This window comes from Papio anubis, chromosome 9 (assembly GCF_008728515.1).
Source record: "Papio anubis isolate 15944 chromosome 9, Panubis1.0, whole genome shotgun sequence".
Taxonomy (NCBI): domain Eukaryota; kingdom Metazoa; phylum Chordata; class Mammalia; order Primates; family Cercopithecidae; genus Papio; species Papio anubis.
Window position 1 is genome coordinate 63,461,495 of NC_044984.1, and position 72,089 is coordinate 63,533,583.

The window sequence follows — 72,089 nt, forward strand, 5'->3', positions numbered from 1 at the left end:
TGGCAAAACCGTGTCTCTACTAGAACTACAAAAATTAGCTGGGTGTGGTGCCACATGCCTGTAATCCTAGCCACTCAGGTGTCTGAGGCACAAAAATCAGTTGAACCTGGGAAGTGGAGGTTGCAGTGAGCCGAGATCACGCCACTGCACTCTAGCCTGGGAGACAAAGCAAGACTCTGTCCCCAAAATAAATAAATATGTACATACAGAAATAATCTGGCTGGGCACAGTTGCTCACACCTGTATTCCCAGCACTTTGTGGGGCTGAGGTGGGTGGATCACCTGAGGTCAGGAGTTCAAGACCAGCCTGGCCAACATGGCGAAACCCTGTCTCTACTAAAACTACAAAAATAAACCAGGCGTGGTGGCGTGTGCCCTGTAGTCCCAGCTACTCAGGAGGCTGAGGCAGGAGAATTGCTTGAACCCGGGAGGTGGAGGTTGCAGTGAGTCGAGACTGTGCCATTACACCCCAGCCTGGGCAACAGAGTGAGACTCCATCTCAAAACATAAATAAATAAATAAATAAATAAATAAATAAATAAATAAATAAATAATCTGCTTCCTTGTTTTCCTTCTACATATGAAAAGAATAAATGCTTATTATGAAAAATTTGGAAAATATGGAAAATATAATAAGAAAATGCTACTCATAATCTTATCACCTAGAGATAACCATTGTTAACATTTTAACCTATTTTACCTTCTAAACTACGAAAGTTGGTGCTCAAGAAATGAAAAGCTTTCATGAGTGAAATAGGATTTTTGAATGTAGGAAGGGAATCTTGATGAGCTGGAAGACAGAGGGTGGAGTAAGAAAAGGTGTGTTTGAATATTAATGACAATAAGGAGGGATTGAGAGATAATTTTCCATTTTACCATTTCTTGTTGTAGATAAGATAACATGTCATTAAATTTCTAGATATTTATTCCAGTTGCTAAGTTTCTGATTAACAAACAGCTGAGATCTGACTCAATTAGCAAGAAATGGCTCCATAACTTCAGTTTCTTCCACTCTAGCATTAGTTCTTGAATTTACCACTTCATTTGATCTCAAAGGCAAACAGTGTTGCTAGGACAGGCAGTTGAGTGTTTGGCTATAACCATTGAAATAGAATTCTATTCTCCACCATTCACAAACCCATAATATGCCAACATCCATCATGTTGGCATATTAAAAGAAAAGCTAACGCGCTTACAAGCCTTGTTTACTAAGCACTTGCACATAGGTTGTGTTCCTGACTCCACATTCCATGCTGTTAACCCCTATGCAACGGAGGCTCTCCAAGCTCCCACCCATTCTTTCAACGCAAATCCTGAACAGTGATAGTTTTTTTCTGACAGTTTTTCCATCTCGAGAAATAGTTTTAAGGAACTGTCTCCAATGAGCAATGCATAACATTCATTCCATCATTTATGCCACAAGTATTTATTAAGCACTTACTCTATGCTGAGGAGCTGGAGCACCATAAGAAATGCGACAGAGAGGATGCCTGCACTTAAAGACAACAAATAAATAGGGTAATTTCAGATGACGCATGCTGTAAAAATAATTGGAACAGGGATCGGGCATGGTGACACGAGCCTGTAGTCCCAGCTGAGCTGAAGCGGGAGAACTACTTGAGACCAGGAATTTGAGGCTACAATGAACGATCATTGTACCACTGCACATAAGCCTGAGTGACAGAGTGAGAGCATGTCTTTAAATTTTAATTTTAATTTAAAAAAATGGAACAAGGCAATATGATGAGATAGGATGATATGAAACAGGGTGAGTGACTGAGAACCAGGAGGCTGCTTTATTAACTTATTTTTTACACTTCAATTTACATAAAGTAGACTTATTTTATTTTCAGTCAACAGTGGAGAGGGAGTAATGCCACTTCTGTCCTCTGATGCCAAAATGTAGCCATGCTAGATCTGGAAAGACAAATATCTGTAAGCTGTTAGCATTGTGATGTTTCAATAATTCTTTCTTCATTTTATTTATCTGATTTCCTGATTTTTCTCTAATGAACATGTGTAATTTTATAATTAAAAAAGCAAACCAATATAAAAGTTATTATTTTACAAACTGACTATGCTAGCCAGGTCTGACACTTTTTTTTTTTTTTTTTCCTTTTTTTTGAGACAAAGTCTTGCTCTGTCACCCAGGTTGAAGTACAGTAGCTTAATCTTGGCTCACTGCAGCCTCCGCCTCCTGAGTTCCAGCGATTCTCCTGCCTTGGCCTCCCAGGTAGCTGGGATTACAGGTGCCTGCCACCATGCCTGGTTAATTTTTGTATTTTTGGTAGAGACGGGGTTTCACCATGTTGACCAGGCTGGTCTCGAACTCCTGACCTCAGGTGATCCGCCCATCTCAGCCTCCCAAAGTGCTAGGATTACAGGTGTGAGTCACCGTGCCTGGTCTCAGGCAAAACACTTCTGACACTCTCCCCGTTCCCACATCCTCACCCTCCCAATGAGGAACATACAGTGCCACTGACCATGGCAGCCCACACACTAGACTGAGCAAGTCTCTGAGCTCACATGGTTCCCTCACACCAGAATAAGGGAAAAATCAGAATGCTCTCCGTTCTTTTTAAAAAATATTTTATTTTAGGTTCAGGGATACACGTGAAGGTTTGTTATACAGGTAAATTGCATGTCATGGGAGGCTGCTTTAGACTGGATGCCAGGGAAACCCCTTTGAGGAGCTGTTATTTGAGAGGCAGATGTCAAACATTCAATAATCTGATGGATGCCCCAGTTTGTTCCAATTAACACTCAATCCAAATGTTCCTACTTCATGCAGTTTCATAGCTTTAATTTAATATTTCCAAATATTTGAAATTTTCTCCTTTTGGCAAAGTTTCTTTGTGAACATTTCTATATTAATTTGATGTTTGAAAGGCAGGTTGGTAAGACTTATGTGTATATGAAATAATTATCTATTCCCTCTTTTCTTCTCAAAATGGTTTTATCAGCTGCATCAATAAACTGACTGTATCAGACCATTCTTGCAGTGGCCTTGAAAACATGTTTCTTCCTGGTATATGAGACTTTGGTTTGCATGTGTATGGTTTCCTTGCCTGGTGGGGACAGTAGGCATTCAAAGAAAGGCACATTATTTTCCCTCTTGCCCACCCCAGTGCAGGTGGGAAAGAATCTGTTTCTACCCTACCCTAATCCATCAGGCCACCATACTTCTCTAAGGTGTGCAAGCAGCTGAGGAACCTCAGAGTCCAGAGCCTACAGTGAGAATGCCTGAGAAATTTGCAACTTATAAGTGTGTGTTTCTTTTTTGCTGAGGACAATGGGAAATATGTATATTACAGTCATCCAGGAAGTCTTTTTCAAACCATACCCCTTCCATCATCACTAAATGTGTATCAGGATGGGGAGGGTAATAGGGGGAGAAAAGGTGAACTTCAGGGGTTCCACACTGTCTTACCCTTCTTAATACAATGACTGCATGGAAGTAGTGAGCCAAGTCTGAATGGTAATTTATGAATTGACAGTGATGAATTAATTGTCTTTTATTCAAAAGGTAACTATTGAACTAGAATACTATATTCAGCAGTAGGGACTAGAAAAATAAACAAAATATGATTTCTACCTTCAAGGGGCTCAGAATTTAGTTGGCAGGGGAGATCTGAAAATGGATAAATTCTTAGAAATGAGATAAGGCCTAATATAAAGTGTTAAGTTCCATTCAGTTGAGGACTAAGCTCTGATTTTTTTTATCTTGCCCAAATTCCTACCTGAGGGGTCTAGGGAGTCATGTCCTACAAACCATAAATTCTCATCAGATGGGTTTTATTTGACCCTATATGTCATGACTGACTTTTCAATCTGACTCTGGCATAATGTTACATGACAAGGAAAAAATATTTAACCCCAAAATATATTTCCTTACCATACCTCGAAATTGCCCTGCAAAGTCTCTTGTGGGAAAAATCCACATCTTATTGAGAATTCCTTTTCCCCTTTGTTTTCTTTCCTTTCTTTCCAGATCCAGGAGATAATCAGCTAAGAATCAGATACCCTTTTACATCTGATAAGAAGCATTTTACAGCCTCCTCTCTCAGATAGCAGAAGACTTCAGAAGAAGACTTCTGCTACCTGGGAGATTCCTCTGCACAATACAACTTGGTCTCCACAATCCTTTGTCTTAACCTGAACGCTCCTTTCCATTGATCCCAGGACTTCAGATAAATTCAACCAATTGTCAACCAGAAAATGTTTAAATTTACCTATAGCTGGAAGCCCCCACTTTGAGTTGTCCCACCTTTCTGAACCAAACCAATGTATTTCTCAAGTATATTTGATTGATGTCTCATGCCTCCCTAAAATATATTAAACCAAGCTGTACCCCAGCCACCTTGGGCACATGCTCTCAGGACCTCCTGAGGGCTGTGTCATGGGCCATCATCATTCACATTTGGCTCAGAATAAATTTCTTAAAATATTTTACAGTTTTACTCTTTTTGTTGACAATAATATGGCGCCCAATATGGGGCCTCAGAGAAGACTCAAGACCCCGAAGGAGTTGCACGAAACCAGAGCTAAGGTACCAGCAGGGGCCCATTGAAGCCCCACTAAGTTCGAGCTTGTCCTTCTGTGGAACTGGTAAGTCCTCCGGAGCCCCATACCTCCCTTTGGTTGACCATCCTTGATTTATTCTGAGCTGGTTTTCTCCTAGGAAGTTATTGTTTAAGCATCCTAATTCCAGTTCGGAGATACATTATAAAGGGAATTCTCTCTTGCTTTTTCTCCTAAATTTTACCCTGATTTGGTTTGTCTGTGTGCATTTGCATGAGGAACTGAACTGTTGTTTTCATAGATAAATGAGAGACTGAGTTTTTCAGCTCCGAAGAGAAAGGGCATTTGCTTCCTCCAGCCAAAAGGCACCTGTGGGTGACCAGTGGCCTTGTGGGAGTGTCTGGGGGGTTGACCCTCTGTGATGTGCAGTGGCCCTGTGGGGAAATCCCCAATAAAAATTAATTTTACAAATGGCTCATCCAGGAATCACATATAAGGACTGACTGCCCAGTGTTTTGAGCCCTCTCAGAGGTCATAGATCCCTGGAGCGATAAACCAAGACATGTAAGAGGGTGGAAATGACTCAGTGGTTACACACTGTGGAGTCCTGCCCACAAGCAGCATGCATTGATCCACCACACAAAAACCCTAAGCTACAGCTCAGTCCCTCCTTTTAAGAAAAAAGAAAAAAAAAAAAAAGAGTGGGAAACAAATCTAAGGAGAATGACCCCCTTTCAGACAGTCTGCAGGTTTTATAGCACCTCTACTTGCCAGAGTTTATATAAAATGGAAGTAATATGGTCTTTGTGCATGTTTACATTAAGGAAAAAGAGTCCTAAGGTCAACCTGCAAACTATAAAGTATCTAAGTTCTATTTTCTTTTCTGCCTGCTTTAATCTGCTCTTACTCTTCTACTGAGATAAAAACCACTGTTTGGATCTAACAGTGTTTTCTGTAAGCTGGCAAAAGTTGTATTTATTGCATGGCTAAAGTACTGAAGTAATAGCTATGGAAATTTTGTGTGTGTATATGTGTTTGTATATGTGTGTGTGTATATTTAAAGGCCTTTATAATATACCTCTATAATTTTATGTTCAATTGGCAATTTAATCTGTTTTAATTTCCCTGTACCGCACCAACTTTCTCTTTGTACTTTATGATGTAGATTAGCTATCTGATTTTCACCTGAGCTGTCTTTATTTATTTATCTTTTTCAAGATGGAGTCTTGCTCTGTTGCCCAGGCTGGAGTGCAGTGGCATAATCTCAGCTTACTGCAACCTCCACCTCTAAAGTTGAAGCAATTCTCCTGCCTCAGCCTCCTTAGTAGCTGAGATTACAGGCGTGCACCACCATGCCCAGCTAATTTTTGTATTTTTAGTAGAGACAGGGTTTCACCATGTTGGCCAGTCTGGTCTTGAATTCCTGACCTCCGGTGATCCACCCACCTCAGCCTCCCAAAGTGCTGGGATTACAGGCATGCGCCACTGTGCAGCCTTGAGCTGTCTTTAATATGCAAATGTAAGGCTATTTAGCTGACAACTGTCTGGGTTAAGATAAACATAAAATGGAAAAAAAAGGAGGTCTTTATAAGTCTATACCATGTACTTCTATTGACATGCCTAGTACATCTATATATTTATGTGTGCGTGCACAATATTTTCACTACAAAAAATATATGAAGAGCTCTAATTAATTGGCTTTAAAAAAAGCACTTAGGGCTGGGCACAGCGGCTCACACCTGTAATCCCAGCACTTTGGGAGGCCAAGGTGGGCAGATCACAAAGTCAGGAGTTCGAGACCAGGCTGACCAATATGGTGAAACCCCATCGCTACTAAAAATACAAAAATTAGCCAGGTGTAGTGGTGCATGCCTGTAATCCCAGCTACTCAGGAGGCTGAGGCAGGAGAATTGCTTGAAACACGGAGTCAGAGGTTGCAGTGAGCTGAGATTGCGCCACTGCATTCCAACCTGGGTGACAGAGCGAAACTCTGTCTTAAAAAACAACAACAACAAAGTGCTTAAATCAGATACCAAAAAAAAAAAAAAAAAAAAGGCTAGTAAAATGCTTTTTCAAGTTCACATGGCTTAAGTAAAATCTTTACTAAATTAGCTGGCTTTAAAATTATTGGTCAAATAATATCAGCAATGTCTTTAGAATTATTAGCATTTTGTCTGCATTTATTGATCAAGTAGTTTCATGTTTATTCTTGCAGAATAATATAAGATTTGCTATATGGTTAATAAACTATAAAACCCAGCCCCAGACAGAATGATCTTTGCTTATATATGCTTATGAAATATTGCTGGCTTAAATGAAAACAGCTAAATACTAAGTTTTTGGTATAAATACCCTTAAAACTAACCATAAGTTTTATTACTTAAGTAAATGCCTGAAATTCACAGCTATAAAAATGGTTAATAGAAATATAACTTTAAATATTGGCTATCACAGTTTTTTGTAAATAATCTAGGTAAACTACTACATTAATTGGTAAATGTAATGGAATAAATGCTTGTAAACAAACTCATTATAATTTAGGATCTAAGGTTATTAATTGATATTAAGTATCTGGGAAATTTCCAATTTAAGAATTACAGGAAAGCATTTTTTAAAATATTCTTATTAAAAGTAAAATATCTTTTTCTAATTCAAGGCTTATTTAAGGGTTATGTATAAAACAAGGTAAGGGAATCAGGAAATAAGAGATGTAAAGAAAGTAGGAGATATAAAGAGGCATTTTTTGCAGAAAGAGGTAAAAAAGGAAAGTAATTTTGTATAAGAAAGAATCTTGGCCAGGTGCAGTGGCTCACACCTGTTATCCCAGCACTTTGGGAGGTTGAGGTGGGTGGATCACCTGAGGTTGGGAATTTAAGACCAGCCTGACCAACGTGGAGAAACCCTGTATCCACTAAAACTACAAAAAACTAGCTGGGCATGGTTGCACATGCCTGTAATCCCAGCTACTTGGGAGGCTGAGGCAGGAGAATCGCTTGAACCCGGGAGGTGGAAGTTGTGGTGAACTGAGATCACTCCATTGCACTCTAGGCTGGGCAACAAGAGTGAAACTCCATCTCAAAAAAAAAAAAGAAAGAAAGAATCTTGTGTGGTAATACATTTTTGTCCTAAATTAAAAATGATGGGGTTGTATAAGAAAGAGAGATATTTAAGACAAAACAACTTAAACACATTGTGAATGAACTATATAAGCTGTAATAAGGTTAGTAAGAAGGAATTTTTAAAGAGGTTGTATAATTCGGTTGGCTATGATTAAAAAGAAATTATAATAGGCTTTTTAGAGATGGGTCTTTAATATTAAAAATACACTAACACAAAACTAAAAAAATAAAGCAAGATTTTTATTACAAAATATTTAACCTACTTTTAACGCAAAAATTTGAAATTTGAAATTCTATAATCTGTTTCTTTAACATTCTTCAGATTGACGTCTTTTTTTTTTTTTTTTTCTTTAGACAGAGTCTCACTCTGTTGCCCACGCTGGTGTGCAGTGGTGTGATCTCAGCTCACCGCAACCTCTGCCTCCCAGGTTCAAGCAATTCTCCTGTCTCAGCCTCTCGAGTAGCTGGGATTACAGGAGTGCACCACCATGCCTGGGTAATTTTTTATTTTTAGTAGAGATGGGGTTTCACTATGTTGGCCAGGATGGTCTTGAACTCCTAATCTCAGGTGATCCACCCACCTTGGCCTCCCAAAGTGCTGGCATTGCAGGCATGAGCCACCTCACCCAGCCCAGATTGCTACCTTAAAAGGGCCACCCTTTCTCTTTTGAAAAGGCCTTGAATTATGGCTCTCTCCTTCGCCTTTTGTTGGCTCCTGTAACTTTTACTAAACAACTACAGGGAGAAAAATTGTTTTTGAAAACAGGCAAATAAAGTATCTTTTGAACATGCCTTTTATTCCACATGCCTGTTATATCTCTATGTGTGTCATGTGGAAGTGATATTTCACTTCCAAACAACATGAAAGAGCTCTAATCAGGTAACTTAAAACATGTAAGTACTTGTCCGATTGGTAAAAGCTAGCTCAGATGCCTTTTAATTTACAAAACCTGGTAATCCTTGGGAAAAAATTATTTTGGTAAATTAAATTTCAAAATTCTCCAGTAATTTAAAAATCTTAAAGTCATGTTTAAACCCTCGGGTTCCCCACACACACACACTGGAAATTTGGGTTACCAAAAAGTGAAAATGGTAGAAGCATAAAATATGCTTTTGTTAAAATTTTATAAACACAAGGATGTCAATTCTCAAAAAAATGTAAGTTTCTTGTTGGTTAAGGAACTATTTAAGAGTTGCTTTATTATTTTTTATAGATAAAACTAAATAAATTTTTTTAAAAAAAAAACAAGCCAAGGCAACAAAACTCTGAGCCCTATGGTTACCAAGAAAATAGTCAATATGTAGGAAGAGCAAAACCAAGTAACAATTTAAAACCAAAGGGTGCGATGTAAAGGAATTATTCCATTTTGTAGGTTGGTATCATTCAGCTTCTTTTAAAAATCTTCACTATAGTGGATTGAAACATAACCACTTTAAGGACAAAATTCTTAATTTTAAATGCAGCAGAATTTAAGAGTTTGTTTGGATTAATGCAGGACCCACAGCTCATTACTGAACAGTCACTGAGTGTATGTGATCCAAGTGCACAAGGGGTTATTCCTGAGAAAGTAATCAGCCTAGTAGGTCAGATAATGCCATTATAAGGTCTGTTTGTCCTGAGAAGAGGACTGCCCCACTCTCTGTTCTAACATATGAATTACTCTCATAACTGTCAAACTATAAATGTTATTTACCTCTCCTTGTTTTACCTCCAAGGAAACCAAAATCATGGTATTCTGAAGACCAGAGATATGAATCTCCCTCGTTTGGCATCTCACTGGCCCTGGATCTGTTTCACTGCCAATGCTCTGCTGCCAAAACTATACAAACTGCCTCTCTCTAGGCCCAGGGACTACTGCAGAAGAGCTGGGTTTTGAGGGATAAAATTAGGACTAGATCAAACCCTCCAAATCAAGAAGAGGGTACAAAAGATGCCTAAACAGCTGGTAAAAACAAGTTGAGTTGCCCTTTAAATAATTATGTGTCACTTTTGCATAAACCCAACCACAAACGTTTTCTGCTTAGTAAAAAATTAAAGGAAAATATTGGCTAACAGGATAAAATACCTTGTAACAAAGCCTCCTGGGTTTAATACTCCCAATTATAAGTTGTGAAGATAAATATATCTATACATATATACATAGTTTTCATTATTTTTCAGAAAAATGCTTATATTTTACATAGCTAGTTGCTACAAGTCTGTAACAGAAACCAAGTTTATAGTAGCTCAACACATAAAAGTTAAAAATAAGTCAGTCTTGTAACTTTGCCTTTTGGTTTTATTGTCTGCTTTTTTTACTTAAAATAATAATTTTAAGAAGTAACAAACGCCTCTCCACATCCATTCCTATATGGTCTAGAATAATTAATTGGCTATAAGTCTTTCGATTCTTTTTTTTTTTTTGCGATGGAGTCTCGCTCTGTTGCCCAGGCTGGAGCACAGTGGCACATTCTCGGCTCACTGCAACATCTGCCTCCCAGGTTCAAGCCATCCTCCTGCCTCAGCCCCCTAGTAGCTGGGATTCCTGGCACACGCCACCATGCCTGGCTAATTTTTGTATTTTTAGTAGAGACGGGGTTTCACCACGTTGGCCAGGCTGGTCTCGAACTCCTGACCTCAGGTGATCCGCCCACCTCGGCCTCCCAAAGTGCTGGGATTACAGGCATGAGTCACTGCACGCGGTCAGTCTTTCGACTCTTAAGGCCCTCAACCACAGGGAGTCCTGCCAAGGAAAAAAATGACACTGTAGAATTACGACTTCTCCCCTGATGAAACCTTTTATCTCCCAAATACCAGTATATGGTACAATACAAAAGTGGTGGGAAAAACAGATTTGTCTACTGTTAACAAGTCTATAACAATTTAGACACCAAGGACCAGATGTTTCTTGCACTTAATTTATACCCTCCTCAGGATACTATACCTATGAGATAAATTGGCTGGAAGAGAGATTAAATTTATTAAATTCTAATTTAATGTTGGTCCCATAATTTTTAAATAAGATTTATCGTAGGGTTCAAACAACCCTTAAGGAAGGTAAACACACTGTGAGTCTGATCAAAGAATATGATGATGATTGCAGGGTTTTTTTTTTTCTGGCTGACTGGATTGTTCACTGCCCTCTCATTCTACCTGTAGCCTTGGATGCCCAAATCTTCACTATCTTTATGATATTTGTTACTATATTAACATTAGACATTCCTTGTAAATGTTATGCCAGATACAGCAGAAAGAAAAGGCACAATTAAAGACCCAGAGCATGATAGCTCAGAAAATAGATCTGATCCAGGATTTTTTTTTTTAGACTAAATCTTAGGCCTGACTCCATCTCACCCCTTAAATAAATGGCTATTACATCAGGTAAGACCATGTCCTCCCCCCATTACCCAAATCTCTAGTATTTAAAACTATTACCATCAAATCAGAGGACTCTAGGAACACGCCTTCCTAGCACCATGGGACCCAGACAGATGGCCAAATCAGACAACTCTAGGATTGAGCCTTCCTAGCACCGTGGGACCTGCTGCTGTTTGTTGGTCTGCATATGCATTCGCTGGAATGCTTTTTGGCCAAGAATGGGGACTGAGGACTAAGCTCTGATTTTTTATCTTGCCCAAATTCCTACCTGACTGATCTAAGGAGTCATGTCCTACAAACCATAAATTCTCATCAGGTAAGTTTTATTTGACCCTATATATTGTGACTTACTTTTCAATCTGACTGTGGCATAATATTACGAGACCAAAAAAAAAAAAAATTTAACCCCAAAATATATTTCCTTGCCATACCTCGAAATTGCTCTGCAAAGTCCCTTGTGGGAAAAATCTACCTCCTATTAAGAATCCCCTTTCTCCTTTGTTTTTCTTCCTTTCTTTCCAGATCCAGGAGATAATCAACTAAGAACCAGGCACCTGCCAGGCGCGGTGGCTCACGCCTATAATCCCAGCACTTTGGGAGGCCAAGGCGGGCGGATCACGAGGTCAGAAGATTGAGACCATCCTGGCTAACACGGTGAAACCCCGTCTCTACTAAAAATACAAAAAATTAGCCGGGTGTGGTGGCAGGCGCCTGTAGTCTCAGCTACTGGGGAGGCTGAGGCAGGAGAATGGCGTGAACCTGGGAGGTGGAGCTTGCAGTGAGCCGAGATCGCGCCACTGCGCTCCAACCTGGGTGACAGAGCGAGACTCCGCCTCAAAAAAAAAAAAAAAAAAAAGAACCAGGCACCCTTTTAGGTCTGATAAGAAGCATTTTACAACCTGCTCTGTCTCTCAAGTCTGCTATCTGAGAGATTCCTCTGCACAATAAAACTTGGTCTCCACAGTCTTTTATCTTAACCTGAACATGCTTTCCATTGATTGCAGGACTTCAGATAAACTCAAACAATTGTCAACCAGAAAATGTTTACATTCACCTATAGCCTGAAAGCCCTGCTTTGAGTTGTCCCACTTTTCTGAGCCAAACCAATGTATTTCTTAAATGTATTTGATTGATGTCTCATGTCTCCCTAAAATATATTAAACCAAACTGTACCCCAGCCACCTTGGGCATATGTTCTCAGGACCTCCTGAGGGCTGTGTCAGGGGCCATGTTCACTGACATTTGGCTCAGATTAAATGTCTTTTTTTTTTTTTTTTTTTGAGACAGAGTCTCACTCTGTCACCAGGCTGGAGTGCAGTGGTGCAATCTCGGCTCGCTGCAACCTCTGCCTCCTGGGTTCAAGCGATTCTCCTGCCTCAGCCTCCCAAGTAGCTGGGACTACAGGTGCATGCCACCATGCCCAGCTAATTTTTGTATTTTTAGTAGAAATGGGGTTTCACTATGTTGGCCAGGTTGGTCTTGATTTATTGACCTCATGATCCACCCACCTCCCAAAGTGCTGGGATTACAGGCGTGAGCCACCACACCCAGCTGGAATAAATCTCTTAAAATATTTTACAGAGTTTGACTCTTCTTGTCAACAGAGTATTATGTTTCCTTAAAATGCAGTAAGGCCTAAATGATTATTCAAGGCTATGAGACTATTAAGTTAATGTTGCATTGAAAAGAAATGAACGAATAATGAATGAACAACCTCAGGATTCCTCCACCTATGTTCCTTTTAAAGAGATAGGTATGTATGAGTCAAGGCTCAGCTTACAGGATGTAGAAACTTTATTACTAGACCATGTGAAATGAAGTGGGGAAGTCTGTTAAACAGAAACCATGGCCAGGCGCAGTGACTCACGCCTGTAATCCCAGCACTTCGGGAGGCCGAGGCAGGAGGATCACCTGAAGTTGGGAGTTTTAGACCAGCCTGACCAACATGGAGAAACCCCATCTCTAGTAAAAATACAAAATTAGCCGGGTGTGGTGGCAGACACCTGTAATCCCAGCTACTCAGAAGGCCAAGGCAGGAGAATCACTTGAACCCAGGAGGCGGAGGTTTCGGTGAGCCAAGATTGCACCATTGCTCTCCAACCTGGGCAGCAAGAGCAAAACTCCGTCTCAAAAATAAATAAATAAATAACGGAAACCACCCATGTAGACCCATCTTCTCCACCACAACTGAATTACCATCCTTGCCAAATTTCATTCGTGGCCCTTGACATATGACATATGAACAGACACAAAAGAAACCTCATATAAATTTTATAGGAGGAAAGTTAGATTGTAGATTTTAGCGTTGCTAGAGCCCTTAGAAATCATCCTATTACAGCCCACTTTTTCTACTAATAACACATCTGAAGCCAAGTTTAAGTGACTTGCTCCAGGTCACACAGCTGCTTAGTGGCAGAAGCAGAAAGCTCTCATTCTCCCGATTTATCTAGTGCTATATTGCAGGTGCAAATTTGCTGCAGATGGTTTTGTAGAAAGAAGTAGATATTAAAAAAAAATTCCTCGGCCAGGCACAGTGGCTCATGCCTATAATCCCAGCACTTTGGGAGGCCAAGGTGGACCAATCATGAGGTCAAGAAATCGAGACCATCCTGGCCAACATGGTGAAACCCCGTCTCTACTAAAAATACAAAAATTAGCTGGGCGTGGTGGCGCATGTCTGTAATCCCAGCTACTCGGGAGGCTGAGACAGGAGAATCACTTGAACCAGGGAGTCAGAGGTTGCAGTGAGCCGAGATTGTGCCACTGCACTCCAGCCTGGTGACAGAGCAAGACTACATCTCAAAATAAAAAAAAAAAAAATCCTTCTCAGCTCACCCATATAGTAAGATCTACACAAACTTTGAACAAAAGACTGTTCAAAAGGATAAAAAAGTGACAGGCTAAGAGAGGTGTATTAGGAAGTATTTGGCACAGTGACCTGACCCCCAACACATTGCATGACCCTTGGCTGCAAGGAGCATACCCTCACAGGCTGGGTGATATGGTTCAGCTGTGTCCCCACCCAAATCTCATCTTGAATTATAACCCCCATAATCCCCTCATGCGGAAGGAAGGACCTGGTGGGAGCTGACTGGATCATGGGGACAGTTTTCCCCCATGCTGTTCTCATGATAGTGAGTGAGTTCTCACAAGGTCTGATGGGTTTATGAGTATTTGACGGTTTCTCCTTCACATGCTCGCACTCTCTCCTGCTGCCTTGTGAAGAAGGTGCCTGCTTCCCCTTCTGCCATGACTGCAAGTTTCCTGAGGCCTCCCCAGTCATGTGGAATTGTGAGGCAATTAAACCTTCTTTCTTTATAAATTACCCAGTCTCAAGTAATATCTTTATAGCAGTGTGAAAACAAATGAATACACTGGGTATTTTTCCTCCAGATGGATGTGACGTCTTTGACCATGCCTGGTCTGATACTGAGTCCTTGTTATTGATTGCTTTTTCTATGAGAGAAGTCATAAAGGGTCAAGTTAGAACTTGGTAGATCTCGCTGTAAAAAAAAAAACAAAAAACAAAAAACAGCAAAGCCACCTCCGACTGGGGCAGTCCTCATTTAGGGCCCAAGACATCAACACACTGTGAAAGGAAAATATCTTGGGCCCCCAACATCACTATGGAAAACTCAAACTGGAAGCTGCTTAGGGCAAACCTGCCTCCCATTCTATTCAAAGTCACTCCTCTGCTCACTGAGATAGATGCACATCTGATTTACCCCCCTTTGGAAAGGCGAATCAGAAACTCAAAAGAATGTAACCGCTTGTATATCACCTATCTGTGACCTGGAAGCTCGCTCCCCTGCTTCCAATCGTCCGGCTTTTGCTTCAAATCGTGCTGCCTTTCCAGACCGAACCAATGTGCTTCTTACATATATTGATTGATGTCTCATGTCTCCCTAAAATGTATAAAACCAAGCTGTGCCCCGACCACCTTGGGCACGTGTCATCAGGACCTCCTGAGGCTGTGTCATGGGCTCATTCTCGACCTTGGCAAAATAAACGTTCTAAATTAATTGAGACCTGTCCCAGATTTTCTGGGCTCACACCACACACTCCTGCCCAGACAGCAGGACTGGATTCTAATTCCCCTCCCCTAATTGATATTGGTTCTACAGTCTCTGTGGCCAGGTCTCACTCACCAATGCCAAATTATGCCCACTACATCTTTCATTCCAAATTAAACATAACGTATCAGTTTTACTTCTCCTTCTCCTCGAGGTGACATAATCATAAACTATTCTCTGTGAAATATTCCACAGGCTGATATCTGCTTTCTTTTCCTCATCTCCCAAAAGGAGGTGATCGTAAACACAGCTTCAAGAAATTTCTCATACAGCTGTTTGCATTACAGCACTACTTCTCTAGTTTCAATCCTGAGGATGTTTGCTAGTGTCTATTTATATCTGTGTTACCTAAGAAATAAATTTAAAAACAAATAAACGTTATGTGACGGCAAAGTTCTAGGCATGATATAAATCTCACCAAATGAATCCTGTTCACTAAGACTGTCCCAAAATGGCTCAACCTTGTCCATTCTTTTAATATTATAGAGCCGTCTGGTAACAGCCACTGACTTTAAAGGATTTGTGTTCACTTTTTTCAAGGCCCCTTGCTGAAAACAGTAATAATTGTCTGCATTTTCTCAACAAAGCAGGTCTTTCTAAGGAAATTCTTTTTTAAAATCTAGACAAAGGAAATCCCTTCTGCTTATGAAAAGGATATGTGATTCTGGAAAAGCGCCTGATAGTTCCAGAAAGCATAACTGTAACCGGGCACAGTGGCTCACATCTGTGATCCCAGCACTTTGGGAGGCCAAGGCAGGAAGATTGCTTGAGCTCAGGAGTTCAAGACCAGCCTAGGCAATATAGTGAGACCTTGTCTCTAAAAAAAATAAACAAAAATTAACTGGGCATGATGGTACTCACCTGTAGTCCTAGCTACTAGGGAGGCTGAGGTGGGAGGATTGTTTGATCCCAGGAGGTTGAGGCTGCAGTGAGCTGAGGTCATACCACTGCACTCCAGCCTGGGTGACAGAGCAAGACTCTATCTCAACAACAGCAACGAAAGCATAGCTCTGTCTCTGAAACAACAACAACAAAAAGTCAACCTGTCGCTTGCAATTCAGACTGCCAGGAAACGCTAATAATTCCAGCTGCCCACTGTGCAATGCATCTGTGTCACAGCATGTGACTGCAATGTTGCCTGTGGGGCAGGTTCATAAAGTCGTGGTGAAGACACTCATTCTGGATTCACACTGATCTGGAATCCCAATCCAGGTCCACCAATTATGGTTTCTGTGAGCAAGTTACTTTTTTCCCAAAGACAAAATAAAGATAATTATTTTACTTTCTTCATAGAGTCACAGTTAGAAATAACTGAGATAATTCACATTAAATCTTCAGCCCTGGCCTTGGCAAACAGCAAGTGTTCAACAAATGTCAATTAATAAGTAAATGAGTTGGCCTGGCAGCAGACATGGTGGTAAGGCAGGCTGGTGAGCTACACTTGGAGATGAACGAAAGTAATCCCTGTGCCATAGGAAACCAAGCCGGAATTGCAGGTACATAAAATGGCAGGGCATGCCCCACTTGTCCAGTACATCCAAAAATGTTCCTGGCTAATTTTAAGAGTTACTCAATCAATGACAGACTTTAAGGATAATTGAATGTTCTTTGTTTCTCTTGGCAAAATCACGATTTGCAGAATTCTATTTGGCAAGAGAAACAGTCCAAAGTTATTTTCTTTTTTAAGGAAAATTATTTCAATCACAAGAATTAGATTGCATGGGACAACCTGTGAGGGTCCTTTCAGATCAAAACATTCTGTGTCTCTGACAGCATTGTGCACTGGCGGGGAATACACGGTAGAAGGAACGTGCCTGGGCTATGGGGCTGGACAGACATGAGCCTGGCCTCCTTAGTCAAGTCTATCTGCATGCAGCTTGGTCAAGGTCTATCCTTTCCCTGAGTCTCTTTCTCATCTGCATAAATGGGGAGAGTAATACCTGCCTTAGAGTACTGTTGTGAGAATTAAATGAGAGTATTACATATAAAAGTGCCTGGGATGGTTCTAGGCACATGATAGATAATGAATAAATGGGAATATTTCTACCTTGCCCTCCAAAGTCACTCAGCAGAGTGACCTGAGACTAAGAACCTCCCAGGAGAGCTCTTTACTTAGGGAATTACAGCTGCGGGTGAGGCTTTGCCATTTGAGTGTCCCTATGGGACATATTACTCAAACCGCCTGTTGAGACATTTTTTTTTTTTAAGAGGAAAGGGGATGAAGAGGGTAAGTCAGTGGTGGAAACCTATGGGTTGGAAGGTAGGCACTGGTTAGCTGGCTGCTTTGAGGACATCAGGCTACCCTATATTCCTCCATCCACCTGCCCATTCAATAAATATTTGTTGAACACAAATTCTGTGTTAGCATCAGGCTTGAGGTTAGGGATACAACAGTAAAGAATAAACAGTCCTGCCCTTAAGAGTTCACAGTCCACTGGGAGAGACAGACAAGCACATAAGCAATTGAGATATATAGTCCACTGTGGTCAATGCCAAGTGAGGGGAAGTATAGAGTGCCATGGGCATGATGAGAACAAGACCTGTGCTTTAATTTGCACTGCTTTCAATTTATTCAGTGAGGGGTAGGGAAAAACAGATGTTTAAACTATTTTTTTAAAGACTGATATATTAAACACTGGTACATCCATTACAACACTTAAAAAATAAAACACTACGAGGCTGGACACAGTGGCTCACCACTATAATCTCGAGCACTTTGGGAGGCCGAGTGAGGAGGATCACTTGAGGCCAAGAGTTCAAGACCAGCCTGGGCAACACAAGGAGCCCTTATCTCTACTTACAATTAAAAATTTTAAAATTCAAGTCATAAAAATTAGTGGGGCGTGGTGGTGTGTGCCTGTGTTCCCAGCTACGTGGGAGGCTGAGGTGGGAGGATTACTTTAGCCCAGGAGTTTGAGGTTGCAGTGAGCTATGATGGTGCCACTGTACTCCAGCCTGGATGACAGAATGACACCGTATCTCAAGAAAGAAAGCAAGAAAGGAAGAAAGGAAGAAAGGAAGAAAAAGGGTTATTTGCTTTGGTAGACCTGGGGTGGATTTTCCTCTCCAGTTATGTAAGCAGTTGGGTTTCCAGTGATGTTTTAACGAAGTCATTGGTGGACACACTCTGGGAAGCTCTGGCTATGAGAGCACATAAAGTCCACGCCCTGCTCCGGACACGAGGTTTAAAAATCTTTCCACGGCCTGGTGTGGTGGCTCACACCTGTAATCCCAGCACTTCAGGAGGCCAAGGCGGGCGGATCACGAGGTCAGGAGATCGAGACCATCCTGGCTAACACGGTGAAACCCCATCTCTACTAAAAATACAAAAATTTAGCCGGGCGTGGTGGCGGGCGCCTGTAGTCCCAGCTGCTCGGGAGGCTGAGGCAGGACGAGGCAGGACAATCGCAAGAACCCGGGCGGCGGAGCTTGCAGTGAGCCGAGATCGCACCACTGTACTTCAGCCTGGGCGACAGAGCCAGACTCTGTCTAAAAAAAAAAAAAAAAAAAAAACACCAATCTTTTCACACCACTGGATGGAAATGTGAATGATTGGTGGAAATTACCCAGCCAGCGGTTAGAGGTGGAAAGGGGTGACGGTACTATTTCAGGCACAGTAAGAAGTATCAAAAGTAAGAGAAAAACATGGCATATTTGAGATACTAAATGGCATTTATTTAAATGACATCAATCGCTGGGGCATAGAATTGAAGTGGGAAGTGTCAACATATAAGCCAGAGGGGACAAATACATGAGAAACTCTGTCAGAGAATGTCCCACACTACAGAATACATTTATGGAAAATAATTAGAGCATGCAAAAGTGTGTAGAAACCTGTGGGTAGAAGTGATAAATTAACATAGAATTTAAATGAGTCAGAACTCTCAGTATAATTTTTCCTAACATTCCTCTACAGTGCCCAAAATGCTCCATATTCTTCATTAATCATGTTCATTATTTATGTAACAATGGAGCAAAATTCTCAAACTAAAGAATGATTCAGCCAGGCACGGTGGCTCATGCCTGTAATCCCAGCACTTTGGGAGACTGAGGTGGGCAGATTACTTGAGCCCAGGAGTTCTAGACCAGCCTGGACAACATGGCGAAACCCTGTCTCTACTAAAAATACAAAAATTAGCCAGGACTGGCGGTGCGTGCCTGTAATCCCAGCTACTCAGGAGCCTGACGTGGGAGAATCCTTTGAACCTGGGAGGTGGAGGTTGCAGTGAGAGAGATTGTACCTCTGCATTCCAGCCTGGGCCACAGAGTGAGACTCTGTCTCTGAAAAAAAAAAAAAAAAAAAAAGAATGATTAAGTGCATTTCTCCTTGTGACTCATGAAGAGCAGAGCACTCACCCTCATCACTGAGCAGGGATCCTGTTTTACTGTGATAGCAAAGTGCATGGCAGGAAAATGCATGGCAGCACCGTGCTGTATGGAGTGAGCCTGCATCTAAACAGAAACACTGTGCCAGACTGGCGTGAAGGCCAGTTGATTTTTGTTTCTGGAGTAGGATAGAGTTTGCCCCAGCAAGGGTTTGGAGCCTTCCAGTTGAGACACCGGCCCCACTGCATGCCTGGAAAAGTCGGGAGCAGGAGCTGCAAAGGAGACAGCAGGGACACTAGGAGCAGGTCAGAGGTGGGCTCCCTTCTTGGGGCAGATGATCAAAAGCCAAATGCAGCAAAGAGTTTCAGTCCAGTTTGAGACCTGCCACACCGATCTGAACAGAAACGGACACCTCAAGTGCAGAGCACATAGACATGCATAGGTAGCTGGGCATCTTTTGAAAAATCACCAAGCGGATGATACAGGGAATTTAACTGCCCAAAATGAAGCAAAGGAGACAAGAGCTGGAAATGTCCCTCAGAGAGAAGCAGGCCTCAGGTAGCCCTTGGGGGTGAGAGATGGTAGGGCAAAACCACAAGAATTATTACAAAGACCCAGGAAGAAGGGGACTCGGCAGGGTATGGCCTCCAACAGCAACACAGGGGTGCTGGCCTGGCACCCACTCCCTGGACTCAGCACAGTAGGATGCCATGGGGGCTGTACACAGGGGAGATGGTAAATTGTCCACCAAGCACTTGGCAATACATTTCCTTTCTGAGATACAAACATATTACATTAACTGCTCAGAGATATGCTATTGTCTCAAAGAGAAAAAATGGTTTTTTTCTCACACAGCAAGACTTGACCTGTGTGAGGGCATTAAGACAGCTAAAAAAAAATTGACACAAAACAAAAAGTAGAAGTAGTCCTTGATTTTCCCACGTGCGTTGCACAAACTGCACTTTGACGTATCACAAAGACAACTCAAGCCACCATTTCATAGGCTGCATGTGATTTTCCTTCCCTCAAGTTTCCAGGGGACACTTGGAGCTACCACAAGGTGGCGCTGCCTGCCATCCAACAGTTTATCAATGCCCTTGTTTCTCTACCAATTACTGAAATTATTTACATATTTTATTGCCTTTTTTCCTTATTATCTTATAAAATGAGCAAAAATTGAAAGTTACCATGAAGGAGAGAATCTACTGGCAAGAAGGCTCAAGTATCTAGTCCCTTTTGTTTTTACATTTCCTTTGTAAATTAATAAACTCGTTCTTACTTAACTTTCAATCCCTGTGGAACTTCAATAGTATAAGTCAACATCTCTAACTACAACCAACTGAATAAAATCGCATACCGTCACCTGCAAGGTCAGACCCTGGACCATGGGAGGCCCATCAGGTTATCACTTCGTGAGTCTCTTGGCACATTTTTGGTTTTACCTATTTGCACAACTCTCATTTTTAGTCACTATGCACTTTTCCACTTGAAGTGGAAAATTCCACTTCATTGCAAACTCCAACGACTAGAGGAGCAAGCCAGTAGCCTAAATGAAGAAAGCAAGCCCTGGGCAAGAATACTCAGGAATATAGCAGGGAGTGGTGGGGACTGTGACAAATGGAAAGCACATACCTTGTCTAAAGTGGGCCGACACTCAAGCATAGCCGCTTGTTGCCATATGCAAATAAGGGTTCTTTATTGCCAAATCTCTTTGTAAGGGAAAAAAAGGACTTTTATGTAAAATGTTGTATTTTTGCAATATTAGCACCCCCCTCAAAAAAATACAATGAAGGCCAAATAAAACATATCTGTCAACCACCAGCTGGAGACTTCAGTTGTGTAGTATTTATAGATTAGTACATATATAGCAGGATTTTTTCTTAAAACATTTTAATTAAAATAATACATGAGCATGGATTTTGCAAAACAGCTTACAACAAAACGCAATAATCGTTTGCTCCATTCCCTCCAGGACCCACCCCAAGTGTCCCATCACTACTTCTTGATTCATCAGTTGTAAACATTTGAAACATTATTTAATTACTATCATGATACATGAAGAGTTAACTCATTTAAAGTTCATCATATTTTGTAGTTTCAACCGTAGGTATCTTCAGCTTGAAAGCTGAGTCAGGCTGGGCACAGTGGCTTACGCCTATAATCCCAGCACTTTGGGAGGCCAAGGCAGAAGGATTGCTTGAACCCCAAAGTTCAAGACCAGCCTGGGCAACGCAGTGAGACCTAGTTTCAAATAAAAATTTAAAAAAATTAGCTGGGTGTGATGCCTTGTGTCTGTAGTCCCAGCTACTCCAGAGGCTGAGGCGGGAGGATGGCTTGGGCTTGGGAGATCAAGGCTGCAGTGGGCGGTGGTGATGCCCCTGCAATCCAGCCCGTGTAACATAGCAAGGCCCTGTCTCAAAAAACGAAAACAAAAAAACTGCTGAATCAATCAGAGTTTAGTCCAAATCACAACAGTTATTTGATCAGAGAAAATCTAATTTATATTACCTAATTTATAATTTATATTAGACTCGTTAACTGTATAAAATGTAACTGTGTATAAAATGTTTAACAGAAACGGTAAAAAAAAGACTTTAAAACAGGATTTCTCAACCTTGACACTATTGGTGTCTTGAGCTGAATAATTGTTGTGGGTGCTGTCCTGTGCAATGTAGGATGTTTAGCAGCATCCCTGGCCCCTCACCTCCACTAAATTGTGACAAAAGTCTCTCCAGGCCGGGCGCGGTTGTTCACACCTGTAATCCCAGCTCTTTGGGAGGCCGAGGTGGGTGGATCATCTGAGGTCAGGAGTTCAAGACCAGCATGGTCAACATGATGAAACCCCGTCTCTACTAAAAATATAGCAATTCACTGGGCATGGTGGCGGGCGCCTGTAAACTCAGCTACTTGGGAGGCTGAAGCCTGAGAATCGCTTGAACCTGGGAAGCAGAGACTGTAGTGAGCCTAGATCACATCACCGTACTCCAGCCTGGGCGACAGAGCGAAACTACATCTCAAAAAAAAAAAAAGTCTCTCTGGCTTTTGCCAAACGTCCCCTGGGAAGCAAACTTGCCACTGGTCAGGAATCACTGCCCTAAGGTAGGCATCACAAAAGAAACAAGGGTAGGAAGCAGCTACCACTCCTAGGGCTAGGGGAAGGAAGAAAAGGGACTAAAATTACTAAAACTTAGAAAAGTAGAAGAGGTGACATTTAACCCCTCAGACCCCCTCTGGGGTCTCAGCCTGCTTGGCTGGTGTGGGGGTCTCTCAGGCGGGCACCAGAAAGCTGGTTCTGCAGATGTTGGAAAACCTGGATTCCATGGCTGCCAGAAAAAGGACCTGCAGGTTGCACGCAGAAACAGTTTTGTGGTCTGATGCTCTCTAGAACAGAAGCCTACCGGGAGGAGGAAGTCCCTTCCCTCCTCCAGCCTTGCAGCCTCCCTGGAGTGCCCCCTGGAGGCAGAGCCTAGCAGCGAGCCAGCAGGCTGAGCAGAAACACCGTTTCCAGAGTCCCAGCCTCAGCATCACAAAGCCGAGGTAGAAAGTGGTCTGAAGCCAAAAGACTGGAACTGGCAGAAGTGCCAGGCTCTCTACTAAGGTCTCTCATGTATTACCCCATGTGGTTCTCAAACTCTGACGTGCTTATCAGTCACCGGGAATGTGAGACAAAATTGGAAATGTAAGTAAGAATAATGGAAGGTCATGGCAAGAAGTTTGAACTTCTTCCCATGAGAAGTCATTGAAGGGCTTACGCAGTTAAACTTTATATTTATTTATTTATTTATTATTTTTTTGTTTGTTTGTTTTATTTTGTTTTGAGATGAGTCTTGCTCAGTCGCCCAGGCTGGAGTGCAGTGGCACGATCTCAGCTCACTGCAACCTCTGCCTCCTGGGTTCCAGCAATTCTCCTGCCTCAGCCTCGAAAGTAGCTGGGATTACAGGCGTCTGCCACCATGCCTGGCTAACTTTTTGTATTTTTAGTAGAGATGGGGTTTCACCATGTTGGCCAGGCTGGCTCCTGACCTCAAGTAATCTGCCCGCCCTGGCCTCCCAAAGTGCTGGGATTACAGGTGTAAGCCACTGGGGCCCGCTCATTTTTGTATTTTTAGTAGAGGCGGGGTTTCGTCATGTTGGTCAGGCTGATCTGGAACTCCTGACCTCAGGTGATCTGCCTGCCTTGGCCTCCCAAAGTGATGAAATTATAGGCGTAAACCACCACGTCTTGCCCGCAGTTACACATATTTATAGACAACATATTGGATAATTTTTCCTGATGGCTGGTCTTATCCACTGTAAATTAATTCGTACTGGTTTTGCTCTCAAATCTTATCTCTAATCTTGGGGATATTTCTCTTGAGCCCTCTATGACTCTCATTCCCACAGACTTAGTGGCTCCTTCCACTTGGCTCTTACATCTTGCTATATAGACCTTTTTGTTTTTGTTTCTGTTGTTTAAATGTCTACTTCTCTCACCACACTGTTAATGCCTCAACAGGAATTGTGTTTTATTGATTTTTGTTTGCCCACATTGTAATCTAATAAGTGTTTCTAAAAGCTTAATGGAAGGATGAACGAGCAGGAAGGCAAGAAGAAATAAAAATATAAATGTACTTGGAAACCTACACCTCCTAGTCACAGAATGATTTTTCAGATGATAAGAAAATATTTTTGAAATACAGAATTACCATTTAGCTGCAAGAGTAAGTATGTTTTAAATTGTATATGGGTATCTCTGAATTGGTGAAAAATCTAAACACAAGAGAAGATTTTGTTAAGTGACAAAAATACGAAAATTATAGGATGCTGACAATGTTACACTTAATTTAGCTCCTTGAAAGGTGTGTCTACCCAATTGACATACTCCAGGACTCATACACTAATAATTCTGGGTTGTATATTAAGACTCTTTTGTTAGCTCCCTCAACGCAACCTTCCTTCCCTCCCTTATATCTGACTTTTTTCCCCCTGGAGTCTCTGTCTTGGCTTCCCCAGTCTGGTAGAGGAGTCAATGTCTCCAGCCTTCTACCATCCCTCTCTATTGCTTTCGTTTCTCCCTTACAGTTCAGCAATTTTTTTTTTTTTTTCCTGTAGCAATAGGGTCTTGCCATGTTGCCCAGATTGGTCTTAAACTCTTGGGCTCAAGGAATCCTGCCTCAGTTGCCCAAAATTCTGGGATTACAAACGTGAGCCACCTCACCTGGGCCAGTTCAGCAATTCTTTTGCTGTTGTTGTTGTTGTTTTGGGTTTTTTTGTTTGTTTTGAGATGGAGTTTCTTTCTTGTTGCCCAGGCTAGAGTGCAATGGTGTGACCTCGGCTCACTGCAACCTCTGCTTCCTGGGTTCAAACGATTCTCCTGCCTCAGCCTTCTGAGTAGCTGGGATTACAGGCACCTATCACCACACCTGGCTAATTTTTGTATTTTGGTAGGGACAGGGTTTCACTATGTTGGTCAGGCTGGTCTCAAACTCCTGACCTCAGATGATCCACCCACCTCAGTCTCCCAAAGTGTTGGGATTACAGGCATGAGCCACCACACCCGGCCCAGCTCAGCAATTCTTAACATCCTCCTGGCCTCCCAGTCCCCTGGTTTCCACCAGATTGCCCCAGGCTCTGGCTGGCACTGGAACAATTAAATCCACCACTAGGTTCAGATATTGCCTTGAGAAAAGCACAGCTGTGGTGTCAAGCAGATTGAGTCAAATCTTGTTTCTGCCACTTTCTTAGCTCTATAATCTTGGAAAAGTTATCCAGCTTTGCCCTTTTTCTGTATCCTCTCCTCTAAAGTAGTTAATAATGTCAGCATCGTGAGGTTGCTATGAAAATTAAAATATAAGTTACATGTAAAATACCAAACATAGGCTGGACGCAGTGGCTCATGCCTGTAATCCCAGCACTTTCGGAGGCCGAGGCAGGTGGATCATGAGGTCAGGAGTTTGAGACCAGCCTGGCCAACATGGTGAAATACCGTCTCTACTAAAAATACAAAAATTAGCCAGGAGTGGTGGTGCATGCCTGTAATTCCAGCTACTCGGGAGGCTGAGGCAGGAGAATCGCTTGAACCTGGGAGGCGGAGGTTGCAGTGAGCCAAGATGGCGCCATTGCACTCCAGCCTGGGCAACAAAAGCGAAACTCCGTCTCACAGAAAAAAAATCAAGCATGATGCCTTAGATGGGTTCCTGGATACAGACTCAGAGAGGCAGATGTGCGTGCAGGGACATTTATTAGGGTTTGCCCTCAGAATCAACAGAATGGGGGAATGAAGAAATAAGGAGTGGGCAGAGAGGAAAGTTGAACCGTGATGCAGTCACTCTGATGAGTCAAGAGAACCAATGACCCCACATGGCTTAAATCAATGGACAAGTTACCTTGTAACAGCATTTGGCCCCCTTTGATCATTCCTCCCAGAATGCTTCCTTCAGTTGGTTTCTAGAACTTCACACTCTCTTGGTTTTACTTTTATCTCTCTGGTTCCTCCTTGATCTTTTTGGCTGGTCCCATCTTTTCTTCTCAATCCTAATGTTACAGTGCCCCAGAGCTCAGCCTGGGCTCTTCTCAGTCCCTTGGTTGTCTTGCCTAGCGTTGTAGCTTGAAATATGCCATCTATTTGCCCTACAACTGCCAACCTTATATCTCCAGCCCAGACCTCTGTATATCCAACAGTCTTCTCTTTGATCTACTTGTATGTCTACTAGATAATTCAAACTTTAGTCTGCGCTTCCATCCAACACTAACTCTACCACCAAACCCATTCTACCTACAGTCTTCCCCATCTTAAATGATGGCAGTCCCATCATTTCAGTTGCTTAGGCCCAAAATGTTGTGGTCACCTTTGACTCCCCTCTTCCTGTGGCACGCCACACATAATCCATCAGGAAATACTATTGTATCCACTTTCAGAATATACCCAGAATTGGACCGATTTCATCACTAACCCTCTTGTCACTGTAATTTCTCCCCGGAGTTATTGCTATTGCCTCTTAGCTGATTGTGTCAATCCTCTGCTCAGAATCTCTTAGTGACTGCCTACTTCTCTCAAATAAAGGCCAAAATACTTTCAGTAGCCTACAAGGCCCTCTGTGACCTTGCCCTTGGTTGTCAGAGTGATCTTACCTTTTACTATCTTCTCCTTCACGCACTCCACTCCAGTTCTCTTATTGCTCCTGGAATATGACAAGCATGCCTGTGCCTCGGGGCCTTTGCACAGGCATTCCCGCTATCTGAATGTTCTTCCCCAAATGTCTACGTGGCTCACCCTGTCATGCTTTTTGAGTCTGTTCACATATTATCCTCTTCGTAAAGCCTTCTCTGACAACCCAACTTAAAATTGCCACGCCACACCCCTCCTATCCCCAGCATTTTCAATCCCCCTGCCATGCTTTACCTTGTCCTCACAGTCCTGATCACATTCAAACACTCTAGATATCATAAATTATTTTTTTACTGTACATTGTTTGTGCCCCTTATTTTGTTCACTGAACCCTAGCACCTAAACAAGGTCTAGTACATAGTAGGGTTTAATCAGTAGGACTGAATGAATAAAAACAAATTATATGCCTATACTTAATGATTAAATTTTAATACAATTATTTTTGCAGAGCCCATAATTTTAGTATTTTTATGGCATAATGTAAACCTATGCACTGTGATTAGCTACCGTGCTTTTCATTAATGCATATCACTTCACTGAAAAATCACACAACCCTCTTCTGCAGATTTCAAAGTATCTGTCTTTTCTGAAAATGGTACAAGGGAAACTCCCAAATCTGTACCTAAATATTGCCTGGAGTATAAATCATCATAACCAGCCTCACGTGACTCAAACACTGAAACAATGTGGCTGCTCACAGGGTTGTGGGATCAGGTTACCATGGTAACCTGGACTCTCATCTTCTCTGAGCTTAATTGTTCAATTCTAAAATTGCATGCTCTTGAGGTTCAGCATGCTTCAACTCTGCCAGGCCTCAGCTGGCAGGAAATTAAGTTATGGTATTAGTGTTCATCATAATCATTTGTTAATGATCATTTATATTTAGGAATATGAGAAAATATAGAAAAAGTAGGGTATTTAGGAGGGCTTTTCAATCTACCAAACATGGCTTTAAGTATTGGTGCTGGTTTTGCATATCGTAGGAACACAGTCTTTACATTCCTGGTCCCCAAAATGTGCTTGCCACATACTTTCAGTCATATTTGTGTTCCAGGATGTAAGCTCACTGAACTGGCTTCCTTGGTCCTTTAGAAGACTAACCAAATAGGCTGGGCCCCTATAAACAAATAGGCTCATGCCTGTAATCCCAGCACTTTGGGAGGCTGAGGTGGGCAGATCACTTGAGATCAAAAATTCGAGATCAGCCTGGCCAACATGGTGAAACCCCGTTTCTACTAAGAAAATACAAAAATTAGCCAGGCGTGGTGACACGCACCTGTAGTGCCCACTACTCAGGAGGCTGAAGCAGGAGAATTGCTTGAACCCAGCAGGTGGAGGTTGCAGTGAGCAGAGGTCGCACCACTGCACTCCAGCCTGGGAGACACAGCAAGACTCCATCTCAAAAAAAAAAAAAAAAAGAGAAGACTAACCAAATTAAAAAAACTGTAAGAAAATGTACAATTGATATAGTTTAAGTTGTGGGAAGTGAAAGGCCTGGTTATTAAAAAGAAAGTGAGCCAACAATAAATTCTCTAAATTTTTTTTTACTTGAGAAAAGAAATATAATATTTATTTTAAAAAAAATAAATCTGTAGTAGCTCAATTAATACAAATAAATGGAGACTTTATATAACCCTTTCCATTTCCAGAAACAATACTATAATCTTTATAACTAGGTTAATTTTTTTCACTAATAGAATGCATTATCTCATTTTCTGGTTATATTTCTATACTCAAATCAAGGCTACAAGCTTTACACTTTGTCCTAGCCTTGATCTGAAACCTTAACAGAGCCTGGGGGCCTGGATCAAGTCAGCAACAGTGGGCATTAGACAGGAGGGGTGCAGATTGGAAAACTAGTTGTGAGGTGGAATCCATCTATACCTGAATACAGGGACGTCTTGGTCTTAGTCTGTTCCTACTGCTATCACAAAAAAATTTAGACTGGGTAATTTATAAACAACAAACATTTATTCCTGACAGTTCTGGAGGATGAGAAGTCAAAGATCGAGGCAGTGGCAGATTCAGTGTCTGGTAAGGGCCTGTCTAGCTCTGTCACCAGGCTGGAGTGCAGTGGTACCATCTCGGTACCATCTCAGCTCACTGCAACCTCCTCCTCCCAGGTTCAAGCAATTCTCCTGCCTCAGCCTCCTGAGTAGCTGAGATTACAGGCGTGTACCACCACAACCATCTAATTTTTGTATTTTTAGTAGAGATGGGGTTTTCACCATGTTGGCCAGGCTGGTCTCGAACTCCTCACCTCAAATGATCTACCCACCTCGGCCTCCCAAAGTGCTGGGATTACAGGCATGAGCCACCGTGCCCGGCCAGGCCTGTTCCTTATAGATGGCACTGTCTATGTATCGTCACATGGCAGAAAAGAAGGGCAAAAGAGGACAACAAGCTCCCTCAGGCCTCTTTACAAAGGCAGTAATCCTATTTGCAAGGGCTCCACCCTGATGACATAGTCATCTCCCAAAGGTTCCGCCTCTTAATAGCAACACAGGGGGGATGATTAGGTTGGTGCAAAAGTAATTGCAGTTCTGCCATGACTTTCAATGGCAAAAAACCGTAATTATTTTTGCACTAACCTAATAAATTTCAATGTACACATTTGGAGGAACACAGACATTCAGACCACAACAGAGGGGTAAAGAGAAAAGTTTTTTTGATCTTCAAATTTCCAGCATAAGTGAGTGGGTGGGATAGTGGCTTGGCACCGTCAACCATTGCATTAGGACGTCTATCCTGAGAAGGCTCATGTGAGAAGATGGAGATTCCATCTGTGTCTTGTGACCCAAAAAGGTGGAAAAGGTCAGTAGACAGATATGTGAAGCATTAAAATAAGAGACTTGGACTACAGCTATAGATGTGGGAGTGAACTAAGCCAGGAACAGCAGCCTTTCTGGTTTCAAGGATTGGTGAGAATGAGGACTGGGACTCAGGATAGGCTACTGCATATCCTGCAAAAGATGTACACCAACAGAAAGTATGTGGAGGTTTGAATAGACATGGCTCCTTAGCCCCAAGTTCTCTGGTCTCAACAGTCCACAGGTGTGAGGAATCTGTAGGTCCTGAAAAGGAGAATGGTGGGATTAGTCCACTATCTTTTTTTGTTTATTTGTTTTGTTTTGTTTTGTTTTGTTTTTGAGACAAGGTCTTGCTCTGTTGTCCAGGCTGAAATGCAGGTGCAATCACAGCTCATTGTAGCCTCCCTGGCTCTCCTGAGTAGCCAAGACTACAAGCATGCGCAACCATGCCTGACTATTTTATGTAGAGTCGGGATCTTGCTGTGCTGCCCAGGCTGATCTCAAACTCCTGGCCTCAAGTAATCCTCCTCCCTCAGCCTCCCAAAGTGCTGGGATTACAGGTATGAGCCACTGTGCCCAGCTCAGTCCACTATCTTTTCTTCTGTTTTAGGCGTTGAAGGTGATAAAGAGAGGGGGAACGTTCAAACATACAGCTTGTCTCCATATAAGGAATCCCTTGCCACAATGTAGTAACAGACTTCCAAATTGCATTTCTTGCTACACTATTGGCTTATCTGACCTTTCAGTCTTCCCCCAAGGATTTATCAGGATACAATAGTGTGATCTGAAATGGCCCCTTATCAACCAAGGTAGACCCTAAGATTAGGGGAACAATAGTTACCTGTAGGTTGAGGGATCAGGGCCAGGCTGACATGGCAAATTTCTCAATGCCTACAGCTCCAAGAAAAACCAAACTCTTGTTAAACTCTCTAATAATGGGAGCTATCAGGCCAATTACTAGACCCCTCCTAACTCTGATTTACAATCCAGACCACTGCAACTCTGACGGACAGAGGACTGGCCTTACAGAGATTCTTTCCTGATAAACAACTGCAGCCCTTAAGACAGCTTCAGCCATCTTATAGAGGCTGCACACATCGATATTTGTGTCCTATAGTTGAACTTTTGACAAAAGAGCCAAATTCCATCACACTTTAATGCTAAAATTCCACCCAAAAGTAATACATCATGGGATATATGTTTTATATATATGTTTACCCATTGCTCATGCATTGCTCACAAATACACATAGTTTTTGTCCTGAACCTGTTGGATACATATGACTTTAGGCACTGTAAGGTATAAAACCCAACCTGCCCTTCTCCTCCTCAAAAAGAGAGCTCCTTAGGTCCACACCGGAGACTTTCCCGTCCCAGATTGCAAACTGATATGGCCAATGCAGCTCTCCTTTCTACTACGTAGCCATCTTGGTTGTCTTTTGGGTGACAATAGTAATTGAGACTTTGGGCTTGAATAAAATCTCTGCAGAAAGGTAGATAGAGTGAGAAAAGAAACAGCCGGAGATGGAATCCTGTGGAACCCTAACATCTAGGAGCAGAAAGAGGGACTGCAGAGGGAACTTAGAAAGGTTTACAGAGAAATAGAAAGAAAAATGGGGGTGAGAGGAGGAAGTGGTGTTCCAGAAGTCAAGGGTAAGTGTTTCAAGGAGGCAGAATGTTCAACTGTGTTCAATGCTGCAGAAAGAAATTCAATAGGGAGCAAGAAAATCTGTGAGTTTGGCAACTAGGAGGACACCATGACCTTGGCTAGACCAGTTTTATTCTTTCAAGCCTGAGAGCAATGCTTGACCGAGAAGAGAAGAGGTCGGGATGGGAGCTTGCTTGTGTTGAGTTGGCAAAAGAGGGGGTCACAGGATTCAATAATTATTCTCAGCCCAAAATATATAATTTGTTATATATATAATGTAATATATAATTTATATTAAAACTATTGGTAAGTGTTAAATCACCAAGTAATTTATTGTCTACACAGATGCATGGGGTGAGAAGGGAAAGAGGATACGCTACAATTCTCAGTGCTTGCAGCAGGATAGTGAGTTTATGGGTATGTCCCCCCTTTTCTTCTTCTCTTCTTTCTTATCCCCCTCCTCCTTTTCCAAATATTTAATCATATGCTTTTTTTTTAAAGGAAAGAAAATTAAACATAACTAAAATATATCTTGCAAGGTATTCATTGGCAGTTACCCTATTGAATAAATTCATGAGAGCCCATTGTTTTGGACTAAGTCCCTGCACTAGGGCCCAGCAGACCAGATCAAACCAGAATGAAGTCAGTTGTGCTAAATGCATCATGATCAAACTGAATTTTGAAATGGGCCAGTTTTCAAAAAGAAAAATACAATATAATACAATACAATAAAACAAAACAAAACTGACATTCACAGCAACCAAACAGAAGGGGCCCAGTTTACCAAACGGCATGATAAGAAAGTTCCCTCTGTTTTGACACTATAAGGAAGATAACCTTGAAATGACCAATCTGCTTCTTGTTCTTTGTTTCTGCTTTCTTCAGTTCTTGTCTGCCTAGAAAGCCAATGCCCTCTGCTAAGCTCAGCAGAACACTTACTCTATTTTATACAAGAGATGTTGCCCAATTCTAGAAGAGCAAATATATGCTGACTAGATCTTTAAAGTAATTTTGTCTTTTGACACTTCAAATGAGTAAGGAATGACAATGACAAGAAAGTATTGTTTCCAATTTTATTTCAAACTTTCAGTTAGACATATTCCAATGTAGATGATCTGCATTTGAACATCAGAAGAAAGTATAGGCCGAGTGCAGTGGCTCATGCCTATAATCCCAGCACTTTGGGAGGCCGAGGTGGGAGGATTGCTTGCGGTCAGGAGTTTGAGACCAGCCTGGCCAACACGGTGAAACCCCATCTCTACCAAAAACACAAAAATTAGCCAGGCATTGTGGCACATGTCTGTAATCCCAACTACTTGGGAGGCTGAGGCAGGAGAATCACTTGAACCTGGGAGGCATAGGTTACAGTGAGCTGAGATCGCACCACTGCACTCCAGCCTGGGAGACAGAGCAAGATTCTGTCTCAAAAAAAAAAAAAGAAGAAGAAGAAGGAGGAGGAGGAGGAGGGAGAGGGAGAGGAAGAGGAAGAAGAAAAAGAACAAGAAGAACAAGAAAGAAGAAGAAGAAGAAGAAAGTATAGGACACTGAAATCACCAACATGCAGATTTAAACCAGTGAACTCTTAATCCTAGCTGTATTTTAGACTCCCCTAAAGAGCTTTGGAGAAAATATTGATAACCAGACTAAATATCTGGGGCTGCAGCCCAAGCATGGGTATTTTTAATGTTCCCCAGGAGATTCTATGTGCACTCAGGGTTGAAAATAGCTGGATTAAGCTAGGTGCATAACAGCATTGCGTCTGAATTTCATTCCATTGCATTTTCCTCTCCGCTCCCCTATAGGGGTCAAGGTCCTATGTCCTCTCAAGGTTTGCTGAAAAATCACTGACATGAGGTAGAATTGATTAGTAGGAGAAAAGGCATACAAATTTACTCCATGCATATATAAGGGAGACTTCAGAATGAGGACCCGACCCCCCAGTGAGGTACAGAAGCTAATGTACCATCTTGAGGTTATAGAAAGAATGCAAGCTCAGAGCTTGGCCCAAAACAGGTTATGTTGGTAAATAAGGTTTTAGTGGCAGGATAGGTTATGAGAGGGAGAGGGGAAGAGGCTTGGCTAGCAATGGGGGCCTCCTTATGTAGATGAAACCTCACAGGTAGCAGCCCACAGAGAGAACAGATGATATATGTTTCTTTTCAGACTTTTAAAGGTGTCAGTCTCTCAGTTGATCTCTCCTAGATCTGGAAAAGGCCTAGAAAGGGAAGGCCTGGCTGCATCAATGGAGATTCTCTACAGATATAAATTTTCCACACATGCAAGGCAGTTGGCTGGCCCTATAGCAGCCATTTCAAAATATGTCAAAGGAATGTATTTTGGGGTAAATTTTTTTTATTTCCTTCACTCCCTTGCCAGGCCAGATCAAGCCTCCCCGTCACACTTTCAAAGCATCCTCTACTGTTCCGTCAGTCTCTAATTAATTCTGCATGTATTTGTGTGACTTTTCCATTAATATCTGCCTTCTCAACTGGTCAGATGGCATTATACCTAGCTCTAAGCACAGTGCCTGACACATAGCAGGAGCTCAATAAACATCTGTCAAATAAATAAACTGGTATCAAAATATTTACAGATGAGATGATGGCTATCGAGAGGCTTTTTTCCTCTTCGGATCAACTGAGGCAGGAGAATAGGGTCTGGAGGCAAGGAACATAAGGCCGATTCACGCTGACTTCCTAGAACTAAATCAAATGGAAATGCTTCAGCAATGACAGGAAGGTGAATGACTTTGTACTTCACTTCATCCTCTCCATTTATATAGGCCACACACACCAAGTAACATCTTCTCCATTTACATAGGGCGCATACCGAGTAAATGACTTTGTAACTGGACTTCATCCTCTTCATTTACGTAGGGCATACACCAAGTAACCAATGGGAAACCTCTAGAGGGTATTGAAACCCCGGAAAATTCTGTAACTGAGGCCCTTGAGCCACTTGCTTGGGCCCGCTCCCATCCTGTGGCATGTGCTTTCATTTTCAACAAATCCTTGCTTTTGTTGCTTCATTCTTTCCTTGCTTTATTTGTGTGTTTTGTCCAATTCTTTGTTCAAAACTCCAAGAACCTGGACACTGTCAACCGGTAACACAACCAGTTTTCTGATTCACCAACACCAGCTGGGTATGCCACAATTCAATTCGATTCTGGCACTGGCTCTCTGGAGCTAGCTCAGACTCCACAGGTTTAAGATTTCAGTCCCACAGACTGCACTCACTTCAGAGGCCAGTCACAAGAATGCAGTCTCCAGGTTATCCATACTCCTGTCTGAGTTGGCTACAAAGTTGGGGGTTCCTACAACCCCCTCCTTCAGGTTCCATAATTTGCTAGAATTGTAACCATAAGAGGTCTGTTGCCCGATGTGTACAGCAGGTCAATATGCTGAGACACCAGGTTGCAGCAGAGAAAGTAGTTTAATCATAGTGTAACCAAAACACAAGTTTAGTCGTTCACTGCTTGTGAGGCAGGAGAATAGGGCCTGCAGCTGGGGAACCTAAGGGCTTTATAGAACTAAATCAAATGGAAACACTTCAGCTATGACAAGAAATACCCTCTTCATTTATAGACGGCATACATCAGGTAACCAATGGAAACCTCTAGAGGGTATTTAAGCCCCAGAGAATTCTGTAACTGGGCTCTTGAGCCACCTGCTTAGGCGGCTCCCACCCTGTGGAGTGTGCTTTCATTTTCAATAAATCACTGCTTTTGTTGCTTCGTTCTTTCCTTGCTTTGTTTGTGTGTTTGTTCAATTCTTTATTAAAAACACTCAGAACCTGGACACCCTCCACCAGTAACACTTGCAGAGTCCAATTAATAAGGGCAAGATCTGGTATAAAGTGAGTTTTTATTCCAGAGCTAGCTTAGGGGAAGAAGTACAGGCTTCCTGCTCTAAGCGTTCTGCTTTGCTTTTGGAGGAGAAAGTAGGTGCTTTTAAAGGGGGGTGCTGGGAGTAGTGGCTCACGCTTGTAATCCCAATACTTTGGGAGGCCAAGGCAGACAGATCGCTTGAGCCCAGGAGTTTGAGATCAGCCTGGACAACATGGAAAAACCCCTTCTCTACAAGAAGTTTAAAAATTAGGTGGGCATGATGGCACATGCCTGTAGTCTCAGCTACTCAGGAGGCTGAGGCGGGAGGGTCATTTGAGCCTGGGAAGTTGAGGCTGCAGTGAGCTGTGATTGCACCTGCGCTCCAGGCTGGGTGACAGAATGAGATGTTCTGTCTCAAAGAATAATAATAATAAAATAAAAGGGAACTTGGCATGAATGGCACACAGGAAAGGGAAACGCAGGTTAGGGGGTCCACGTGACCGGCCTCAGTGCTTTATCCATGGGTGCCATTTTGGGAGAACAAGGTTGTATTTTTCGCGTAAATTGATGGTTGTCTCTCAAGGCAATCTCCTGGTGAGAGACAGTTCTGCTCTGCAGCTTCTATGCACACAGTTAGATAAGCTCGCCCTGCAGGGAGTGTCTGGTGAAGGGAAGGTAAAAGGTTATAATTGCATTTCTAAACAGCTAAGTAGGAAGTAGGGAATAGAAGAAAAAGGAGAAAAGAGAAAATAAGAAATAAAAAAGAATAACATTATAAAAACTCATTCTCTTTCTCTTAGAAAGATGAGCGTACTTGGTTAAAATAGGACCTCCAAACAAGAAGACGGGAGGAAACCTTGAGAGCTTGGGACTGTGGCTTTTAAGAGCTTTGAAGTGGGCTGAAGTACACAGATCATCAATTGGTTGAAGAGTGCAGGGCAAAGTCATGGGACAGAAAGATGAAGAAACAGTGTTATGCTGGTTCTGTTGGGGGCAGTCTTCAGACTGGTTGGCATCTGCTGTTTTGCGGGAATCCAGGATCTGAAAAACATCTTAAGCAACTTTTTTTTCTAACTTTTTTTTTTTTTTTTGAGACAAAGTCTCACTCTGTGGCCCAGACTGGAGTGCGATGGTGCGATCTTGGCTCACTGCAACCTCCGCCTCCCAGGTTCGAGTGCCTTAGCCTCCCAAATAGCTGGGATTACAGGTGCCCGTCACCATGCCTGACTAATTTTTGTACCTTTAGTGGAGACTGGGTTTCACCATGTTGGCCAGGCTGGTCTCAAACTCCTGACCTCAGGTGATCCACCCGTCTCAGCCTCCCAAAAGCGTGAGCCACCAGGACAGGCCTTAAGCAGTTCTTAAAGAAAAGCCTTATAATTCTTACGTCAGAGAGCTTAACTACCTTAAACAAAAGGCTTATGATTCTAACATCAGAAATCCTGTCTATACGAACAATGGGGATTCAGTTGGTCAGTAGATACTGCTATGTGGTTTTTGGGGTACCAGGAAATAGATCAAAGTGCAGCCTGATTAATGCCTTATTATAACTGTGCTTCTGTCCAGAATTTTTGTTAACTCATGACTTCAGAATGACGCCAAACTTAAGAAAGCACTCTACTGACTTTCACTTGTTTGTTATAAAGGGTACAACGCAGGAACAGCCAAATGCAAGAGAGGCTAGTGTAAGATACTGGGCGGGTGGGGTATATGAAGCTTCCATGCCCTCTCCCCAGAAGCACTCTCCCTGGAGGCTAGGGGTTATTATGGAGGTTTCATTCCGTGAGCATGATTGATGAAATCATTGGTCATTGGTGATTAACTCAATCTCCAGCCCTTCTCTCTCCAGAGGTTTTTGGGGTGCAGGGTCCTGAAACCACTTAGGAGTCCTCAGCTACCAGTCATCTTGTTAGCATACAAAAACACTAATAACTCCAGAGATTCCATTTTAGAAGTTTCATATATATTATACCTTTCAGGGAACAGTTTTGTCCCATCTTTCCTTCCAAGGCAGGCCAGACTGGCCCGGGAGGAGAAATGGAGCCTTGGGCAGGACTGAGGCTGGAGAAAGCAAGGGCCAATGGGATACACACCCAGGAGAGGGCTCGCTGGGAAGCCAGAAGAGCCTAAAAGCTGCAAATTCTAGAAATAAGAGTGAGAACAATAGGAGTGTGAGGTTTGCAAAGGAAGCAAGTTCAGAGGGAGGTGTGACGAGCTCCCACACACAGGGCTGAGAGCCTTTTACAAATGCCCAAGGCCAAGTTGTGGACAGGGGGATGATAAGGGCAACTGTGCTGTTCAGATAAGTTCCAAAAGGACCCCTCCAACGCTGAGATTCTATGACACTTATTTACATAGTAACAGGTTTAAAAAAAAATAAAAAAGGAAAGACTATGAAAAAGTACAACGTTTCATTTTCATAAATAAAACAACCGTAATCACTGAATTGATGTTATGTTGGAAAGTTCTCTGCTTCAAGAATATGCACAACTAAGGGGAAAGATGGCTTGAGATAAATGATAAATATAATGCCTTATTTAAAGAACATCTTAAGTTTGTAACAGCTTCCAAAAATATAGTATGAAGAAATGTGTGTTATATAATCTTCATTTCTTAAATGACTCAGATACATGATTGATTTAGTATTTAACAGTGGTTCAACATTTCAAAGGTTGATTCTAAACACATTCACGTATTGCTGCAGATATTTTCTATCTAGATTCAAAGACAGAACTCACTGAAGAATGTCAAGGGCACATGAAGAACATCCCACAGCCTGTAAATTAAGGGACAGCTTGACTTTATTTTCATGCAGCCATTTACTTCTTTAAGACATTTGTCTGAGTTGGGTCATTTGGTACAAAACCTTATAAATAATAGAAGAAATTAGCAAAGATATTAGAAATAAAGCTTTTAGAATTGTTTGAAAAGGGACAAAAATATAGAAAGTCATTTTTAAGTAAACAGCTAGAAATAAGAATTCGAGGTAAATTTTTAAAAGGTAATAAACATCATTTTCTGAGACCTTCATTGTGCATAGTATATTTTTAATGTTGTGGAACTGAAGCCAAGATAGAATTTTACAATTTCTAACTGACTCAAGAGAAATTGCTTCCATAAGGAAAGGTTTTCTCATTAGATGTGAATTCTGTTTTGGTTTTTGCAAAAGATTTTGCTTTTGAAAAATCATTTTCGATTTAAAATTAAAGATGTGTATTAACGAAGCCAAACAGAAAAGACAGCAGGAGCAACTCCTTTAATCCTTAGAAACAGAGCAATGCAAAGAGTGGACAGGCAATGTTAAGTTTACAATTCCTTAAAGTACCTTTAGTAGTATTCTTTGCACACAGGAACGCACTCCTCCTAATACGACAGGCTTTCTCTCTCACCAAAATCTTTCATACTGGAGCGAATAACAAAATGGAGTGTGTCCTTCTGCTAGAGTCTCCAGTCTGGTGGGAATGTGGCTGACATTGTTTTCTGCTGGGAATGCAGGATGTCGTTCGACACGCAGTTGCACATCCCATCTCTGGTACTTCTTTCTGAGCCTGTTTCTTTACTGCTGTCCAAGTCTTTCCCAAGATACGAGCCACCATATCCCAGCTTGCTGCCTGCCCTGCCACTTTGCTGCCAGTGTCTCTGCCATGCGACCAAGCTCCCATGTGGCTTCCTGAGCAGCTCCATTAGTATTCTCACCGTGACTGAGCCCACGGTAACGGGCAAAAGACAATCACCAACTGCAAAGCCTGGAATACAGCTGTTCTGCACACATCTCTAGGTAACAGTCATCACAATTCAGTCCCCAAACTGGACATGATGGATAATAAATGAGTAACACAGATGCTGTGTTACTTAGAGGCAGACCTGCAGAAGCAGGACAGAAGTCTCAGGCAAATACACATCAGTAATTATTTATCTGCTACTTGATTGTTCTTTCACAAAGGAAAAGCAGCTCTTCCTTGTGAAAGGAGACACCCAAACTTAGAGCCAGTTTCAGTCTTGGGTGTTCCCCCATTCCCCAATTGGGAAGTTGTAATATCTTCATCTGTACTGAAGACCAGGCTTGCTGGGAGAGTTCAGGGAGCTGCTCGTGGAGCTGAGGCCCGACTTGCTTACACCTTTCTGACTGCCTCTTGATGGGCAAGGTCAAACAGCTTTAAATTCTTCCTCCCTGGTTCCAATAACTGGTAGATTGCCTGGTCCATAAGCCACAGGGCCCTGAACTCCACAGTTCTTTCCTAGCACCAGTTTTCATTACTGGACTTGGTGTCTATAGTATTCATGAGTTAATTCAGCATATATTTAGGGTTCCCATTACGTTCCAGGCACTGAGCAACACAGATACAGTCTCTCCACTCATGGAGGTTACAAGTCAAAATAGAGAAACAGGCAATCCAATAATGATTTTTTTTTTTTTTTTTTTTTTTGAGATGGAGTCTTGTTTTGTCACCCAGGCTAGAGTGCAGTGGGGTGATCTCGGCTTACTACAAGCTCCACCTCCCGGGTTCACACCATTCTCCTGCCTCAGCCTCCTGAGTAGCTGGGATTACAGGTGTCCGCCACCACGCCCAGCTAATTTTTTTGTATTTTTTAGTAGAGACGAGGTTTCACCGTGTTAGCCAGGATGGTCTCGATCTCCTGACCTCGTGATCTGCCCACCTCAGCATCCCAAAGTGCTGGGATTACAGGCATGAGCCACTGCACCCAGCCCCAATAATTATATTAATAAATGAGTGACAAGCCGGGAAAAGTGCTATGAAAAGGAAGCACAGGTTGCTATTGGAATGAATGCCAGGGAGACAGGGTTTCAAGGAAGGCTTTTCCAAGGAAATGACCCTTAGGCACAGAGCTGAAGGATGAGAAGGCATTAACTAGATGAAGGGGAGGCTGGGAAGAAGGTGGCCAAAAGTGTAGCATGAAGAAATCAGAGAAAGCAGAGTAGCTGGCTTGGCCTGGAGACCATGTTTGCGATTTGGGTTCTGTCCTAAGAGTGATGGAAAATCACTGAAGGATTACAAGCAGGGTGACTGCAAAAAAATAGAGTTTTATTTTTATTTTTGAGATAGAGTCTCACTCTGTCGCCAGGTGGGAGTACAGTGGCGTGATCTCAGCTCACTGCAACCTCTGCCTCCTGGTTTCAAGTGATTCTCCTGCCTCGGCCTCCTGAGTAGCTGGGACTACAGGCACACGCTACCACTTCCAGCTAATTTTTGTATTGTTAGTAGAGGCAGGGTTTCACCACGTTGGCCAGAATGGTCTCAATCTCTTGACCTTGTGATCCACCTGCCTTGGCTTCCCAGAGGGCTGGGATTGTAGGCATGAGCCACTGCACCTGCCCATAGATTTGCATTTTTAAAAACCCACAGTGTGGTAGCTCCCGCCTGTAATCCCAACAGTTTGGGAGGCCTAGGCGGGTGGATCACTTAAAATCGGAGTTCAAGACCAGCCTGGCCAACACAGTGAAACCCCCTCTCTACTAAAACTGCAAAAATTAGCCAGGCATGATGGTGTAACCCTGAAATCTCAGCTACTCAGGAGGCTGAGGCAGGAGAATTGCTTGAACCCAGGAGGCAGAGATTGCAGTGAGCCGAGATCACACCACTGCATTCCAACTTGGGCAACAGAGTGAGATCCTGTCTCAAAAAAAAAAAAGGAAAAAGAAAAAGAAAAAAGAAAACCCACAGGATATTGTGGGAATAATATATTGGACAGGTGAAAGAGTAGAAAGTGGCTATTGCCATGATTTGCGTAAGAGCTGATAAAAGCCTGGATGGGGGTGGTGACAAAATACAACACAGTGCTGAATGCTGGGGCTACAGGGCAAAGCAGGATAGACTCAGGCCCTTAACGGAGCTTATGGGAGAGACGTTAAACTAGTATTCACAGCTAGGATGAGTACAACGAGGGGTACACAGCTCTACAAGTGCTCTGAGCAAAAGTTCTAGAATATCCTCCTGGTACTCTATTGCCTGCTGGTCCTGGAGCCTGGCCTTGGAACAGTCCTTCCAAGAGTAAGCCCTTGAATCACAAGTAGTGGCTCACTGATAATCATCTGGATGGTGACTTCTTGACTAGGTTTCTGAGTATCATTCTTCTTGGATTTCACCTCCTTGAAAAAGTGGGGATCTGCTAATGAAACCCTGCCCCGAAGAGTTTAAAAAAACCAATGACTAACAAAAATTCTCACATTTACAGGAAGACAGAATAAAAAAATTTTTTTTTAATTTTTTTAAACCCCACTTACTAAAACACTAAAACTCCCTCAGCTTCTAAGATAACAAAACAGAATAAAATACACTAGAACTGATGTAACTGACTGGAGTTTGCACAGAACAAGCTTGCTGATTTCACAGCCTAGATTTCTAGCAGCTATTTCATACCAACTCCTCCTAAATTTACATATGGGACTCATAAAAAGACATAAAGAGATAGCTGTGCATGCCTGAAGACTTTTCAGACCTCCCTTTCCTTCCACCAATCACTTTCTAATCCTAGAATCCACCCCCTAAACCTTCCCTAATAAAATTACTGCCTTAAAACCAACTTAGGAAAACAAATTTGAGCTAGTCTACTGTCCCCTTTGAAGTTGACTTACCACAAAAAGCTTTTCTTTTCTCAAAAACCTGGCATCAAGTATTGACTTCTAGCACATTGGCCAGCAAGCCCCTTTTGCTTGATAACACTGTAACCACCCAACGGCTTCTTCCCACCTGCTGCACAAATAAAGACCACAGCATTGCAGTAAAGAAAATTTAATTGACTTGAGGTCAGCCATGCTACACTGGAGATGGAGTTATTACTCAAATCAGTCTCATCTCAGGCTCAAAGGTTAGGGATTTTTCAAAGGCAGTTTGGAGGAAGGGGTTGGAGTGGCCATGCAATGGGTGCTTGCTGCTAATTGGTTGGGGAGAAGATGAAATATCGGGGGTCGAAGCTATCTTCTTGAGCTGAGTTGCTTCTGGGTGGGGCCACAGGAGCAGAGTTGGCATGTCAGGTGGAGCCATGGGTGTCAGACATGGAAAGAACCTGAAAAATATCTCAAAGGGCCAATCTTACACACTATAATAGTGATGTTATTTGCAGGAATGACTGGCAATCATTTATGTCTACACCTTAGCTGAATTCAGGCTCCTCTCCTCTTAGCCTGTTGGTGGCTTTTCATTAACTTAACCACATTGATTTTTTTTTTTTTTTCGAGACAGAGTCTCACTCTGTTGCCCAGGCTGGAGTGCAATGGCACAATCTCGGCTCACTGCAACCTCCACCTCGAGGGTTCAAGCAATTCTCCTGTCTCAGCCTCCTGAGTAGCTAGGACTACAGGCGCTTGCCACCACACCTGGCTAATTTTTGTATTTTTAGTAGAGACAGGGCTTCACCATATTGGTCAGGCTGGTCTCTAACTCCTGACCTCAGGTGATCCACCTTCCTCGGCCTCCCAAAGTGCTAGGATTACAGGCCTGAGCCACCACGCCCAGCCAACCACATTGATTGAGTTTTGGGGAAAGACTATTATTAAATAGGCCTGATTATTTAATAATAGGCCTTGATTATTTAATAATAAACTATAGATTATTTAAACTATAACCTAACTCAGTGGTCCCCAGCCTTTTTGGCACCAGGGACTGGTTTTATGGAAGACAATTTTTCCATGGACCAGAGGGTGGAGGGGATAGTTTAGGGATAACTCAAGTGCATTATATTTATTGTGTGCTTTATTTCCTTTATTATTATGTTGTAATACATAATGAAATAGTTATACAATTCGCAGTAATATAGAATCAGTGGGATCCTTAGCTTGTTTTCCTGCAAATAGACGGTCTCATTTGGGGTGATGGGAGACAGTGACAGATCATCAGGCATTAGACTCTCATAAGAAGTGTGCAGCCTAGATCCCTTACGTGCACAATTCACAATGGGGTTCACACTTCTATGAGGATCTAATGCCACTGCTTATCTGACAGGAGGTGGAGCTCAAGCGGTAAGGGAGAGTGGATGTAAATATAAATGAAGTTTCGCTCTCTCACCCATCTCTCACCTCCTGCTGTGCAGCCTGGTTCCTAACAGGTCAGAGACTGGTGTGTGGCCCAGGGGCTGGGGACTCCTGACCTAAATGTCTTCCGAAGTTAGCTCAACCTAAGGTCAGGAATAATTAAGGCAGCTTGAAAGCTAAAGGCAAGGGAAGGGTGGGTTAGATCAGATCTCTTTCACTGTCATAATTTTCTCACTGACACAATTTTACAAAGGTGGTTTCAACACTGAGTTTCTCTCTTTCTTTTTTTTTTGAGACAGAGATTTGCTCTTGTTGCCCAGGCTGGAGTGCAATGGCGTGATCTTGGCCCACTACAACCTTCGCCTCCCGGATTCAAGCAATTCTCCTGCCTCAGCCTCCCAAGTAGCTGAGATTACAGGTACATGCTGCCATGCCCAGCTAATTTTTGGTATTTTTAGTAGAGACGGGGTTTCACCATGTTGGTCAGGCTGGTCTTGAACTCCTGACCTCAGGTGATCCATCTATCTTGGCTTCCCAAAGTGCTGGGATTATAGGCGTGAGCCACCGTACCCTGCAGCACTGAGTATTAAACTAGATGCAGTCTCTGTATGTTGGTTCTCTCCTTTCCAAGCACAGGCCCAGACTGGAATCCACTGAATGCCCAAGCTTGCTGATTAGAAAAACTTCCACTCTCAGCAGGTGCAACCAGGTCAGCCTCCCCAGCACCTGACCCACCCCAGTGCCAAATACTCAACGTCCCAATCCTCTCCTGGTTAGACCCTTACTTAGTCCCATGAGTTTCCAAGATACAAGTGCAACTTCCCTGTAGCTATGATGGAGAGGCACTTTTATTAAAAGTCCTTAGTTTCCAGCACTGAAAACTTCTGAAAAATAGTAGAATTACACATTCTCATCTTAATAGATTATCAGTTTTGCTGAATTATTTTTATCATGGCAAGACTACTATAATAGCTTTGTTAATGTACATAAATTCAGAGAGGAGCTAGTACTTTTAAAAGGCACTTGTACCAAATATTTATTACTATTCTTTTCTGAAATCAGTAACTTTCCAAAAAGAGTGGAACCACTGTGACTTTCATTTTGGGTTTCAGAGTGTGTGAGATGAAAAGGAGATCCTGATAAAAGTCCTGAACTCATGAACATAAACTATAATAAAGAAACAAAAACAGAATTTTAGAATGCGTGGTTAATTATGACTTTTCACATGTAAAATTCTATGTGACAGAGTGCATAATGGAAACAGTTGTGCATGTTTAGTATTGTATTGCTGAATGATAATTTGCATTGATGATGTCCTCACATCAATTCAAGCAAACTTAATAATGAGAAGTTTGAAGAGGAAAATAAGACTCTGGCTCAGTGGAATAATGATTAATTCACAATTGCAATTAACACCTCAGAAGGTCTCAATCGAGAAGCTAGCTGGATGTGCCGCAGTGATATAATCAGACTGCTTACGTCTGGCTTGAACTGAATCAATAATATTGGTGGCAGAGTACAGACTTTATCTCCATTTTTAAAGAAATAGAAGACTTAGGTTTTCTGAACTAAGGTTTACACAATGATCTGTCTTTATAAAAAGAAATTTTTATATAGAAATATATAAGAATATATACTCTTTCAAACACACACACACACATCATCATCATCATCATCATCATCTCTTTTCTGATTTCTTCTGGAAACTGACAAAAGAAACATGAAGATCATAAACTGTAATGTTGACTTCTGGCTCTCCCTCTTATCTTCTGCAGAGCTGAAGAACAATTCACTTAAATAACTTCTACGTCTGAATTAAAATTTGGCTTTTAATTTGTGTTCAAAAGCCAAAAATGTGCAGGTGTTACTAAAACCACTGGTGTGTGACCAAAAGATTTTTCCATATTAAGCACAAACAAAGGACTGTCCTTTGGTTGGTGATTACAACAGCTATTCATAGAGCCTGCCTCTGTAGTTTTGCTCCTGGATATCAATAAGGAGACCAGCTCTCAGTCTGAGTGCCTTTCACACCCTCGGTCACATTGCCTTTCATACATTGGATAAGCATCTGTCCTCAGGACAGACCACAAAGTCTCTATCTGAGTTATTCAGGCATTCATAGCAACCAAATCAGATCACTGCAAGGCAAGGTAATTAATTGCCTAGTAGCTGGCTGCTACAGTGGCAAACTCCACCAAAAGATCAAGTTTTGGTTGATTTGGGTGAATGGCACTGGCAGAAGCCTGCTTGTTCTGGGAGAGGCAGTATGGGATGGTGGAATAGGAGTTACCAAACTGGATTAGAATTTTTACGAAACCGCCTACCAGCTGGATGGCCTAGGACTGTTTCTCAGCCTCTTTGAGCGTGACTTTCCTTATCTGCAAAATGGAGAGACAGTAAAACCTACTTTGTAGATTGTTGCAATGATTTGGGATTATCTATGTAAATGTCCATTACAGAGCCTGGCACACAGAAGGCACTCGAAAAAAGGCAGCTATTTTCTGAAACTCTCTCCTCTTCCAATCGTCTTCTCACTGCTGTCCAATGATACCTTTCTCAAATGCTACTTCTATTTTGTTCTCTTCTATTGGTAGTCCTACCTGTCCTAATACACCTGTCTGGTCCGTTCATCATCATACAAATGATTCTGGCTCCTCCTTGCCTGGGCTTCTTCCCTGGCCTGGAAAGGCCTCTTCTTTTGCCTCCATCCATCCAAATCTGTCCCATGTTTACATGTTTCTTAACTCAGCCCAAGTCCTACTTCCTTCAGGGGAAGCCTTATTAATTGACCTCCCCCTCCATTAGGTAACGGTACCGGGAGTCTACACCTCACAGTTGGTTATACAGAATTTCTTATGTGCTAATATTCTCACCAACAGATGATAAGTTCCCTGGTACAATGGTAGTATCACAAACTATCTGTATCTACCACAGTACTCAGTCTAATGTTGACTGTTTAACAGACACATTGTTGTTTGCAGACTCATTCACACAGCATTATCACCTTCACATTGATTTTACTTGATGAGTAAGTACCTGGAATATCCATGCTTTCACTGAAGTCAGAACACAGCTTTGAATGAAATTACAAGCCAAGTCAATTTTAAAATCTTTAAAATTCAATGTAGAATCACAGAAACACCATTTTTTTATTTTTTGAGACAGGGTCTTGCTCTGTCACCCAGGCAGGAGTGCAGTGGTGTGATCATGACTCATTGCAGCCTCAACCTCCTGGGGTCAAGTGATCCTCCCACCTCAGCCTCCTGAGTAGCTGGGACCACAAAGGTGTACCATCATGCCTGGCTAAGTTTTAAATTTTATATAGTGACAGGATCTCCCTATGTTGCCTAGGCTGGTCTTTAACTTCTGGGTTCAAGCAATTCTTCTGCCTTGGCCTTCCAAAGTGCTGGGATTATAGGCATGAGCCACCACACTGGGCCAGAAACACACCATTTTAAAGCTGTAAGTGTCCTGCAGAGTCATCTAAACCTGATCCACTTTATTTTATCATTGAGAAAACAGAAAATCATGGAGATGAAATGATTTGCGTACCACAGCCAGTTCATGTGAGATCCAAAAGGGAAACTTGGAGCCCAGCACAGTGGCTCATGCCTGTAATGCTGAATATGTGGAGACTGAGGCAAGAGGATTACCGGAGCCCAGTAGCTCAAGGCCAGCCTGGGCAACATAGCAAGATCCCATCTCTTTTAAAAAGTTGTTATTATTATTAAGATATTGTCAGCTTTTCTGAGTGATTTTAAATGTCACAGAAGGGCTATACTTAAATGTTGATGGCTTCACAGGCTAGCATCCACGGGAGAGAATTTAGAAAACTGGCAGATGGATACTTTGCTGAGAAAGGATTTTGTAAAATAAAAATGTAGTTGCTCCTAATTATGCAGCAACTGCAGTTTCTTTTAGCTCCTAATAAATATCTAATTTGTAGGGCCAAAAAGTATTCTGGGAACTCGCTTGCTCCATTTATTTTTCTCCAACTGGAGGACCCTGAAGCCATCTAAGGCCTAAAATAAACAAACAGACAAATGAATAAATAAAAATTGGTGGGAATTCAGAGCTTCTTGCCTGCAATAGACTTTTTTATCCTGGGAAAGAAAAGATTAATCACACAGATTAACTTTTAGAAAGGGCTGACAGTGAAATGGGAGAGTTCCCTGATCACCCTCACAGGACGTGTCACAGGGGTGTAGCTCGTCTCTTCAGCCGCCATGCACACTGAAACCTCTTACAGGATGGGGAGCATGCAGACAGGCAGGTGCAGGAGCTGGGGCGAGTGCCTCTGGTCTCTGGCCCCATGGCAGCATCCAGGGGTGGGAGCCTGCCACTCCTGAAGCCCAAGTAGGCATGTGTTATAGTGTGCTTTTTTAGCCTTGCCGTCTGCGGAGGGCTTAAGTGTTAAACAGCTCAGTGGACCCTCTGCCCTTTCGCAAAGGCAGAGAGCCAGTGTGACAGCTTTCTGTATTCTGAGTGCTTGTCTGGCATCCAGGAAAAATCAGGTCACACATGGACTTGAAGGATGAATGCAGGGGTTTTATTAAGTGGTGGAGGTGGCTCTCAGCAGGATGGATGGGGAACTGGAAGCGGGATGGAGTGGGAAGATCATTTTCCCCTGGAGTTTGGCCATCCAGCAGCTGATCTCCTCTCTGACCATCCCTAGCCAAACTCCATTCGATGTTCAGACACTCCTCTTCTCTCCTTCTCTGTTGCTCTTCTGCTCTTCTGTTCATCTGCTTGTCTCCTTGTGGAGCCTGGGGTTTGGGGTTTATATGGGTACAGGATGGGGGCGTGTGGTGAGCCAAAATGCAACTTTTGGGCATGAAAACAGGAATGCCTGTTCCCATTTAGGGCCATGGGTTTCCAGGTTTGAAGGTGAGGTCTTTGCTGGGGAACTGCCCTCTTCTACCCAGTATTTCCCTGTCTCCTGTCCATATCAACAGTAAGTCTTCTGCAAGGGTTTTGTTGTTTTAAAGGGATAAGATGTTTCTACAGCACTTGTTTTTTTATTTAGTTTATGATATTTTAGAGCATTTCCAAAATCTCCAAATCAAATTAATTTTCATTTTCTTCATGGTTAAAAAAATCTTTGGTTTTAGCATAAGAGTATGATAGAAGGATCTCAAAGTCAAACAACCCATTTGTTTAATTCTAGCAATACTAAGGATTGCAGATGTGTATTAGCTGAATAAAGTTATGTAATATCGTGAATGCAGAACAGGGCACTGGGCAAGAGAAAGCACCAGGCTGAGGGCGGGGTTCTTGGGAGCTAAGATTGACAACATCTGTGGCTGATAAAAGAGTAACAGTTCCCCGGTTGTAGATAATCCAGATTTGGCTGGAAAGCAGTTATCTATGGTCAGTAACTACCACATGGTCTGGAAGTCCAGGAATTAAGTAGCAAGAAAAAGTGCTATTGCCGAAGAAATGGATGATGAGACTCTGATCCTGGTGAGAACCATAGAGCCATGGCTTTCAATTCTGGCTGCACATTAGAATCATCTGGGAGTTGTTGCTTTTTAAAATCGTGTTATCAGACCCTTGACCCAATAGACTTCGATTTAATTGGTCTGGGGTAGAGCCCAATCACTCTGTAAACGTGTGTGTCGCTTGTTTTGAAGTTTCTTAGGTGATTTCATTGTATATCCAGCATTGAGAACCACTGGCCAAGGTTAGTTGCGGCTCTTAAGAATCAACATGCTTTTTTTTGTTTTTCTAGAATTGGCTAGACAAATTCTAAAGGGGCTGTAACTCTAAGAATCAGCATGCTTTACCTTCATAGCTAGGTTTGTTTAATTGCCACAGTAGAGTCATTCTATTATCAACTAGTTTATTCTGCCCGCACGCAACAAGTTAATCACTAAGATGATGGGTTTTGCAAAAGAAGAGAGTTTATTCGCGAGACAACCAAGCAAGGAGGGAGAATAGGTCTCAAACCTGCCTCCCCAAAGATGTGGTTTTAGGAACATTTGTTGGATTGAGGAGCAAAGTGGTCCAAGGCTGAGGAAATGTTATAGGAGGAAAGAAAAAAATGAGGAGATCAGTGATCTGTGCACATGTAGTCAAGCTTCATGGTTCTTCAAAGAATGCATGTTCAGAAAATGGTGGCTTTAGCACAATATCAGGGATGAATTTCTGGCCCTCTGATGCAAAAAGGTCACCTATTGGGCATTCATGCAGGGCCATTTGAAGGGTGGGTGGTCTCAGCCAGCTCGAACTGGCCAAGAACTTCCCTCTACTCCTGAAAAACAACTTTAAGCAACCATTACTATGAGTGGCCCACAGTCAGAGATGTTATTCATAAGAAAGTTGGTGTGGGTTTATTTGTATATTGTTTAGCTCTGTGACCTGCTAGTGGGGGTTTTAAGACCAACTAGAAGTAAGTGTTTAAAAGCAATTGTTAATCAAGTTTAGCCTAATGCTGCCTCCTTACATATTTAAGTTTGGCCTGGAGGTTTTTTCTCTATATCATGAACTATAACAAGTGCAGACGTAAACCAATTGTAGCTCACACCTGTGTCAATCACTGAGCTTTGGCCAATGAATTGTAGTCAACTGTTCAAACCATGTTCAAATTAGGCAAATGCCAACCTGTAACCAATCCAGCTGTTTCTGTACCTCACTTCCAATTTCTGTATGTCAATTCTGTTTTTTATCTATAAATCTTCTTCCATCATGTGGCTGCAGAGTCTCTCTGAATATGCTATGATTCTGGGATCTTCCTGATTTGCAAATTGTTCGTTGCTCAACTAAACTCCTTTAAATTTAATTTGACTGAAGTTTTTCTTTTAACACAAGCAAAGCAGGTTAAGTTTGGCAGGCTTAATCAGGTTAGCCCTCGGTTTCAATTCCTTCTCTAGTCCAGTCCCATTTCCAGGTAGTGAATTTAGCTAAATAAATCGACATACAAGTGACGCTGATTTTACTCTGACCTATGGTAAGGACCACCCTTAGACATGGGGAAATAGGGCCCTAAAGGTGGGCTCCACATTTCCTTTCCCTTTGGAGAACCATCTTTAAAATTTTCTAGTCCCCATTTGGTGCTTGGGACCGAAGTCTGGACCATGGACTTGTCCCTGTTTTTCCTCTTTGGGGGTAATTTTCAACACTATATCACGCCCTCCACCAAACACTCCCCATCAAACTAGTTGGGGTCAGCCAGATGTCCTAAAGCACTCTGGGCCCTGTATCACTGGAGTCATCCTCATAGATGGCCCCAGTTCTAGGAAGGAAGACTGGTGAGCAATTAGCTTCACTGGTCAGCAGGCATTTTTTCCATCAAGGGACCCTGTGAGATAGAGCCTTCAAAATGGTGGTGACACTGATTTGGGGTAACTCAAATTGTTTATATAGACAGGGACTGCACACCCAAGTGTGTCCTGCTCGAGAGAATCTTAACTCATTCGCCTAAATTCTTGTATCTGCCCAAGTTTCCTATAGTTTCTCCTTTTCCCAATTACTCCCAAATAAAATGCTTTTTCATACCTCCCTGGGCTTTTGGCCCTATGGAAGTTCACTGAAAAATCTCTGACATGAAACAGATTGATTCATAGGAGAAAAGGCATACAAGTTTATTTCATGTGTACACACAGAAGCCTTCAGAATGAAGACCCGACACCCCAGTGAGATACAGAATCTAATGTATCACCTTGAGATTGTAGAAAGAATGCAGGCTCAGAGCATGGCCCAAACAGGTCGTGTTGGTAAATGAAGTTTTAGTGGCAAGACAGGTTATGAGTGGGAGAAAGGAAGAGGCTTGGCTAGCATAGGGGGTCTCCTTATGTAGATGAAACCTCATAAGTAGTAGCCCTTAGACAGAATAAATGATCAATGTTTCTTTTCAGATTTTAAAGGTGTCGGTCTCTCAGTTGATCTCTCCTAGGTCCTGGAAAGGCCTAGAAAGGGAAGGCCAGCTACATTAATGGAGACTCTCTATAGTTGCAAATTTCCCTCATGAAAAAATAGGTTTGCAGGACCATTTCAAAATATGTCAAACAAATATATTTTGGGTAAAATATTTTCATTTCTTTTGTGAAAGGAAAATAAATATTGGGGTCTCCAAATCACTAGGCTAAAGGGAAAAGTCAAGCTGGGAACTGCTTAGGGCAAACCTGCCTCCCATTCTATTCAAAGTCATCTCTCTGCTCACTAAGATAAATGCATATCTGATTGTCTCTTTTGGAAAGGATAATCAGAAACTCAAAAGAATGCGATCATTAGTCTCTCACCTACCTAAGACCTGGAAGCCCCCTCCGTGCTTCAGTTGTCCCACCTTATGTGAGATGTACATCTTATATATAGTGATTGATGTCTCATATCTCCCTAAAATGTATAAAACCAAGCTGTGCCCTAACCACCTTGGGCACCTTTTCAGGACATCCTGAGGCTGTGTCACAGGGTGTATCCTTAACCTTGCCAAAATAAACTTTCTAGAGTAACTGAGACTTGTCTCAGATATTCAGGGTTCACATTTTGGTAACCACAAAGCGATTATGAGTGAAGGTGCCCCTGACCTTTGACAAATCTCCTATTGGTGCTTGGTACCAGCTTGAGCTATCTTTATGGCTCAAACCAATCAGACAATTTGCTGAGGCCTGGAAGCAGCCACTCCAGAGAATTCCTGATCCCCCAAAATTTGACTGAGATCTAAAGTTTATTTTGCTGTATGATTCCTTGTTTTGAAATTTTACTTGCTTCCAACATGAGGAAGGCAAGATTTTTCTGCTTCCATGATGATGGAAGGTATCACGCACGTCCGTGTGAAGAGACCACCAAACGGGCTTTGTGTGAGCAATAAAGCTTTTGAATCACCTGGGTGCAAGTGGGCTGAGTCCGAAAAAAGAGTCAGCAAAGGGTGACTTAAAGAACCTGGAGAAGGTGTCAGTTTCCTTTTTGGGGAGAAACCTCTGTTTTTCTTGATGGAACCCCAAGAGTATAAACAGAAAAGATCGTCTCAGCTATTAAACTGCTTGCTTTTGTATTGTGTTACCTGATTTATTGGCTAATAATTATTGCAACAGAAGCTACTCTTCGGTTCTTTTTTTTTTTTTTTTTTTTTGAGATGGAGTCTTGCTCTATTGCCCAGGCTGGAGTGCAGTGGCGTGATCTTAGCTCACTGCAACCTCTGCCTCCCAGGTTCAAGCAAATCTCCTGCCTCAACCTCCTTAGTAGCTGGGATTAAGGCGCATGACACCACACCCAGCTAATTTTTGTATTTTTAGTAGAGATGAGTTTCACCATGTTGGCCAGGCTGGTTTCAAACTCCTGACCTCCAGTGATCCACCTGCCTTGGCCTCCCAAAGTGCTGGGATTACAGGCATGAGCCACTGCGCCCAGCCTTGCTATTCTTGGGTTCCTAAAGAAGAGTGTAGATTAGACACTTAGAAATGTCTTTATTTAAAAAAAAATTTTTTAAGTACACTATAAAAGTATCAAATGGTCTAGCCTTTTTGGATACCCAGGTTTGTGTATGGGCTCTCTCCAGTGCTTAGAGATCTAGTTAAAAGATAGGTGGTCCTGGCCGGGCATGATGGCTCATGCCTGTAATCCTAGCACTTTGGGAGGCCAAGGCAGGCGGATCATGAGGACAGGAGTTTGAGACCAGCCTGACCAACATGATGAAACCCCGTCTCTACTAAAAATACAAAAATTAGCCCAGTGTGGTGGGGCGTGCCTGTAATCCCAACTACTCAGGAGACTGAGGCAGGAGAATCACTTGAACCCAGGAGAAGAAGGTTGCAGTGAGCTGAGATAGCACCACTGTACTCCAGCCTGGACAACAGTGCGAGACTTCCTTTAAAAAGAAAAAAAAGATAGGTAGCCCCTATCTAAATAAAATTGCTCTCCTTGTATAATCCTATGATAGATTTCTATAATTTTATGTTTGATTTCACATCCATCTTTAATCTCCCTCTAGCACCACTAGACTTTTTCTCTCTGTACCTTGAGATGTACATTTTGCTATCTGATTTTTCATCTAAGGGTTATTTCTTCAATATGCAGATTTAAGGCTATTTAGCTGACAACTGCCAGGGTAATGAAACAGGTTATCAAGAGTTTGCAAGTCTAAGATAGGAAAATAAAAAAGGAGGTCTTAGGAAACTATAAGAGGTACTTCTATCAATGTGTGTTTATGTGTTGTGTACACAATGCTTCACTACTGAAAATATATAAAATAGCCCTAATTAATTGGCTTAAAGAAAAATAAAAGCACTTAAATACTTTATCAGAAAAAAGACTAGTCAACTGCTTTTTCAAGTTTATGTGAGTTAAGTAAAATCTTTAATAAATAAGCTAGCTTTACAATTATTGGTAAAGTAACATTTTAAAATGTCTTAAGAATTGCCAGCATACATTTTTGTTTGCATTTATTGGTCAAGGAATTTCATACTTATCCCTGCCAAATACTATAAGGTATCAAAATTTGGCATAAAGGTTACAAATCTATAAACCCGACCCAAAACAGAATGATCTTTGCTTGTATAACTTTTTTTTTTTTTTTTTGAGACGGAGTCTCGCTGTGTCTCCCAGGCTGGAGTGCAGTGGCCTGATCTTGGCTCACTGCAAGCTCCGCCTCCCGGGTTCACGCCATTCTCCCACCTCAGCCTCCCAAGTAGCTGGGACTACAGGAGCCTGCCACCACGCCCGGCTAGTTTTTTGTATTTTTAGTAGAGACGGGGTTTCACCATGTTAGCCAGGATAGTCTCGATCTCCTGACCTCGTGATCCACCCACCTCGGCCTCCCAAAGTGCTGGGATTACAGGCTTGAGCCACCGCACCCGGCCTGCTTGTATAACTTTTAATAAATAAGACATTGATATTGGTTTCATGAAAATAGCTATATCCTGAATTATCTAGTAAAATTACCATAACTTCTAATCTTGTGGTTTTAGGCAGTCTAGTCCACAGGCAGTAAAGAGGTTGTTTTGGGAAAGGACTGTTATTGTCTTTGTTTCAAAGCTGAACTATAAACAAAGTTACTTCTAAAGTTAGTTTGGCCTACACCCAGGAAGGAACAAGAACAGCTTGGAGGTTAGAAGCAAGATGGAGTCAGTTAGGTTATACCTTTTTCATTGTCTCAGTTATAATTTTGCAGTGGTGAATTTCATAACTTTAAATGTTGACCATCACAGTTTTCATAAATAATCTAGATAATGATTAAAATAATTAGCTAAATGTAATGGGATAAATACTTATAGACAAACTTGTCATAATTTAGAATATAAAGTTATATTCAATTAAATAATAGATATTTTATTATTTGAGTATTTTCCAATAAAAATACATCATAGGAAAACATTCTTTCTTTCTTTTTTTTTTTTTTTTGCTTTTGAGAGGGAGTCTAGCCCTTTTGCCCAGGCTGGAGTGCAGTGGCGCAATCTCGGCTCACTGTAAGTTCTGCCTCTTGGGTTCATGCCATTCTCCTGCCTCAGCCTCCTGAATATCTGGGACAACAGGTGCCCACCCCAACACCTGGCTAATTTTTTGTATTTTTAGTAGAGATGGGGTTTCACCATGTAAGCCAGGATGGTCTCAATCTCCTGACCTTATGATCCACCTGCCTCGGCCTACCAAAATGCTGGGATTACAGGCTTGAGCCACCACGCCCGGCCAGTGAAAACATTCTTTCTGAGAAAAAAAGTGTTCTTTTAAAAAAGTTGAACAATTTTTCTCTAATTCAAAGCTTATTTAAAAGTTATATTGAAAGAAGGTAAAAGGAACTAGGAAATAAGAAAAGAAAGTTATAAAAATACAGAGGTATTTTCTGGTAAGAAAGCTTAAAGAAAAATAATTTTATATGAGAAAGAATCTCATATGGTAAATTTAGTCCCAGAAAAAAATGACCAGTTATTTTAAAAAGAGGGATGTTCAGGACAAACCAGAATGTCCAAGCATGTCATGAATGGTCTGTTTAAGTCACCATAAGAGGATTTATTTTTTAAAAAACTTTTATATGATCGAGTTGTCTATAATTAAAGGGAAATTATAATGGTCTTTCTAGAGATTTGGTTGGACATTTAAAAAAGTATATACTAAGGATTTGATTAGAACAATAAAATTTTCTTAAGGGACAGATTTATTCTTAATACATTATAGGAGATATTAATTTTTCTAACCCAAAGTTCAATTTTATTTCATCAAAACCATTTTTGGTTTGCTCTCCCCTTTCAAAAGGCATGAAATAGTAACACTCTCCTTCAACTCATTTTAAGCCCATATAAGCTTTTTTTCCCTCAAGTTCCATTTGTTGTGGCCTGATGCTAACAATGTTTTCTTAAAGGTCTAAAGGAAATGTTTTCCTCCAACATAATTTCTGTGCACTGCAGATGGTCTTTTCTTTCGTCTTTTGGTAACTGACCTAACAGATTTTATGTTTTATCAAAATAATTCCTATGCCATTATTATTAAGTTTTGGTTTGCTTAGAAAAAAACTGAGATTAAAAACATTTTCTTAAGGTTGTTACATTCATGTATCTTTCTATATGTGCTTTTAAAGTCCTTGTGACATTGAGTCGCAGGGCTTTCACTCCTGGGTCTAAAAAGGACGTCAAGTCCTGCTAAATCTTAAACACTGATGGCAATTTAAGCCCCATTTTCAGGCCCAGTAGAAGATGCCAATCAAAATAAACTGCATTCCTGAGGCACAATGCCAGACATTAAAGCTATTTAACTTCTCAAGGCCCAGGGACTATTGCAGCAGAAGAGGTAGGTGTGTGAGATTGTAAGGGCAGATTTTTAGAGATAAAATAAGTTATGTTTCTCCATAAATTAAACATTAATGCCAAAGGCACACTGATGCAAGACCAGCATGTAGGCCCCCTGTGGCAGATTAACAAGGTTTTCTTGAAGTATTAACCCACTCCTTAATAAAGGTTATAAAGGTTATAAAAGGCTTATGGAAGTTACATCTTATGGTCAAGATTAAAATTTTATAGATTGGAAAACGAATTGGCTTCATGGTGTTTTTATTAGGACTTATTGCTTGGAAAATTAAGTCTCCTCTTTCAAAGAATGAAGATTTTTTCTTCAAGAATGAAACCTTTCTTGAAATCCTTGAGTTATCACTTTGATTAAATGAATGACTTGCTTTATTTTTTTGTAAAATAAGTATCACAAAAACCTATGTTGTGATACCAAGTGTTTTAAACCTCTGATACTTGACAAGCTTTCCAAAATCAAATTATAAATTATGTCTTTTTCCTACCTAATTAATACTTTAAGATATTCGCTTCCTCAAAGACCAAAAATGACATATTTGGCTTATTTGGTTTAAAAATTATATAGAAAGCATTGTTAAATATGAAATGGTGTTTGGTTTTCTTTGGGCTGTATTTGTATAAATATGTTATTGTTATGTGTTCCAAAATTATGGGAAACTCCTATAATTCTGATATGACTTTGTGTACATTATCTGTAATAATTATAATTGTTATGTTAAATTATTTGTGCCACAGAGGTAACACATTTCCTTGTCAATTGCATCTTTGACTATGGCTACCTTAAAACTTTTTGTCATCCATGAACAATTGTCTTGTTTTGGTCCTCTTTAGAAGGTAGTTTTATAATCAGCTATGAAACTCTGACAGGTGCTCTTGAATGCAGGTTTCTGATAACTTTGTAGATTGTGACATCAGAATAGAGGAAAACTTTCAGGACCCATGGAGAGCTGAAATGTTCATGAATATCAAGCAGAAGAGGAATTAACGACATAATACTGAACTAATAGAAGACTGAAGCAATCTTTTTGACTTTCTGCTTAAAACATTGCTGATCCTTTGTTTTGTTTTTCAGAGTCAAGGAAACTTTTCTTTTGATATGCTGACAGCTTTTAATAATTAGGTATACTTCTGTGAACAAAATTTGGAGCACATTTGTTTCTCTACCCAATTTCTTCAGAATTTGGAAACTATTTGTAAGTATTCTTAACTTATGGCAATATAGTTTTTTGCATAAGTGCAATAAGAATCTGTTTTCATTTGTAACAGGACACGGTTGGAGAAACTGGTTATTTTACAAGGGCTTTGACTAAACAGGTGTGCTTTCCTTTAAAGAAACTAACTTGACTTATAGAGCCAATAAAAGCCCCTTGGGAAAACTGGACTCATACCTTGTCTACACAGTCCCAGTACAGGGTTCCTGACCTGTAGTAAGTAAAGAATGTCACTTTCTGACAGACCCAGGAGTCCCAAGTTATCTTGGGACCTCAAGAGGAGAAGTATTCACGTATCTCATAGGTATTTGATGTTACAAATCCATGGCTAGGCTCAGCTTTTAAAAAGTCTTACCTGAGATTCCTTCTATGAAACAAAGTTCCATCAAAGCCAATTTAAAAAGTCTATGTGAAAAATAATTATTCTTGCTGCACTTTATAGAAATAATCTGGCCAAGTGTAATAAAGCAAATTGGTCCTACCATGATTTGTCTTAAGTAAAAATGGGAAACTGGAGAGAGAAAAATTAGGTTTCCAAAACTATAGTACACTTGTTGTTAGATTCCAGTCTTGCCTAATGTTTTTCAGTTTGTATTATTTTCTACAGTTTGGACTGAATTCCAATTTTTCCTAGCCGTGAGTCTCCAAAATAATATTTTCATTTTTTCTTCTTCACTTCCCTTTTTTCCCCTGGTTTTTTTTTTTTTTTTTTTTTTTAATTTGAAATCACTGCAAACTAAGCTGTGATTTCCTAAAGTCCTGCGAACTGAATCTAGGTAACTTAAACTTCAGAAGAAAATAACAGCAAGCTATTTACATACATAAGCCACTTTCACACCTGCCGCCTGATGTATGGACTTCAGAGTAATGTGACCTATATCAAATTTTCCATGATTGTTCTTTTGTTTGTTCTTGTTTTTCTCCCTTCCTCCGTCTATTTTCTTTTCATAGGTTATAAGACTTCTCAACCTGCTAGAAATGAGCTTTCCTAATAACTCAGGACCTACCTATCTAGGAATAAGCCATACTAGCCATGAGAGTTCAGACAAACCCTGAGACCAGAGACTCATTTTCTTCTAAAATGCTTTCTCCAAAAGATTTTTAAAAAGAAAAGTGGGGAAGTGCCCAGGAGCAATGGCTCACACCTGTAATCCTAGCACTTTGGGAGACCAAGGTGGGTGGATCATGAGGTCAAGAGACTGAGACCATCCTGGCCAACATAGTAAAACCCCATCTCTACTAAAAATACAAAAATTAGTTGGGTGTGGTGGCTGGTGCCTGTAGTCCCAGCTACTCGGGAGGCTGAGGCAGGAGAATCACTTGAACCCAGGAGGCAGAGGTTGCAGTGAGCTGAGATTGTGCCACTGAAATCCTGCCTGGCAACAGAGCAAGACGTCATCTCAAAAAAAGAGAGAAAGAGAGAAAGAGAGAAAGAGAGAGAGAGAGAGAGAGAAAGAAAGAAAGAAAGAAAGAAAGAAAGAAAGAAAGAAAGAAAGAAAGAGAGAAAGAAAAAGGGGGAAGTGTAAAACGAAAATAAATCTTGAGATCCCTAAATCACTAAGCTAAAAAGGAAAAGTCAAGCTGGGAACTGCTTAGGGAAAACGTGCCTCCCATTCTATTCAAAGTCGTCCCTCTGCTCATTGAGATAAATGCATATCTAATTGCCTCCTTTGGAAAGGATAATCAGAAACTCAAAAGAATGAAACCATTTGTCTCTCACCTACCTATGACCTGGAAGCTCCCTTCCTGCTTGAATTGTCCCACCTTACTGGACAGAACCAATGTATATCTTATGTATATATTGGTTGAGGTCTGATGTCTCCCTAAAATGTGTAAAACCAAGCTGTGCCCCAACCACTTTGGGCACATGTTGTCAGGACTTCCTGAGGCTGTGTCACAGGCTTGTGTCCTCAACCTTGGCAAAATAAACTTTCTAGAATAACTGAGACCTGTCTCAGATATTCAGTGTTCACACCTTCATCACTCTCTGTAGAGTCTGACTTTCTGGCTTCTAAATCCCATTATCCTAATGATTGAGATGCTAATCTCAGTTGATGAATATCTTTTTTTTTCTTTTCCCCTGCCCCCATGCCATCTTGTCTAGGAATGATGAATATATTGAATGGCAGCTGCATACAAGGACCCTTCCATTTAAGTGATTTAAGTCCTACTGGTTGCCTGTCTTGAGTTCTAGTAATCAAGGATCCTGGATTCAGTAAAATATTTGGCTGGGGATATTTCCATACTCTTTTTTCCCCTCCCACTTACTCACTTTCTTTCTCCCATGTACATCCATGTCCCAAATTCAGTCTGAAGTACCTATCCTCCTTCCTTGTTTCCATGTTCTGACTTGTAGTCTTAACTGTGAATCTGCTTATGTTTTTATAATCTTCTCCAGTTTTCAATGATTGTCCCCATCAAAAACCACTAATTAATGATAGATGCTATAAAACTTACTAGAGCAGGAGAAAACATCAGGATGTGGGCCAGGCACAGTGGCCCACACCTGTAATTGCAGCACTTTGGGAGGCCAAGGCAGGCGGATCATGAGGTCAGGAGTTCAAGCCAGCCTGGCCAAGATGTTGAAACCCCATCTCTACTAAAAACACAAAAATTAGCCAGGTGTGGTGGCAGGTGCCTATAATCCCAGCTACTCGGGAGGCTGAGGCAGAGAATCCCTTGAACCCAGGAGGTGGAGATTTCAGTGAGCCAAGATCATGCCACTGCACTCCAGCCTGGGTGACAGAGCATGTATCCATCGTAATTAATTAATTAATTAATTAAAAATAAAAAATCAGAATGTGGATAGTCCCAGATTTGCACATGCAGGTACTAGAGGAGCTACAGCTGGTTAAAAAACAATATAGGCCAGGTACATTGGCCCACGCCTGTAATCCCAGCACTTTGGGAGGCTGAGGTGGGCAGATCACCTGAAGTCAGGAGTTTAAGACCAGCCTGATCAACATGGAGAAACCCCATCTCTACTAAAAGTACAAAATCATCTGGGCGTGGTGGCGCATGCCTGTAATCCCAGTTACTCGGGAGGCTAAGACAGGAGAATTGCTAGAACCTGGGAGGCGGAGGTTGTGGTGAGCCGAGATTGCACCATTGCACTCCAGCCTGGGCAACAAGAACAAAAATCCATCTCAATAAATAAATAAATAAATAAATAATATCTGCTGAAGTTATGGCCAAAGATAATGATGATGGCAGCTAACATTTATTAGGCATTTACTCAAAAATAATTTTTAACACTTAAACCAAATCTTAGTATTTACTAAGTGCTTACCATATTCCAAGCAAAACCACACTATAAACTGGGCATTTAATTGTAATATTCATTTTTCAGATGAGGTAACTAAGGCACAGAGAGTCTAAGTATCTTGCTCATGGTCACACAGCTAGAGAATTGGTAGTAGAGCGGAAGTAGGACTAGGTCTGCCTGACACAAGGCCTTGTCTGTTAACCACCCTGCAATTCAGTAATTGCCTCACTGCCCCCTGTTGGGTTTTGCCTAAAAAAGCAACTTTTTTTTTTTTGAACACTTATGCCAAATAAATTCTGAATATTTGAAAACCGACATTATCTTTTGCTTCATAAGTATGCAAACCCCTAGGGTCAGTAAGGATTCTCAATCAGGAAAAAGTCAATACATATAAAAATATACACAGCAATACATATGTCAGAGGCATTTGAACCAGAGCAACTTAATCTTGAATACAGGCTGGGTTAAATAAGGCTGAGACCTACTGGACTGCATTCCCAGATGGTTAGGCATTCTAAGTCACAGAATGAAATAGGAGATCATCACAAGATACAGATCATAAAGACCTTGCTGATGAAATAGATCACGGTAAAGAAGCTGACCAAAACCCACCAAAACCAAGATGGTGACAAAAGTGACCTCTGATTGTCCTCACTGCTACACTCCCACCAGTGCCATGACAGTTTACAAATGTCATGGCAACATCAGGAAGTTGCCCTATATGGTCTAAAAGGGGAGGCATGAATAATCCACCCCTTGTTTAGCATATAATCAAGAAATAACCATAAAAATGGGCAACCAGTAGCCCTTGGGGCTGCTCTGTTTGTGGAGCAGCCATTCTTTAATCCTTTATTTTCTTAATAAACTTGCTTTCACTTTACCATATGGATTTGCCTCGAATTCTTTCTTGTGTGAGATCCAAGAACCCTCTCTTGGGGTCTGGATCGGGACCCCTTTCCGGTAACGTATACAGAAAAAGTGAAACAGAAGTATGTATTTAACTAAGAAAATTTCTGATAAGCACTATTTCTTTTACTATTATTTAGTAATAAATTCATATTAATAATCAATTATTTATTTTAAATATTAAATTTATTTGTATGTCAGATATGTCAACAAAAAGTGTCAAACTCTATAAAATATTTGAAGATATTTATTCTGAGTAAAATGTGAGTGACCAACGGCCCGTGACATGGCCCCAGGAGATCCTGACAACATGTGCCTAAAGTGGTCAGGTTGCAGTGTGGTTTTTATACATCTTAGTGAGATGGTTTGAGCTCAAGAGATCCATCCACCTCGGTTTCTCAAAGTGCTGGGATGACAGGCGTGCCCCACTGCGCCTGGCCTCAGGTTTGCTTTATGCCCTTGGCCAAGAGAAGGGGTCCATTCAGTTGGTTAGCGGGCTTAGAAATTTATTTTTGATTTATAGATATTTTATTTTTCTGGCAATTAACATCTGTTTAAACTGAGGTTTCTAATTGCTATCCTGGTAGGCTTACTTTTGAGGAGGAAGCTCAGAATGAAGTTCTGGTATATTCCTATTTTCTATTTTTCTTTTCATTCATTCCCTCGCATTACCCCCTCATTTGAGAGTAATTTCAAAATTAATCAAAATTTATCTAAATTCTATGATGAAGTAGCTATTGAAGAAAAGAGTCAAACTCTGCAAAATGTTTTTTGGGATTTATTCTGAGCCAAATATGAGTGACCATGGCCTGTAACACAGCCCTCAAGAGCTCCTGAGAACATGTGCCCAAGGTGGTTGGGGTACAGTTTGGTTTTATATATTTTAGGGAGGCATGAGACATTAATCAAATACATTTATGAAATACATTGATTTGGTTCATAAAGGCAGGACAACTCAAAGCTGAGGGCAGTGCTTCCAGTCTATAGGTAAATTTAAACATTTTCTTGTTGACGATTGGTTAAGTTTGTCAAAGACCTGGGATGATAGAAGGGAAATGTTCAGGTTAAGATAAAAGATTGTAGAGACCAACGTTCTTTTGAAGTCTTGTAGTGGCTGCCCTTAGAGACAATATATGACAAATGTTTAGTATTCAGATCTTTAAAAGGTGCAAGACTTTTAGTTAATCTCTTGAGGATTGGTAGGGTTTGGAAGAAAAAGATCTAGCTATGTTAATAGAGATTCTTTACAGATGCAGATTTTCCCCCACAAAGGATGGCTTTGCAGGGCCATTTCAAGATATGGCAGAGAAACATGTTTTGGCGTAAAATATTTTGATTTTCTTCCTTGTTATGCCCAAGTCAGATTGGAAAGTAAGTCACAATATACATGGTTAAATAAAGCCCATCTCATGAGAATTGATGGTTTGTAGGGCATGATGCCCCCAGACCCCTTAGAGAGGAATTTGGGCAAGATTTGAAAAATCAGAGCTCAGTCCTAGTAGCAATGGAAAAAAGTGCAGTTTCCAGGTCTGAAAATCTGATACCGACCTTCTGGCCTGTGGTAGCACATCCAATCTAAGGCAAGCTCCCTCCGTGATTTATCCATATAATTTAAGGATTCCTGGGAATTGCCATTACTGAGAAGTTAGGAGTTTCTGTTATTTTTTTCTATCTAAAAAATTCCATGGTGGAGTATTTATCAGGAAGAGATTTTCACTAAAGAATAACACTCAGTTTTAGATGATTTAGATTTAGATTTTAGATGATGTCATTTGTTTAGTAACATGAATCAGCACAAGAATCAGTCTGGACATTGTACAGAGAATAAGAAAATGAGCTGTTTTCCCCATATAGGAACATCATGCCAACAGGACCACAATCTTTTCATGGCTGATACCCGATGGTTGAGCAAAGTGTCTAAAGGCATAGCCTGATTATTTCTAAATTAATATGTAATTTATATTATTTTATGTTTCGAGGACTGTAATGGATTTTTTTTCAAGTTGTTTTTGATTGATCTATCATTTGAGAAGGACAATTTTAAACACTTCTGGGCTTCTGGCCAACATTTTGACAAGCTGACAACAATTCCAACTTGACTTTGGCATTAGTTTCTAAGCAAGACTTTCCTCGCTCTAACTCTAAATGCACTCTACGTCTCTCACTGCCCTCTGTTGGCTGGAACAAAAGGTGCTGGCTCGGGTGGAATTGCTTTATCGGTAACTTAAGATCTGTTTCTAGTGGTAAATGTGCAAGACACTTCGCTCATCAGAGGTTACCCTCCAGAATAGTTTGACCTTAAGTATCTTAAATTTAATCTACATTTTAGCAGATACAAGAATAATTGGCATCCATTATATATAATGGTATGGTGGTGTGTGAAGACTATGGACTTTGCAGACAGACATTCTGTTACTGTACGATCTTGGGCAAGTGATAAAGCATCCCTAACTCTTCCCTTACTCAGCTTACCTAGGTCATTGCAGAAAGGAATGAAACAGTGTTTGCAAAGCACCTCACATAGTTTCTAGGAGAGATGTAGTGCTTAATAATTTTGATCTTTCTTTCTACCCTCACTCATGCTCCCTCATGCACCCACACAAATATTTCTAGGTGTATTAACCCATTTTGCATTGCTATAAAGGAATACTTTGAGGCTGGGTAATTCATGAGGAAAAGTGGTTTATTTGTCTCATGGTTCTGCAGGCCGTACAAGCATGCCACCAGCATCTGGCAGGCTTCTGATGAAGCTTCATGAAGCTTTCACTCGCAGCAGAAGGCACGGGGAACCAGTGTGTCACATGGAAAGAGAAGGAGCAAGAGCAAGAGAAATGGTACCAGATTCTTCTCAACAACCAGATCTTGCATGAACTAATAGAGTAAGAACTTGCTCATTGCCAGGGAAAGGGTACCAAGCCATTCATGAGGGATCCACCCCTATGACCCAAACACCTCCCAGTAGGCCTCACCTCCAACACTGGGGATCACATTTCAACATGAGACTTGAAGGGGACAAATATCCAAACTATGCCACTAGGGATGAGTCCATAGCAAAACACCTGCAGATGCATTATTTCATCTCACGACAATCTCCCATTCTGGCAAATGAGTAGTAGAAGGCACACTTCACACAACATTGATTCAAAATTTTGTTTGCTCACATCACACTAGTTCTCCTTCATAGAATTATAAACGGTGATCTCCTTCTACCACCACCATTATTTCTTCCACCTAACACTCTTTTTCATTTTCCTAGGTGCAAAGAACTGAATGTGTTGCAGTCCATTGAATTAACCCAAAATCGTATGTTGAAATTCTCACTTTTGATGGGATGGTATGAGATGATGGGGCCCTTGGGAAGCATTTAGAATGAAGCCCTCATGAATGGGATTAGTAATCTTCTAAAATGGACCCAAGAGAGCTCTCTCATCTTCTTTCTGCCATGTGAAGACACAAAGAGAAGGTGACCATCTAGGAACCAGGAAGCAGGCCCTCACCAAACACAAAGTAAGTCTTCGGGCACCTTGATCTTGAACTTCTCAGTTTCCAAAGCAGTGAGAAACTGGGTTGTTCAAACCACCCAGTTCGCAGTATTCTATTGTGGTGGGCCAAATGGACTAAGACAGTAGAATAAAAAAAAAAAATCTTTGTTAACTGCTCATTTTTCATAGTTGGATGCCATTAAATATTGTTTAACATGGATAAAATTAGAAATAGAGGAGATTGGCTGGGTGCGGTGACTCACGCCTGTAATCCCAGCACTTTGGGAGGCCAAGGCGGGTGGATCATGAGGTCAGGAGTTCGAGAGCAGCCTGGCCAATATGGTGAAACCCCATCTCTAGTAAAAATACAAAAATTAGCCAAGTGTGGTGGCAGGCAGCTGTAGTCCCAGCTACTCAGGAGGCTGAGGCAGAAGAATTGCTTGAACCCGGGAGGCAGAGGTTGCAGTGAGCTGAGAGTGTGCCACTGAACTCCAGCCTGGGCAACAAAGTGAGACTCAGTCTAAAAAAATAAATAAAAAGAAAAATAAAGAAATGGAGATCATGTAGCGGTAACAATTAGGGAAATAAAATATAAAGACAGAAATAGTCAAAAATGGTTACCCAATGGGAGTGGTACTTGAAATGGGTAAAGAGAAAGACGGGGGACTTTTACTTTGATTTTAGACTTTTTCGTATTAATTTTTTTTACGTGTGTGTGTGTGTGTGTGTGTGTGTGTGTATATATATATATATATATTTTTTTTTTTTTTTTTTGAGACGGAGTCTTGCTGTGTCCCCCAGGCTAGAGTGCAGTGGCGCGATCTTGGCTCACTGCCAGCTTCGCCTCCCGGGTTCATGCCATTATCCTGCCTCAGCCTCCTGAGTAGCTGGGACTACAGGCGCCCACTACCGTGACTGGCTAATTTTTTGTATTTTTAGTAGAGACGGGGTTTCACTGTGGTCTCGATCTCCTGACCTTGTGATCCGCCCGCCTCGGCCTCCCAAAGTGCTGGGATTACAGGCGTGAGCCACCGTGCCCGGCCGAGATTACAGGCTTGAGCCACCGCGCCCGGCCATTGTATATATTTTTTATAATTATCTTTTTAAACTTTCCAATCTTTCCTAAATAGTACAATGCAGAGATACTTAAGGCTTAATATCTGTTCCTGAGGAATGGTAAGGTGTTATGCAGGTATGTTTGTTAAGGTAGGCTATTGCTATAAGAAATTAACCTCAAAATATATTTTGTCTCAAACACCACAGAAGTCTATTTCTTGGTCTCAGAACAAGGCAGCTCCAAATGAGTGAGATGGGGCTGGAGAAGTGGGAGGAAGAAGAGGGAGGATTGTCTGTTCCACACAATCATTCGGGGTCCCAGGCTGGAAGAGGCTCTGCCATCTTCAGCATGTGGTTAAGGTCACCTGAGAATTAACATCCAGCCAGCACAAGGGGGAGGAAAATGAAGAAGTATGCCTAAGAGAATTGTTGTGGATCTGACCTGGTAGTGCTGCACATTGCTTCTGCTCGTACTGCATTGATTGGAACTCGGTCCATTGGCCACACCTAATTTTACAAGAGAGGCTGAGAAATATGAGCTAGCTGAATACCCAGGAAGAAAAGAACATGAATTTTGGTTAGCAGCTAGCAGTTCTGTTACACAGGATTACAATATATCCTTTTATGATCCCTACTTTGGAGGACCCATAGTCAAGCCTCATAATGCTAGGACAAAACTCCCACTCTAAAGACAGGATGTAAAAGACTCTTTTTGGCACAGCCCCTCAGTCCACCTCTAATTTCAGCTTAAATTGAACAGTTCCCAAGCTCAGTGTCCAGTGACCCACACTTAGTGGCCTTGTAACTCTCAGTTATTCTGCTCTGTGTTTTTTTTCCTAAAGCCACAGGAGCTCCTTCAGCCCACATGCTGGACAGCCCAAAAGTACAGGGAGAATTAACACCATAGGGACAAACCTCAACCAAAGATGTACTGCATAAGGCAGGTAAGAGCCAGTTTGTTGGAAGCCACACAAATGTTTCTTATGATTAGGCATAATTGAAGCCTGTCAGTAACAATATGAACCTGTGATCAATTAAGCAGCTGGCCAATCGTTACTCCTCCTCCTTGCTCTTGTTACCCAATAAATACAAAGGGCTGTAAACGCTTAGGGGCTGCCTTTGCTCACTAGAAGCAGGGAGCTCTCTTCTTCTTCCCCATGCAAGCCTTTCCTTAAAATAGTTACTTTTGTTTTTTGTTATCGTTTTTATGTTCGTCCCTTCGTTCAGTCCTGTAATGATGATCTCAAGCAGTAACAGCAGTAACTGCTGTAATGATGGTCTCAAGTAGTAGTAGTGGCAGTCAGCCACAAGTGGCGCCCAAAGAGGGACTAACGGGAACTATCAGGGACAGTAGACCTGAAGGGACCTGAAGAGGCCTGCAAGGACAAGTAGAGATAAGTAAGAAAGAGATAGGGGATAGGGAAGAGATAGGTAGGGGATACGGAAGAGATAGGTAAGGGATAGGTAGGGACTTGCAGGAAACTAACAGGTGCCATAGGGACAGACAGGGATAAAGACTAGCAAAGATTAGCAATATAAGGTCAGTGCCCTCAAGAGGTACAAAAGTAGAGACTAGCAGAGATTTGCAGGGACAGACAGGGTCCCATAGGGACTTGAACGAGGAAGGACTGCTGGAACAGAAAAAATTAAAGCCCAGAAAAAAACTAAAACCAACCAGATGAACTAGAAACCCTATTAAAAGTCTGCCAGCAGCAACATAAGGTCAGTGCTCTAAAAAGGTACTGGTCAGTGCCCTAGGAGTATGAAGAACATGAAGTTTTTGAATCAGGGTAATATGAGGAAGAACTTGGTTATTTCTTCTCTTTTGTTTGGAGTTTGGCATGTACCATCTTTTTATTTCAGGGTTTAAGAAATTTTGCCCCACCTATAGCACCTATCAAAAGTGGTGAACAGGAGACGGAGGATGAAAATTGGCTTGTACCATCTTTTGTGGCTACAGAAAGGCTAACTTTAGCTTTGGCTTTCGTGGATTGTAAACATGCACTGGCACCTGTGAGATGTGCAGAGGACTTGAGAGATTTTCTTGGAGCTTGCCAGGATATGGGAACTGAGCTTCATTGCTCTGCAGTATTGACTCAGGCAATGGCTAACTTGGTAACTGACAGATCTAAAAGAAGCCAAGGGTCAAGCCCTAAAGTGGGAAAGTGTTATAAGTGTAGAAAAATTGGATGTTTCAAAAGAGAATGCCATCAGACCTCTGGCAAAAAGAGATCTTGTAACAACAGTTCCCCTCTTACAAGAAGTGGTGTCAGGACTTTGCCCTCATTGCAATAAAGGAAACCATTGGCTAATCGATGCCACTCAAAATTTCATCAAAATGGCACCCCCCCCGTTGGGAAGTGAGAAGGGGGCCTGGACCCAGGAACCTCAAACTAAGAGGACATTCCCTGGACATGTCCAGGCCACAACTCCGTCTCAGGGGTAGGTTTCCAAAGGCACATTGATTCCCTCTCCGCAACCCCTGGAAACGCAGGATTAGCTCTCGTAGAGAACAAATTACGTTAATTGAAAGAAACTCACTAAGATTCACACTGGTATTTGGGAATCTTTGCCAACAAGATACATGGTACCGATTTCGGTAAAAGCTGTCTTAACTTACAGGCCCAGAAGTTGTTGATTTTGATTGTGAAGGAGAATTTAGATAGTAGCAATGTCATAAGATCTTTGGGTTTTTGAACCGGGAGAGTGTATTGCTCAGTTGTTGCTTATTCCCTATAAATTATACCCTTCTCTATGCAAGAAGAAGCGAGGAGGTCAGGGATTTGGAAGTACAACTACACGGGAGATTTATCTATCACAACCCATAGCATCTCATAGACCCACTTGTGCAGTGTAGATTGAAGAAAAGTTTTGTGGGTTTATGGATACGGGAGTAAGAGACTGGTGTCTCATGGTAATAGATCTTGAGGATTGTTTACAAGAAGGATAAGCCTTGATTTGCTTTTTCTGTGTCTTCTGTTAATCAGAAACAGCCTGTTTCTTGTTATCAATGGAAAGTTTTACCCCGTGGCAATTAACCAAAGAGGCAGAGGCTGAGTTGCAGCTTGTAGAACAAATCCTTCAGCAATAGCATGCTGCCGGCTACAGCCACAAAAGACTTTTGCTTCTGTTTCACTAGATTTACTAATGTGGGTTCCAAGGTGTGCTTGTGATTTTGCAGGAGATGAACAAACTGTGTGGGTGCCCTCAAGATGTGTATGACTATGGAACCGGAGGCTGGAGGGACCCATGAATCCCAACCATGGACCTGGTTCCCCTAGTATGAGCCACGAGCCAGTTGAATCTGAATGCGAAGACGCAATGAGGACCGACCAGAGTCATGCTGACATGAACCCCCATAACATGGGGACAGATCAAGAAAACCACACAGGAAGCTGAAAAACTGCTGGAGCACCAGGGTTTCACCTTTTGCTGGAACTCAGAGGTACAGTCGATGCTTAACGGACCAATGCTTTGTGACTGAGCTCCTCTCTACCCTGAATACAGGAGACCCTAATAGTTAGGCAGGAATATCATCGCTCCTATTCAGCATGAAGAAGTTGCAGAAGACGGACCTTCATCCTTCTGCAACCCTTAGGATTAAAGGTCCTCTTGTGAAAGGGAAGGGGGAAATATGTAAGACACATTCAGACCAGAGCAACTCCATTTTGAATAAGGCCTAAGAAAAATGAAGCTGGATCACCAACTGGCAATTAAGGGCTACACAGCCTGCAATTGCCTTGCTCAATTAATTCAAAAACAAAAAGATGTTGGAGGCTGCACAAATGTTTCTTATGATTAGGCATAATTGAAGCCTGTCTGTAACAATATGAACCTGTGATCAATTATGCAGCTGACCAATCGTTGCCTCCTCCTTGCTCTTGTTACCCAATAAATACAAAGGGCTATAGACGCTCAGGGGCTGCCTTTGCTCACTAGAAGCAGGGAGCTCTCTTCTTCTCCATGCTAGCCTTTCCTTAAAATAGTTACTTTTGTTTTTTATCATTTCTACTTTCGTCCCTTCGTTCAGTCCTGTAATGATGGTCTCAAGCAGTAACAGTAGTAACCGTGGGAGTTGGCCACACAGGTTCATCACAGTTTTATTCATATTAGCCAAAGTGGAAACAACTCAATGCCCATCAGCAGAATAGATACATTCATCATGGTATATTCATAAAATGAAATACTACATGGCAATCAATAGAACAAACTACTGACATAAGCAACAATGTGAATGACTCTCAGAGATATTAAGTGAGTGAAAGAAGCCAAATTTAAAAGAATACGTACTGTATGACTTCACTCATACATAGTTCAAAAATAGGTTAAACTACTTGATGATAGAAGTTGGAATAATGATTACTTCCCCATGGGGTTGGGATACAGACCAAGAAGCAGCAAGAGGAAACCTTTTTAGGTGATGGGAATTTTCAATAACTTGATTTGTGTGGTGATGACATAAGTGTATACACATGCAATAATTCATGAAGTTATTAGGATTGGTGCTTTGGGTGTATGTGTATTATCCATCTAGAAACAAAAAAAAAATTACACATGAAACTTATTAGGTAAGCAAGGAACAGTATTTGTGATACCCACTTCAGGGGGGCCTGAGAACTCAGGATCTTAGTCTTCCTATACTATCTACCTTTGGTGCCTGTCCCACTGACCCTCTGAAGGAGAAGGATCTACAGAGCATGTTCTCAGGACATCTACCTATGAGGCTGGTGGGACTCTTGTGATTGCTACTTGAATTGGAATAATTGGAATGGCCACATGTAAAAGGAATGCAGAAGGACCAGACAGATCTCTTCAAATTTAAGCCTATGACTTAAAATTCAATTTCATGAGCACCGTGGGAGACCTGAGTTTTTAACTGCTGGAGCCAATAGTGAAGATAGATCTGGAAATGTAATTATCTATGGTAAGCACAAACAATCAGAATTTTGGTTGACAACTGGGAGGCCTCCTTTCCTTCTTGCTATCGTCATCCTAAGTCTACATTGAAGTATGTGGTTCCTAAGGTCTTCACTGGTTGGAACCGAGAAATATCTTCTCATGCATTTTATTTGGTTAGCAGGCTTAATTTAAAGCAGCAGGTGAAGACTTTCTCCTATGAAACGTATTCAAAGCCTCTTCTAAATGACTTCCTCCAAAATACAGACCCATCTGTTTGTTAAACACTTCATTTAAACTTAATGCCTATTTCTCCCTAAAAATGTCAGATTGAGGATTTCTGGGTCAGTATTTTACACAAGACTCAATAGTGTCGCAAGTCCTGATACTTCATTATTCCCTAGTGGAAAAATGTATCAGGAATAATAGATTGTTAGTTGCTTCACTTTTTTCTTGAAATTAAATGGGCATAATTTTTAAAAACTTAACTAAGAGAATTAGAGTTGGTTTTTCCTGTTTGTTTTTAACTTACCTCTCTTCTGCCTTTAACTCTGGACAAGAATGACTCTAGGGTAAGCTGCCTGAGCACAGTATTAACTTCCAGTTGGTTCTTCATTTTTTATTTTGAGACAGAGTCTTGCTCTGTCACCCAAGCTGGAGTGCTGTGGTGCGATCTTGGCTCACTGCAACCCCCCTGCAACCTCCCGAGTTTAACCAATTCTGAGCAATTTTCCTGCCTCAGCCTCCAGAGTCACTGGGATTACAGGTGCCTACCACTGTGCCCAGCAAATTTTTGTATTTTTAGTAGAGGCGGGGTTTCACCTTGTTGGCCAGACTGGTCTTGAACTCCTGACCTTAAGTGATTTTTGCTTGCCTCCGCCTCCCAAAGTGCTGAGATTACAGGTGTGAGCCACCGCGCCTGACCTGGTTCTTGTACAAAATCTGCATTTTAACATTTTAGCAAGAGTCAATATCTGCATTCTTAATAATCTGCCTTCTGGTAAACCAGGTAGCTAGATTGAAGGCCCTGAAGCAGAACTGTGAGTCTGACTCCCACATTTTTTCTGATTTTTTTTTTTTTGAGACGGAGTCTCCCTCTATCACCCAGGCTGGAGTGCAGTGGCCAGATCTCGGCTCACTGCAAGCTCTGCCTCCTGGGTTCACGCCATTCTCCTGCCTCAGCCTCCCAAGTAGCTGGGACTACAGGCGCCCGCTACCTCGCCCGGCTAGTTTTTTGTATTTTTTAGTAGAGACGGGGTTTCACCGGGTTAGCCAGGATGGTCTCAATCTCCTGACCTCATGATCCGCCCGTCTCGGCCTCCCAAAGTGCTGGGATTACAGGCTTGAGCCACCGCGCCCGGCCGCTGATTTTTTTTTTAATGGTAAAAACACATAACATTAAATTTACTATCTTAACCATTTTTAAGTGTACAGTTCAGTAGTGTTAACTATATTCACATTGTTATGCAACAGATCTCTGGAATGTTTTCATCTTGCAACACGGAAACTCTATACCCATTAGACACAAATTCCCCCTCCCCGCCTCCAGCCATTGGTAATCACCTTTCTACTTTCTGTTTCTATTATTTTGACTACTTTGTTTTGTTTTGAGACAGTCTCACTCTGTCACCCAGGCTGGAGTGCAGTGGTGTGATCTTGGCTCACTGCAACCTCCAACTCCCGGGTTCAAGTGATTCTCCTGCCTCAGCCTCCAAGTAGCTGGGA